Source organism: Scyliorhinus torazame, chromosome 7 (genome assembly GCF_047496885.1).
Source record: "Scyliorhinus torazame isolate Kashiwa2021f chromosome 7, sScyTor2.1, whole genome shotgun sequence".
Lineage (NCBI taxonomy): Eukaryota > Metazoa > Chordata > Chondrichthyes > Carcharhiniformes > Scyliorhinidae > Scyliorhinus > Scyliorhinus torazame.
Window position 1 is genome coordinate 15758147 of NC_092713.1, and position 72089 is coordinate 15830235.

Below are 72089 nucleotides of genomic sequence, written 5' to 3' on the forward strand. Positions count from 1 at the left end.
AGCGTCAGACCCGCGACCGGGTATGACGCCCCATTCTCTGCCCCCGCGCCGAGCGCGATTTCGGTGCGGAGGGTCAGAGAATCCCGCCCCTGTTACTTTCGTTTTGGTTACGTTGCAACCCCACGCTCCTGATCTATGGGCACCCAATGTGGGAGGAGGTGGGGTGGGAGGAGGACCTCCACATGGGCCAGCTCCTGGGCCGAGCCAAGCTGACCATTAATAGGTCCAGGCTGCTCAGTGTGTCGTCCGTCCTGACTCTCTTCCCCACTTCCGTGACTATGATTGTCGCTGGATGTTCCTGCAAAGGGAGCATGCGGTGTCTGCTGGCACTATCGAGGCTGTCCATGCCCAGTGGGCCCCACAGGGACAGGGGTGCAGCATCAATCTCTTTATTCACATTTTGTTTTGATGCTTAAAGTTTCTTTGATGCGGTATCCCATCAAGGAATTGCGTTTTTGTTTTATCCCAGTTAGTTGATTTAGTTCATTTAGTGAATGTAAATAGCACACAGTTCCTATTTTGATGTCTTCAATCTTTCTGTCAAAGTATATGTGTTCTTATGTGCCTTGGCTCAATAAATGAACCCAGAATGTGTTTACACAACATCTTATGAGTGATATGATTTTTAAAATGTCATTATAAAAACAGAACATGGTCCACACTGGACTCCTCCCACCATACTTCATCTCATGCTTTCAGAATATCTTTTTATTGCTTTCTCCCTCATGGGTTCATCACAGTAGCACAGTGGTTAGCACTGTGGCTTCACAGCGCCAGGGACCCAGGTTCGATTCCCGGCATGGGACACTCTCTGTACGTAGTCCGCATGTTCTCCCCGTGTCTGTGTGGGTTTCCTCCGGGTGCTCCCGTTTCCTCCCACAAGTCCCGAAAGACGTGCTTGTTAGGTAATTTGGACATTCTGAATTCTCCCTCTGTGTACCCGAACAGGAGCCGGAATGTTGCGACTAGGGGCTTTTATACAGTAACTTCATTGCAGTGTCAATGTATGCCTACTTGTGACAATAAAGATTATTATTAAAAAGAAATCTAACATCCTCTTAAATGCATCTGTTATTTGCCGCAATTCCTCCTTGTGAAAATAACTTCTAAATTCCTCATTAATTTATTAATTATATGTAACATTTGTGTTTGCAATTCTGAACCTCTTCACAAGAAAAACATCCCCTCGATATCTGTCCTATCAAACCCCTTCATGACTGTAAAGACCTCCATAAGGTCAACCATCAACCTTCACTTTTGGAGAGAATAGTATTCCACCCTGTTTATTTTTTCCCTGATAGTTCTAACCTCATAATTCTGATAGCTGTGTGAAATTCATGATGTTGCACCTTAGAAATGAATTATCCACCTTTGGGAGGTGTTCAGTGCAGATTCAACAGCATGTTGTTAGAGGGATGTAAGGGTTAGATTCTGAGGAAAAGGAACATAAACGCAACTCGTATTCCATGGAAAATAGAAGCTTTTGCAATACAGGAGTGTGATGAACGGTCACTGTATTACTGTACCCTTATCATCATGTAAGGTGATGTCCCCTTTAAGACCTGGCTTGGAACCCTGGGGGACTCTGCCTCTGGCTCCGCCCACCTGGACAGCCTTATGAGCGGCACCCAGTAAGCACCCGTCTCGGCACCAGGCTAGTTCTTCGCTTATTAAAGCCTTCTTTACCGTTTTACTCTCTAAGCGTCGTTATTGAGGGTACAACAAGGAGCTTCATAGGAACATAGCAACATAGGAATTAGGGACAGGAGTAGGTTAACCAGCCCTCTGACACTGCTTCATCATTTGGTAAGTGCATGGTTGATCAGAAATTCACAATCCTGGCTGCACCCCCATAATCCTTGATTCCCTGGTCAAAAAATCTATCTAACTCCGTGTGGTGAATGTATTATACTAATAATCCATCATTGTATCCGTACTATGCTGTTGCCCTTGTATTTGTATCTGTGCTGTGCTGTTGTCCATGTGGGCTCCACCTATGGGCCATTGTATGGCATTATCCATAAGGGAACATGTCCTGTATGGGCTCCGCCCATGGCTCCTCCCCTTGAAGGGAGGTATAAAGAGCAGTCGACCTGTAGGCGGTTCTCAGTATTGGATCAGTCGCAGGCAGGCACTGTGCCAGTTGATTAAAGCCACAATTTATTTCTACTCATGTCTCGAGTGAATTGATGGTCGCATCATTCCGCCTTGAACAATTCAATGGCTCAGCCTCCAGTGCCTTCTGGGGAACGAATTCCACACACCAATGACCATCTAACATAAAGAAAGTCTGTCCTAAAAGGCAGACCTTGTATTCTTAATCTTTGCCCGCTAGTCTCCCTCGCAAGAGGAAACATCCAGGCATTATCGACCCTGTCAAAATCTCTTAAAATCTTAAATGTTTCAATAAGATCATTTTTGGTTCATCTAAACTGAGATTGGTTATGATAAAATGTTCAGCTGCCTGACGATTTAAAAATTTCGCGTCCCACCAAAACAAGATGAAATTAAAGAATTGGCGTCAAATGTAACAACAGTCTCAGGCCTGCAAGAACTTCTAACTCCAATCCAGCTGCAGTCAATTGGGCCGGATGGGACTTGGTTGCGGCTGGGTTTTCCAAAATGGCTGCTTGCCTCCCAAAATGGCTGCTGAATTTAATTTCAGAGAAAACGCTTTAAACCAACAAAGAAAGGCTCCTCATATCTGTGCAGTTCCTTTGCTCGAGCAATCTAAAATTAATCCCTCTGCCCTGCTCTCTCCCCATGGTCTCGTTTTTGCCTTGGCTTCAAAATCCATCTCCCGCAATCCTCTGTTCAAAGATGTTAAGGGTGTTGATTCAACCATTCCCTGTGGCACAGCATTTTATGTGCCAGAGACCCCCAATGCGAACACATCTCCCTGGCCTATTTCCTCATTCCGTCACCATTCCAAGCTGAAGAACTATTTTGTGTCTGACTTTCGTTGTTTGTCCTCTCACAGCCCTTCTCAATGTGTGCAACTAGTGTTTTCATTAAATCGCCACTGAACCATCATTCTGCCTTCCCCGCCGCTTGTCAATGGGATTTCCCGTTGAAGCCACCCCCACGCCACCGGGAAACCTGTGGGTGGGGGTGCGCTGTCGATGGGAAAAGTGAATCCTCAATGTCCGGAAAATTCCAGCCAGTTTCCTGAAGGATCCGTCGCCCGATTCTCAGTTTTGTAACGGTTGGCTGGTTTCTCTTTCGGCTTTTCCCACGTTACCTATAATATAAATTGTGGTAGTATATATTGGGGGTCATGTGGGACTGGAAGCCCTAATGTCATTGGCTGACAGATCCCGGGTCCTGGTTGGCCGTTGACCACAAGCTCCGCCCTGAAGGCGGAGTATAAGAAGCTGGAGTCTTCCCCCGCAGGCCAGTTTACTATCGAGCTGCGGGGGAACAGACACGCTTAATAAAGCCTCATCGACTTCACTCTATTCGTCTCACGGAATCTTTGTGCGCTACATAAATCAAACTCAAAGAAGTTGATTTTAACGGCTGCCTTCAGGGAGGAAAAGAATGGATCTCGATCCGAGACCCGGTTCAAATACTGGGAGCTAAAAAAAGATTTTGATTTACAACATGTAGCTAGTTATTCAATGCGTGGTGTTAATGTGATTGAGAGACAAGAAGCAAGCTGATGGAACACCCACTTACTCGACCCTGGTGGAATTCACTCATTACAGGCTCTGCTCGATAACAGTGTGTACTTTCTCAAACGTCGATCACAAGGTATTCAAATTGCTCTCAGGTTGAGGAGGCGAACGAAAGTAATGATGCTTCTACCAAAGTGTGAAATCTTCCCGAGCATATAGCGTTTTATGTCAGTTATTGATGCCAGGAAGCACAATACACCAGGTGTCCTTTGGCTTAACTTATGGCTTTCTCCCGCTCTGTCACCCTGACTTTTCCCAGCGAGTGAGTGAAAGGAATTTTTGGGGGAAAAGTGCAAAGTCGATTTAAATCCAAATGCCTCTTCCAAATGTCGTCTAATCTGGGTTTCTGGCTCATCCGGATTCATGTTATTCTTTAAATTTCTGTGGGTGAGGCTGGTGGTAATGGCCGCCGGTGAGCCTGTGGGTGCCAGAAATTGAAGTAGCTGGGTAGGGGTGGAGGGTGACGGTGTAGGATTGGGGGTGGTGGTGATGGTCGCTGGGGAACTGCTGGTGCCAAATCCCAGAGGGAGACTGTGTCCTGTCACACGTCATGATGTGCCATGTAGGCATATTGTGGATTGGCATGGAGCAGCATGACCTTCTCGACGAGGGGATCTGCTTAATGTCTCCTTGCATGCTTCCGGAGGAAGACGGGCCCTGGGACCATCAGCCAGGATGGGAGCGAGACCCCGGAGGTGGACTTCCTGGAGAAGGCAAGCATATGCTCGTGAGACGTCTCGTTGGTGGCAATGCACAGGAGCGACCAGATGGAGTGGAGCGCTTCGGAGAGGACCTCCTGCCAGTGGGAGACTGGGAGATATCTAGACTGTAGGGCCAGGAGGACGGCCTTCCAGATCGTCACGTTCTCTCTCTCCACCTGTCCGTTGCCCCGGGGGTTGTAGCTGGTCCTCCTGCTGGAGGCGATACCCTTGCTGAGGAGGAACTAACGCAACTCGTCGCTCATGAAGGAGGAACCCCAATCGCTATGGATGTAGGTGGGAACCCGAACAAGGTGAAAAGACTGTGCAGGGCCTTGATGACGGTGGCAGAGGTCATGTCAGGGCACGGGATGGCAAAGGGGATTCTTGAGTATTCGTCAACAATGTTGAGGAAGTACACGTTACAGTCAGTGGAGGGGAGGGGCCCTTTGAAGTCGATGCTGAGGCGCTCAAAGGGGCGGGAGGCCTTTACCAGGTGCGCTCTGTCTGGCCGATAGAAGTGCTTGCACTCCGCGCAGACCTGGCAGTCCCTGGTCACGGTCCGGACCTCCTCGATGGAGTAGGGCAGGTTGCGAGCCTTGATAAAGTGAAAAAAACGGGTGACCCCCGGGTGACAGAGGTCATTGTGGAGGGCCCGGAGTCGGTCTACATGTGCGCTGGCACATGTACCGCGGGATAGGGCATCTGGGGGCTCAGTGAGCTTCCCATGTCGGTACAAGATATCGTAGTTGTAGGTGGAGAGCTCGATCCTCCACCTCAGAATCTTGTCGTTCTTGATTTTGCCCCGCTGTATTGTTTTTTTTAATAAATATTTTATTGAAAATTTTTGGTCAACCAACACAGTACATTGTGCATCCTTTACACAATATTATAACAACACAAATAACAATGACCTATTTTATAAACAAAAAAATGAATAAATAATAAATAACAAAAATGAAAACTAACCCTAATTGGCAACTGCCTTATCACAAGTAACACTCTCCAAAAATATAATTTAACAGTCCAATATATAATTATCTGTAGCAACGACCTATACATATTATACAGTATATATTAACAACCCTGAGAGTCCTTCTGGTTCCTCCTCCCTCACCCCCCCCTGCCCCCCCGATCCTGGGCTGCTGCTGCTGCCTTCTTTTTTCCATTCCATCTATCTTTCTGTGAGGTATTCGACGAACGGTTGCCACCGCCTGGTGAACCCTTGAGCCGACCCCCTTAGAACGAACTTAATCCGCTCTAGCTTTATAAACCCTGCCATGTCATTTATCCAGGTCCCCACCCCCGGGGGCTTGGCTTCTTTCCACATTAACAATATCCTGCACCGGGCTACTAGGGATGCAAAGGCCAAAACATCGGCCTCTCTCGCCTCCTGCACACCCGGCTCTTGTGCAACCCCAAATATAGCCAACCCCCAGCTTGGTTCGACACGGACCCCCACTACTTTTGAAAGCACCTTTGTCACCCCCATCCAAAACCCCTGTAGTGCCGGGCATGACCAAAACATATGGGTATGATTCGCTGGGCTTCTCGAGCACCTCGCACACCTATCCTCCACCCCAAAAAATTTACTGAGCCGTGCTCCAGTCATATGCGCCCTGTGTAATACCTTAAACTGAATCAGGCTTAGCCTGGCACACGAGGACGACGAGTTTACCCTGCTTAGGGCATCTGCCCACAGCCCCTCCTCGATCTCCTCCCCCAGCTCTTCTTCCCATTTCCCTTTTAGTTCATCTACCATAGTCTCCCCTTCGTCCCTCATTTCCCTATATATATCTAACACCTTACCATCCCCCACCCATGTCTTTGAGATCACTCTGTCCTGCACCTCTTGTGTCGGGAGCTGCGGGAATTCCCTCACCTGTTGCCTCGCAAAAGCCCTCAGTTGCATATACCTGAATGCATTCCCTTGGGGCAACCCATATTTCTCGGTCAGCGCTCCCAGACTCGCGAACTTCCCATCCACAAACAGATCTTTCAGTTGCGTTATTCCTGCTCTTTGCCACATTCCATATCCCCCGTCCATTCCCCCCGGGGCAAACCTATGGTTGTTTCTTATCGGGGACCCCCCCAAGACTCCAGTCTTTCCCCTATGCCGTCTCCACTGTCCCCAAATCTTCAGTGTAGCCACCACCACCGGGTTTGTGGTGTAGTTCCTCGGTGAGAACGGCAATGGGGCTGTCACCATAGCCTGTAGGCTAGTCTCCCTACAGGACGCCCTCTCTAATCTCTTCCACGCCGCTCCCTCCTCCTCTCCCATCCACTTACTCACCATTGAAATATTAGCGGCCCAATAATACTCACTTAGGCTCGGTAGTGCCAGCCCCCCCCTATCCCTGCTACGCTGTAAGAATCCCTTCCTCACTCTCGGGGTCTTCCCGGCCCACACAAAACCCATGATGCTCTTTTCAATCCTTTTAAAAAAAGCCTTCGTGATCACCACCGGGAGGCACTGAAACACAAAGAGGAATCTCGGGAGGACCACCATCTTAACCGCCTGCACCCTCCCTGCCAGTGACAGGGATACCATATCCCATCTCTTGAAATCCTCCTCCATTTGTTCCACCAACCGCGTTAAATTTAACCTATGCAATGTGCCCCAATTCTTGGCTATCTGGATCCCCAGGTAACGAAAGTCCCTTGTTACCTTCCTCAACGGTAGGTCCTCTATTTCTCTACTCTGCTCCCCTGGATGCACCACAAACAGCTCACTTTTCCCCATGTTCAATTTATACCCTGAAAAATCCCCAAACTCCCCAAGTATCCGCATTATTTCTGGCATCCCCTCCGCCGGGTCTGCCACGTATAGTAGCAAATCGTCCGCATACAAAGATACCCGGTGCTCTTCTCCTCCTCTAAGTACTCCCCTCCACTTCTTGGAACCCCTCAACGCTATCGCCAGGGGCTCAATCGCCAGTGCAAACAATAATGGGGACAGAGGGCATCCCTGCCTCGTCCCTCTATGGAGCCGAAAATATGCAGATCCCCGTCCATTCATGACCACGCTCGCCATCGGGGCCCTATACAACAGCTGCACCCATCTAACATACCCCTCTCCAAAACCAAATCTCCTCAACACCTCCCACAAATAATCCCACTCCACTCTATCAAATGCTTTCTCGGCATCCATCGCCACTACTATCTCCGTTTCCCCCTCTGGTGGGGCCATCATCATTACCCCTAACAGCCTCCGTATATTCGTGTTCAGCTGTCTCCCCTTCACAAACCCAGTTTGGTCCTCGTGGACCACCCCCGGGACACATTCCTCTATTCTCATTGCCATTACCTTGGCCAGGATCTTGGCATCTACATTTAGGAGGGAAATAGGTCAATAGGACCCACATTGTAGCGGGTCCTTTTCCTTCTTTAAGAGAAGCGATATCGTTGCTTCAGACATGGTCGGGGGCAGTTGTCCCCTTTCCTTTGCCTCATTAAAGGTCCTCGTCAATACCGGGGCGAGCAAGTCCACATATTTTCTATAGAATTCGACTGGGAATCCATCCGGTCCCGGGGCCTTTCCCGCCTGCATGCTCCTAATTCCTTTCACCACTTCTTCTACCTCGATCTGTGCTCCCAGTCCCACCCTTTCCTGCTCTTCCACCTTGGGAAATTCCAGCCGATCCAAGAAGCCCATCATTCTCTCCCTCCCATCCGGGGGTTGAGCTTCATATAATTTTTTATAAAATGTCTTGAACACTCCATTCACTCTCTCCGCTCCCCGCTCCATCTCTCCTTCCTCATCCCTCACTCCCCCTATTTCCCTCGCTGCTCCCCTTTTCCTCAATTGGTGTGCCAGCAACCTGCTCGCCTTCTCCCCATATTCGTACTGTACACCCTGTGCCTTCCTCCATTGTGCCTCTGCAGTGCCCGTAGTCAGCAAGTCAAATTCTACATGTAGCCTTTGCCTTTCCCTGTACAGTCCCTCCTCCGGTGCTTCCGCATATTGTCTGTCCACCCTCAAAAGTTCTTGCAGCAACCGCTCCCGTTCCTTACTCTCCTGCTTCCCTTTATGTGCCCTTATTGATATCAGCTCCCCTCTAACCACCGCCTTCAACGCCTCCCAGACCACTCCCACCTGGACCTCCCCATTATCATTGAGTTCCAAGTACTTTTCAATGCACCCCCTCACCCTTAGACACCCCCCCTCATCTGCCATTAGTCCCATGTCCATTCTCCAGGGTGGGCGCCCTCCTGTTTCCTCCCCTATCTCCAAGTCTACCCAGTGTGGAGCGTGATCCGAAATGGCTATAGCCGTACACTCCGTTCCCCTCACCTTCGGGATCAATGCCCTACCCAGCACAAAAAAGTCTATTCGCGAGTAGACTTTATGGACATAGGAGAAAAACGAGAACTCCTTACTCCTAGGTCTGCTAAATCTCCACGGGTCTACACCTCCCATCTGCTCCATAAAATCCTTAAGTACCTTGGCTGCTGCCGGCCTCCTTCCAGTCCTGGACTTCGACCTATCCAGCCCTGGTTCCAACACCGTATTAAAATCTCCCCCCATTATCAGCTTTCCCATCTCTAGGTCCGGAATGCGTCCTAGCATCTGCCTCATAAAATTGGCATCATCCCAGTTCGGGGCATATACGTTTACCCAAACCACCGTCTCCCCTGTAGTTTGCCACTCACCATCACGTATCTGCCCCCGTTATCCGCCACTATAGTCTTTGCTCGAACATTACCCGCTTCCCCACTAATATAGCCACCCCCCTGTTTTTCGCATCTAGCCCCGAATGGAACACCTGCCCCACCCATCCTTTGCGTAGCCTAACCTGGTCTATCAGTTTCAGGTGCGTTTCCTGTAACATAACCACATCTGCCTTAAGTTTCTTAAGGTGTGCGAGTACCCGTGCCCTCTTTATCGGCCCGTTCAGCCCTCTCACGTTCCACGTGATCAGCCGGGTTGGGGGGCTTCCTACCCCCCCCCCTTGTCGATTAGCCATCCCCTCCCATACCAGCTCCCCCCTCTCCCCAGCAGCAGCAACCCAGTAATTCCCCCCTCCCACCCCCCCCCGCTAGATCCCCCGCTAGCGTAATTACTCCCCCCATGTTGCTCCCAGAAGTCAGCAAACTCTGGCCGACCTCGGCTTCCCCCCGTGACCTCGGCTCGCACCGTGCGACGCCCCCTCCTTCCTGCTTCTCTATTTACGCCATGATTATCATAGCGCGGGAACCAAGCCCGCGCTTCTCCCTTGGCCCCGCCCCCAATGGCCAACGCCCCATCTCCTCCACCTCCCCTCCTCCCCCCATCACCACCTGTGGAAGAGAGAAATGTTACCACATCGCAGGATTAGTACATAAAACTCCTCTTTCCCCCCTTTTTAACCCCCCTCTTCGCCCCCCACATTCACCCCACCACTTTGTTCAAACGTTCTTTTTAATAACCCGCTCATTCCAGTTTTTCTTCCACAATAAAAGTCCACGCTTCATCCGCCGTCTCAAAGTAGTGGTGCCTCCCTCGATATGTGACCCACAGTCTTGCCGGCTGCAGCATTCCAAATTTTATCTTCTTTTTATGAAGCACCGCCTTGTCCCGATTAAAGCTCGCCCTCCTTCGCACTCCAGTCTTGATAAACGCGGATCACCGCGTTCTCCCATTTACTGCTCCGAATTTTCTTTGCCCATCTAAGGACCATTTCTCTATCCTTAAAACGGAGGAATCTCACCACTATGGCTCTGGGAATTTCTCCTGCTCTCGGTCCTCGCGCCATCACTCGGTATGCTCCCTCCACCTCCAACGGACCCGCCGGGGCCTCCGCTCCCATTAACGAGTGCAGCATCGTGCTCACATATGCCCCGACGTCCGCTCCCTCCGCACCTTCAGGAAGACCAAGAATCCTCAGGTTGTTCCTCCTTGCGTTGTTCTCCAGTGCCTCCAACCTTTCCACACATCGTTTCTGATGTGCCTCATGCGTCTCCGTCTTCACCACCAGGCCCTGTATGTCGTCCTCATTCTCGGCTGCCTTTGCCTTCACGACCCGAAGCTCCCGCTCCTGGGTCTTTTGTTCCTCCTTTAGCCCTTCGATCGCCTGTAGTATCGGGGCCAACAGCTCTTTCTTCATTTCCTTTTTGAGCTCTTCCACACAGCATTTCAAGAACTCTTGTTGTTCAGGGCCCCATGTTAAACTGCCACCTTCCGACGCCATCTTGGTTTTGCTTGCCTTCCTTGCCGCTGTTCTAAAGGATCCACTGCAATCCGGCCACTTTCTCCTCCTTTTTTCATCCGTATCCAGGGGGGATTCCCTTCTGGTTTACCGCACAGTGTTTTTAGCCGTCAAAATTGCCGTTGGGGCTCCTATCAAGAGCCCAAAAGTCCGTTTCACCGGGAGCTGCCGAAACGTGCGACTCAGCTGGTCATCGCCGCACCCGGAAGCCCCGCTGTGTATTGTTAAACAGGAAGGCAACCGACCGTTGGTCAATGGGGAGAGTGAATTGCCTGCCGGCCAGGTAATGCCTCCAATGTCGCACAGCTTCTACAATGGCTTGGGCTTCCTTTTCGACAGAGGAGTGTCGAATTTCGGAAGCATGGAGAGTACAGGAGAAGAAAGCCACGGGCCTGCCTGCCTGGCTGAGGGTAGCGGCCAGAGCAAAGTCCGATGCATCGCTCTCCATCTGGAACGGAATGGACTCGTCCACAGCATGCATCGCGGCTTTGGCAATATCTGCCTTGATGCAGTTGAAGGTCAGGCGGGCCTCAGCCGTCAAGGGAAAAACTGGATTTAATAAGTGGGCGGGCCTTGTTCGCATAATTGGGGACCCACTGGGCATAGTAAGAGAAGAACCCCAGGCATCTCTTCAGGGCCTTGGGTCAGTGGGGGAGGGGGAGTTCCAGGAGGAGGCGCATGTGGTCGGGGTCGGGCCCTAGGACTCCGTTTTCCATTACGTAGCCAAGGATGGCTCGGCGGGTTCTGCGGAAAATGCATTTTTCCTTGATATAGGTGAGGTTCAGGAGTTTAGCGGTGTGGAGGAAGTGCCGGAGGTTTGCGTCATGGTCCTGCTGGTCATGGCCGCAGGTGGTAACATTATCTAAGTACGGGAATGTGGCCCGCAGCCCGTACTGGTTAACCATTCGGTCCATTTCTCGTTGGAAGACCGAGACCCCATTGGTGATGCCAAAGGGAACCCTGAGGAAGTGGTAGAGGCAGCCATCTGCCTCGAAGGCAGTGTATTGGCGGTCCTCTGGGCTGATAGGGGGCTGGTGGTACGCGGACTTCAAGTCAACTGTGGAGAAGACTTGATACTGCGCAATGTGATTGACCATGTCAGATATGCGGGGGAGAGGGTATGCATCGAGCTCCGTGTACCGGTTGATGGTCTGACTGTAGTCGATGACCATCCGGTGCTTCTCCCCAGTCTTGACGACCACCACTTGGGCTCTCCAGGGGCTGGTACTAGCCCCAATGATCCCCTTTCGTAGGAGTCGCTGGACCTCCGACCTGATAAAGGCCCTGTCCCGGGCACTGTATCGTCTGCACCTAGTAGCGACGGGCTTACAGTCCGGGGTGAGGTTAGCGAAGGGCGAGGGTGGTGCGACCTGAAGGGCCGCGAGGCTACAGACGGTGAGGGGGGGGGGGGCAGGGGTCCACTGAACTTTAAAGTAAGGCTTTGGAGGTGGCACTGGAAGTCGAGCCCCAGTAATAGGGCCGCGCAGAGATGGGGAAGGACGTAGAGTTTAAAGTTAGTGTACACTACACCTTGTACAGTAAGGGTTGTGACACAGTACCCCCGGATTGCTACTGAATGTGATCCGGAAGCGAGGGAGATTTTCTGGGTCACGGGTAAGATTGGGAGGAAGCAGAACCTTACTGTATCTGGGTGGATAAAGATGTCTATGCTCCGGGAGTCAAAAAGGCAGGCCGTCTCGTGCCCGTTGATCCGGACGGTCATCGTAGATTTTCTGAGGTGATGAGGCCGATACTGGTCGAGCGTGATGGAGGCGAGTTTCGGAAGGTGATGGGTAGGCTGGTCAGAGGTAGCGGCGGCCAACGTACAACCGGGTGAGCAGGGCTCCCGGGAGGCTGCAGAGTGGTCCCAAGGTGGCGGCCCCCGTGGGTCGCACGTGGCGGGTGGCATCGGGGATGGTGTCAAAGATGGCGGCCCTCATGGGTCACGCGTGGTGGGTAGAGTACAAGATGACGTTAAAAATGACGGCCCCCATGGGTCGCGCGTGGCGGGTGGAGTACAAGATGGCGTTAAAGATGGCGGCCCCCATGGGTCGCACATGGCGGCCGAAATCGAAGATGGCGGCGCCCACGGGTCGCACATGGTGAGTGGCACGGCAGCTGGGGGCGGCCCTGACAGGCAGCAGGCAGCGCTGCTGGGCCTGGGAGTTTTAGGGCGAGATCGGGCCTGGCAGGCTTTCGCAAAGTGGCCCTTCCTCCCACACCCGTTGCAAGTGCAGGGCAGCGTTGTCTGGGATGATTACCCTGGCCGCAAAAGTAGCACTTCGGGCTTCCGGCGTTGGCGGGCTGCTGCGCGGCACAGGCTTGCGCCGCACCCGGGTTGGATGATGGCGGCATCCACGAGGGTGCTGCGCGGTCGGAGGTGTAGGCCTCCATGTTCTGGAAGGCCACCTCCAGCGAGTATGAGAGCTGCACTGTCTCTAGGAGGCCGAGTGTACCCCCTTCTAGCAATCGCTGGCGGATGTAGTTTGATTTCATGCCTGCGACATAAGCGTCCCTGATCAACAGCTCCGCGTGCTGTGTAGCCGATACCGCCTGGCAATCACAGTTCCGGCAGAGTACTCGCAAGGCACGCAGGAATTCTGCTAGTGATTCCCCGGGGCGTTGCCATCTCGTGGCAAGAAGGTGCCTAGCCTACAACTCGTTCACAGACTTAACATATTGTCCCTTCAGCAGCATTATCGCCTCCGTATATGAGGGGGCGTCCTTGATGAGAAGGAAACTTGCGGGCTCACCCGTGCGAGGAGGATCTGCTTCTTCTGGAGGTCGGTGAAGTCTTCGGTGAAGGATCCGAGGTACGCTTCGAAGCAGCTTAGCCAGTGCTCGAATGTCGCAGTGGCGTCGGCTGCCTGTAGGTCCAGCTCCAGGCGATGAGGCTTGAGTGATGAATTCATCTTAGATGTTTAGTTTATTAAATTGATAATAAACACACGACGGGTGGTGAACGTAACTGAGGCTTTAATAAACTGAACAGAAAGCCTCCTGGCCTCGGATCCCGAACTGAGGCAGCGGCGGAGACCAGCCACCTTTATACCGAGCCCAAGGGGAGGCGGTGCCAGCAGGCAGTAGTTTACCACATTACCTATAAATACAGTGGCAGTTCACCACAATACACAGATTATATACTACAGTGGTTCAGACCCAGCAGGGACAAGCCCAGGCATGTAACAGTACAACAGTACAATACAATACAGTGGTTTACCACACCACCGTTCTATACAACTGTAGCATGACTGGCCAGTACAACATTGTGTCGGACATTAAATTAGGGAAATGCACAATGTTATTGGAAATCTTTCTGCTCATTCAATGCCGGCCTGACAGGGAATACTTGAAAGAAAAGTTGAGGTGAAGTGCTGGGAGATTTGCTTCTGCCTCCTCAATTGTGGAAAACGCTGAGCACAGACATCCCATAAGGCAAAATATATGAAGCACCAAAATCCTCAAATCCAGTCCAGACATGAAGCTGACAGCTTGCCGCGGCAAAATATTCACGCGCCTGTCAGACAGGACTTGTGATTGAAAATCTTATTACTATACATTACTGGAACCTGTGTGGGGAGTTCTCTTGACAGGATGCTTGAGGAGAATTGTCAGCGGCAAGAGCACTGCTGGGTGCAATAAAGATATGTTTTATTTGTTTGAAGATATGGGGTGTGGCGCTGAGCATGGATCAAAGTTGAATGAATTATCTTCGAGCCGGTATTAATTTGGGCCCGCTGTTATTTTACAGGGCTCGTGTGGGATAGAGACTGGCTTGATTTCCTGCTGTCAATCTATTTTACAGGTTGAAATCCCATGATTATTGCTCAGCGGGATCACTGAGCCCATGGCTCTGACGACCGACCCTCCCAACTGGCATTCACATATCCCTCGCAACCCTGCACTTTTCCACAACAGCTGCACCTGCTTCCACCAACATCACTTAGCACAGTACCCAGCAAGATTTACTGTGCAGTTCATCAATCTGATGAGTTAATCACTTATTTTGTAGTTCAGATGGTTTATGCTTAATTAAACAAATAATTTAACACTTGGCCTGTTCAGAGCCCACATGACTCAATTGTCGTTGTGTTATATATTGCCTTCAGCCAACCTTTCATGATTTACTGAGGAGAAAAAAAGTATTATCATCTTTCGAAAGAGATCCAGCAGAGCCTTCGGATTCGTAGGTTGAGGGGTTAGTTAGTTAACTGAAACCAGGGACAGCCGAATATCCACAAGAAAGCCTGTGGGGATAGTCAGAAGTATCGTTTGACTCGTCGAGCGTGTGCACGTGAAATGGGTCAGTCAGATTTTATGCACATTGCTCGTAATTGTTCATTCATTCCCCTCTGAATTGCAAAGAGCCTGTATTCGTGAAGCACCTTTCATGACCCCAGGGTGTTCCAACATGCTTCACACCCAATGGAAGATTTTTCTCTCTCAGAGGGTCGTGACTCTCTGGAACTCTCTTCCACAAAAGGCAGCGGAAGCAGAGTCTTCGAATATCTTTCGGGCCGTGACAGACAGATTCTTGATTAACAAGGGGGGAGGAGGGTGAAAGGTTTACCCGGGTTGGGTAGGAATGTGGGGCTGAGGTTACTGTGGTGAATGTAAATACAGTTAATTCACCAGTTATGTTCTATGTTATTAACCCTGTGGGTTTTATCTGTGGGCCATTGTATGGCTTCACCCACAGGGGGAGATGTTGGAGGATGTTGGAGCATGTACGGGCTCAGCCCATGGCTCCGCCGCTTTGAAGGCGTATAAGAGTAGCTGGCCTGTGGGACTGTCCTCAGTATGTACCAGTCGCAGGCAGGCAAAGTTGATAGTTAATTAAAACCACTGTTTTACTCCGACACGAGTCCTTGAGTGGTCGCATCAGTTACATTCAGACCAACCACGATCTTAATGTATGACAGAGCAGGCTCGAGGGGCTGAATGGGCTACTCCTGTCCCTAATACATATATTTGTACTTACATTTGAAGAAACGTCAGTTAATATATGGGCGGCGCGGTACCACGGTAGTTAGCACTGTTGCTTCACAACGCCAGGGACCCGTATTCAATGCCCGGCTTGGGTCACTGTCTGTGCAGAGTCTGCATGTTCCCCCCGTGTCTGCGTGGGTTCCCTCCAGGTGCTCTGATTTCCTCCCACAAATCCCGAAAGACGTGGGGCCAGATTCTCCGATTCTGAGGCTACGTGCGGAGGGCCCATGGCGTTTTACGTGGGAAAAATCGGCAGCACCCCCTCACCGACCCTGCGACCAGTGAGGGGCTAGCAGCCACGCCACTGAAGACCCTCGGCCTCCACAAAATAAACAGACATGGCGCTGGCCGTGCGTGGACCCGACCTGCCAGATAGTGCCCCCTTGCCTACCCTTTGGCCACCCCCTGGCCAACTCCCACCAGTCCCCCCAGCCCATGCGGAAGTCCTCCCGACCAGCATTACGTCCTCCCGCACGACTGTGGTGGCGCTGGTCACAGTCTGGAGCCGCCACGTCGGGTTCCCCGCGAACTGCGCCGTCGGGAACTCGGCCCATCGGGGGAGGGCCTTCAGGTGATGCACTGAGGCCACCCCAACAGCGTGCGCCGCGCACCGTGAAGATGCCGTTTCAGAGGGGGGGCGGAACATACGAAGCCTGCGTCAAACAGGCGCCGCCCCCGATTACAGCGTCAAAAGGGATTCTCTGTCCAATCACTGATTACAAAATCAGCGTCGGGGAATGGAGAATCCCGCCCATGCTTGATAGATGAATTGAACATTCTGAATTCTCCCTCCGTGCACCCGAACTGGCGCCAGAATGCGGCGATTGGGGATTTTCACAGTAACTTCACTGCAGTGTCAATGTGAGCCTATTTGTGACAATAATAAAGATTATTATTATTAATATTTGCACATCTACATCCGACACTTAGCAATTAGGTAAATAGCCAGAATATCTGTTTTAGCGATACTGGCTGAGGGGTAAATATTGGCTCGTAAACAAGGGAAATCTCCCCTCCACATCATCAAAATAATGCCGCTGGAGCCTTTGCTTTTGAATTATAGGGCAGTTACGAGGTCTGGGGAAAAGAATGGACTTGAGGCCAAGATTAAGTCAACCATCATCACAACCTGGTGTTGTAAGGATTATGCCCTACTCCTGATCTTATTTTCAATGTTTTTATGTCTTATTTGCACACCTGATAGGACAAATGCGGCCTTAGTTTCACATCTGTCCCAAGAAGCCAGATGTTTACTATATTATTGCCTCATTGATCAATAAGTTTCAATTAAACTCACTAAAATATATATTCTACTGATATTGCCATTCCCGTACCAGCCTCCCCGAACAGGTGCCGGAATGTGGCGACTAGGGGCTTTTCACAGTAACTTCATTTGAAGCCTACTTGTAACAATAAGCGATTTTCATTTCATTCGTTATGGTAACATTGAATTTAAACTGAATGTGGCTTAAATAATGTTTATGGACCTTATCAGCTGATGAAGATAAAAAGCCTGAACACTCCCGCTGTACAATAACTGCGACAGGGGATATTTAAATGTTTGATTATGTTTTGCTGATCTATCGTTTATCGGAAAATATAAGGAGCGGGATTCCCCGTCAGCGGGATCCTCCTCTTCGCCGGCAGCGCACCCACGCCCGGGGATTTCCCAACGGCGTAGGGGTGCCTACAATGGACCACCCCATTGGAGGATCCCGCTGCCGGTGGGGGTGGGCCGCGCTAGAAAATGGGTGCGGCGGGACTCAGAATCCCGCCCGAAATCTCAAGCTTTCACATTCATTGTGTGATGCACTTTGCAGATCGACCGACATTGTATTGGTATATGGTCTAATTGAATGGCGGAGCAGGCCTGAGGGGGAGCAGTCTGCACCTGCTCCTAATTCGTATGGACGCACATATACATGTTGTGTATATATGTGTAATGTACTTTACATATACTATTACCTTGTTATTCAGCCTTCACCGAGCTACTGCTCGGATCCCCGATACCCATCAGTAAAAAATGCCAGTTTTTCACCTTGGCAGTGCCAGCCTAGTGTGGTGATATGCATCACTGTAAATACACAAAGGGTTAATGTAAATACACGTAGACTAGATAAACACTAGAGGGAGCACCAGAGACATCATGACACACAGACATTCAACCAATAGGTCAGTAAGATAGGACACAACGTGAAGGGGTTAGTTAGAGTACAGACTGAAGGAAAGATAGTGTGAGTGAGAGCAAATCATAGTTTTTTAATAGTGTACAGATTAGTAGTAGATGAGTGTAGATTATATGTTAATTATCAACTGTGTATTATATAGGTGCAACCTCACCCTCGGTCTCCCTGCAGGAGAAACTGATGCACAACCGACGCAAGGGAGTGAAGATGGGCAGTGGGATGGTGGAACTCTGGATTCTCACGCTGTTTGGGGAGAGAGCACTTGAGCTTCCAGGGGAGCAACAGGAGTGGCATGTGCAGAGAGAGAGAAAAGTGAGGAGCCTCTCCTTCAGCCCAAACTCGCATGAGCTCTGTCTCTCCCAGACATTTGCCCTGGCCATGCACGGACACCATGTCCCTTTCCTTGCAGGAAAGTAGCCTGAGCAACCTCGTCCCTCCTGCAGCAGGGAACCTGCGCCAAGCCAGGAGGCAGTTCTGAGAAGCGCACTTCAGTGGGCGAACGTAGCAGGCAGGCTTCTGGGTCACAATCTGGTGGGCACCCCACTGCATCAAACCCGCATCAGATGGGGGCAGGGACGTCCCAGGGAACGGACATTCGGAGGTCTGCTTGATCCCAGGACTCAGCTGTACCCCAGCTAGGTGCCATGTCTCTGGCATTGCTCCTTCCTCAGCTGCTGGACAATCAAAGGCAAAGTCAAGAATGCCAGGAAGGGGTGTCGTGACAGCCCTGGGATGGCAAGGCCAGCTGGAGGAGTCCCAAAGCCTTCTTTTGAAGGAGATGGCGCCTGCAATATGAGGACCCAGGCCAACCCTGCTCCATGGCGGGAAGTGTCTAATGTCTGGTTCAGAGCACGAGCTCGGTGGTTGAGGGCATCAACTGCATTATGCACACACTGGTGGGCATCCACCACTGCCAGTGCCAAAGGATGGTGGGGCTTATGGATATAAGATGCCTCTCTACCCCATGGAGGGAACTAGGGGCCCACGAACACAAAAAAGGAGGAGGACCCGCTAGTTTGTGCCCTGGGACCTTCCATCCAGGAGACTTTAGGTGGGTCCAGTCCAGAGACCGAGGCATTTCCAGCACAGCGGACAGAACAGGGTTGCACCACAACACCTGTGTCACCCGCAGGTAGGCCGGGGCCCTCCAGGTCCTGGCTCGCGAAAGGGCGGCCTCCAAGGTCATCTCAGGCAGCAGGTTGTGGCAGACAGCAGGTTGCCTGAAGCTCAATGTGGATCCTGGGGAGGCACCGGGACATAGTGGTGGTCGGGTAAGGATGGTTAAGAAATTGTAGTCACACACAACGTGGAGAGCGGGTGATGTGAGGCACTTAGAGATGTAGAGCATTGATATTTGTATTTACTTGATCTCACAAAGTACTAAAACTCACTTCTGTCCACCACCATTAGGCCTGATCTTCACTGATTGGTGAATGCAATGGCACATCTCACATTGGGGATGCATTTTGACTTATAGCGCCGCTTCCATCTTCTCAGCAATGATGCCATCTCAGTGCACGTGTTTCCCTCACACTGTCAGGACTCCTCTAACTGACACCCCCTTCCCCCCAAAACAGCATCAGGGGAGATGACTGACTCCGCGCATCACTGCATTGAAATGACCCAAGCCACAGGGTGTCTGTGAGCTGCCGTCAGCCAGACAGGACGCAGACATTCACAGTATCTCTGAGCCCTTTCCTCACTGTAAGCCATCATTGCATTGAGTGGGCAGTTAACATTCAGGGACTCCCCATCACCCCCTAAGTTGTTGGTCCTCACGAGCTCCCCGGGGTACAGGAATGGCCGTGGCCAGAAGGGCCACCCAAGTGTCCTCCCCAATCCTGGTGCTCCAGGAATCATGTGGCAATGAGGGCTCCTCTAGCCTTCGTGCCCATGTGCACCCTCACCTCCATATGGCCACATTCCTCCACCTCCATTGGATGGTCATCTTCGGCACTCTCCTCAGCGTCCTCACACCCTGGCGAATGGACTAACAGACCCCCATGAGGTCACTCACAGGCCCCCAACAGCTTCTCTCTTCCTGGTCGCAACACAACATCCCCCCCCCCCCCACCCCGCCCCCCCACCCCGTGCAATCTCTCCCCTTGGACTCCCTTCTGGACGGCGGTGACATTCACATTCACCTCCGACCTCCCTCTCAGAGGTCATGTCGCCATGCTCCCTCTTTTGACGAGAAAGATTAATTTGTGCTGCCCCGACGCCATGTCGGCTGGGAGGGAAGCGATAATGAAGATCGACGTTGCGTTGTGACACCCGCTGAATGAGATGATACTGCATGCAAACCAAGTTTGCGCTCTTGCTGGGCGGAAACATACTCGCGTCATCAGCGGGAGGGGGGGGGGGTCACTGGGAAGATCGCAAACCAAATTCTCACCGTCGAGATTCGCATTTTTGGCATATCTCGAGATTTAGCGGACATTGCGGGAATTGCACCCACGGCTAACATGGCCGTTAAATCGTGATGCTGGAGTGGGATTTGAAACTGTAGCATCTGACTCAGATGCAGGGACGCCACCCGTTCTGCCACAAGACCTCCCTATAAAGGTTATGTACATGCATGCAAGGTGCTGCAGATAGACCTGCAATATGTTGAGATATAACTGCAACATTTTTTGCATACACTTGTAATGTGCTTTACTTAAGTCACAGAGGGCACTTTGGTGATGACGGATATAGGAAGCATCCCACAGATATTCATTGTGCACCAGCGACCTCACTTGTAGGGCAGTGATGAGGGCGACCCTGAACAGTTTGTAAAGTCTGACCTCATTCTGTTTCTAGTGATTCTCTGTATCTATTTAATAAAAAATGTAATTATACAGGATATTTGAGCTAGACTTGAAAGCTTGTTTACAATGTGCTTCTGTCTTTAATCAGAACAGGGTCAGGAACCATAGGCTATGAATGTCTGGAAGATTATTTTCCACAGCTTTCATCAATTGACACACCTGCCTTCTGTTCTCAAACGTCTGGACAAAGATCAAAGTGTTTTTGTTTTGCTTAATTTTAGGTCATTATAATCTGTACATACTTCGAAGAGTTGACAGCATTAACGACCCTTTTTATCCGCATAGGAGTCGGCGAGGTAGCCGTGCATACGTCACACCTCCAAGCAACAGTCAACAGCAAAATAAACTCAAGCACTGTGCAGGGCACTGTCAATTCAAGAGGTAAAGAGGATTAAATCAACCAACAGTGATTAAGTGACACAGTGATGAGGTTTTAAAGGGCTGAAGCTTACAGCAGAAAAGGGAGGACTGAATATATGAATACATGAGTTCTGAGTGGTGCGGTGGCACAGTGGTTAGCACTGCTGCCTCACGGCACCAGGGGCCCAGGTTCAATTTTGGTCTTGGGTGACTGGCTGTGCGGAGTTTGCACGTTCTCCCCGTGTCTACGTGGGTTTCCTCCGGGTGCTCTGGTTTCCCCCCACAGGTTAGGTGGATTGGCCATGCTGTCTTGCCCCTTAGTGTCCAAAGGATACGTGGTGTGTGGGGTTATGAGGATAGAGTGGGGGAGCGGGTCTGTTTAGGCTCCCCTTTGTCATGGGAGTGTCCCTTTAAGAAATGTTTTGTATTATCACATGGCTTCACTGATGTCATTGTGTGGGTGGAGCTGGGCTGTGACTCTGGGTTTTTACTTTCGCTTTGAGCTGGGAGCTGGCTGTGGCTCTGAGTTTTACTTTCGTTTACACAGTTGGAAGCTGGTTTCAGATCAAGAAGGCTTCTCCTGTCTCTCTCTCTCTGCATGTTAAAGGATGTCCAGATCACTTGATAATTTAAATGTGGTAACTGTTTTCTGGAAAGAATTCAAACCGAATGTTTTGGTCATAGGGTTTATCTGGTTTATTGGGTGTTGTTATCAAATTGGAACAGTTGAAAGGGAAGTTATTAAGGGTTATATATATATAGAATTGTAGTTGTGTGGGGTATTTATGTTTGTAGTTGATAAAAATGCTTACTCTGTGTGTTTATAGAAATGTTAACTGAATTCATAGAATAAACTTTGTTTTTGATTAAAAGTGCTTAAGGCCTCTGTTGAATAACACCTGAAAGGCAGGTCCTTGTGCTCTTCGTAACCAAAATCAATAAACAGTTGTGGGTCAGATGAACTCCATGATATACTTGGGAGTTTTCTACACCCCTGGCCCATAACACCTTTCGGAGGTTCGCTGCAGACTTGATGGGCTGAATGGCTTCCTTCTGCACTGCATGGATTCAATAACCAGAAGTAATCGATTTAATCATAACTATGTTCCTCTCTGCACAGATGCTCCATGATGTACTGAATATTTCCAGCTTTTTCTGTTTTTATTTGAGATTTACAGCATCCACAGTATTACCAATTTTCTTTGTTGAAGGGATGTGGGCATTGCTGGCGAGGCCAGCATTTTATTGCGCACCCCTCGTTGCCTTTCAGAAGTTGCGGGGGGGAGGGTGTGTGTGTGGGGGGGGGGGGGGGGGTGCTGCATTCTTGAACCACCACTGTTCCTGAGGTGTAGGGACACCCACAAGGCTGTTAGGGACGGAATTCCAGGATTTTGACCCAGCGACAGTGGAGATAACTGCAATATATTTCCAAGTCAGGATGGTGACTGACTTGGAGGAAGATTTACAGGTGATGGTGTTTCCAGATTTTTTTCTGCCCTTGTCCTTCTTGTGTTCCATCACACTCCTGCATCTGAATATATGAGTATGGCCTTACTATAAACATTAATTGGCACATTGACGCAGATGTACTGTAACTCCGTATTATTGAGCAAGATGCTGCCTAACGATTAAATAGATCATTTTCAGGCTACATTTTCATGCCAGACGAAATTTGCCCTCAGGCGACTCTTTCCTTATTTCTGGTGAAGTGCCATCATCGATCAGAAACATTGGGCGGAGCTTTCTCCCCATCTCCAGGCCTGGTTTGGTGGAGGGTTTGTTTAATTGCCTGGGAGTGTGGCCGGTGAGGACTCAGCCTCCTTCCCAGATTGGCTCTGTGGTGGTGGGAAGGCCTACGGACAGCCTACCCACCCTGATGCCAACAAAACGTTAATGCCCGCCTAAGGGCCTCATCGCACCCCATCGCTGGTGCTGACTGAGCGGCAAGTGGGGTCTCACTATGCGGGGAGCATGACAAGCAAACCCTGCCGCATGGGCGGCACAGTAGCACGGTGGTTAGCACTGTTGCTTCACAGTGCCAGGGTCCCAGGTTCGATTCCAGCTTGGGCCACTGTCTGTGCAGAATCTGCACGTTCTCCCTGTGTCTGCTTGGGTTTCCTTCGGGGGCTCCGGTTTCCTCCCACAAGTCCCGAAAGACGTGCTGTTAGGTAAATTGGACATTCTGAATTCTCCCTCCGTGTACCCGAACAGGCGCCGTTTTGTGGCGACGAGGGGATTTTCACAGTAACTTCATTGCAGTGTTAATGTAAGCCTACTTGTGACTATAAAGATTTTTATTATTCTTTGCTTATGGATTCCCAGGGAGGCTCTCTCATTCTAAGGCACTCACTGTTCAAGAGACCTAGCATTGGGACAGAGCGAGCCGGCTGAGAGCCTATGCCTGCCCTTGCTGCCGTGTCCTGCTCCTCCCCATCTATCCCCCATTCGCTATCCCCCTCCTGCCATTACTGGCCTGCGCCTGTGCCCCTCCTCAATTGGAGGCCTCGGATGGTTGTCGCACTGACAGCAACCACCCCCTCTCCGGTGGCATTGCCATTAAGTCGAATGGCCAGCTTCCGATTGGCCAGCAGCTCTTGGCGGGTGGGACGTCTGCCCCCAAGGCCCAGCGCTGGATTGTCAAGGGCCCGATATGCACCTGACGCGGCTCGCTCTCCTAAAGAGGGGTGACACATTGCTCCCCTCAGCTTTCCATTCTGTGAAAATGTTGGATTTCTAACATCTGCAGCACTTTATGTTTTAGCTCTGTGTGTCTGTGCCAGCTCCAAGTTTGAGCAATCGGAAAAGGAATCACTCCCTCCCCATAGTCTTGTATCTTCCTCTCTTTCAAATGCTTATGTACTTTTCTCTTGAAAGATATAATGGTCTCTGCCTCAACTATTCCCTCTGCTGAGGTACCCCATGCTCTGTGCAAAGAAATGTCTTTGAATCTCTCATCTAGCCGTCTTAGTGAATTTTAAATTAATAACCCCTCATCACACATTCCCAACAAGAGGAAACAGCATTTCCCTATTCACCTAATCAACACCCTTCATTGCTTAAAGGAAAATCTTTATTAGCCTTCTCTGTTCCACTGGAAATAGCCCTGGTTTTTCAAGCCTCTCCTAATAATTAGTTTCCCTTCCCTGGAATCATCCCGGGGAATCTATGCGAGTGGTCTCTGTGGCCTAAATGCCCATTTCTATAAATGGCACAGTGCACAAGAATTGCGATATGGCAAACAGGGTCAAGAATAAATTAGGTTTGTATTGTAAGATAGTTTCATTCCTCTGTGCGACCGGCCAGCTGTAGCATCATCAAAAGCGCCTGGATTTACAGGATTCTTTTCCTGTAAATGGACAGGACGAGCCTCCTCACCTCCTGACTTGAGGCAAAGTATGTCAATACGTCCATCCTCAATGCCAGGTCTCCAACGTCTACCCACCTCCCCCTCCTCTGCTTTGAAACGGTCTCCCTGGAGTGACATTGAAACAAGGAAAAATAACCTTGAGCAAATTCTGTAAAGGGTATTCCCCCAAAGGCAGTCTTGCAAGCTCCGTGGGAACCACACTGACTGATATTGCTCATCCCAATTAACCTACCTTCTGTTTTTGAGATGCCATCCTGCCCAGAGAGTGGTGAGAATGCGGAAGTCGCTACCCCAGAGAATGGTTGAGGTGATGTACTGAAGGGGAAATGAAATAAGCACATGAGCGAAAAGGAAGGGGCGGACTTTGCTGGTGTAGTCCCGGGAGGAAGAATAGGAGAAGGCTTGGGCATGAGATTCGGCAGAATGACTCGACTTAAGTACTTCCATGTTATTGGATAAACATATGGATGATAATGGCATAGTGTAGGTTAGATGGCTTTTGTTTCGGTGCAACATCGTGGGCCGAAGGGCCTGTACTGCGCTGTATTGTTCTATGTTCTATGTTCTATGTAACTCCCTTTTGAAGAGCAGGCAATTCACACCGAAGGCCGAACCAGATATTCAAAACTGACCAAAGTGAGAAACACTTTGCTATAATTGAACCTTTCAAAACGGAGAATTCTTTTTTTGTAAGGATATCCAAGAAAATGGCGCAAAGGCGGGAAAATGGGATTGAGGTACCGATCGGGGGGGGGGGGGGGGCTAAGTTCCATATTCCTGCTCTCATTTACCATGAATAGTGTCATGTGAGAGTACCATCAAGAAGTGGGTGTTTATAAATGGGTATTTATTTAAATATCTGCAGTGAGAGTAACTTTAAGAAATGTGTGTTTACTACGCAGTGATGTCAGAGAGTGGGTGGAGCTGGGCTGTCTGTCAGCTTTTTACATTTGTTTTAGGCTATTTGCTGCAGGGTGTGTTTTAGTTTCGTTTTCAGTGTTGGAGCTGAAGCCAGACCAAGCAGGTGTACTGCTGTTCTCTCTGCCATCAAAAGACTATCTCTTGGTCATTTGGTGAATTCAGAATGATAAATGTTTTCAGCAGTGACTTTAACCTGATGTGCTTCTGATTAAGGTTTTGTTTTTAAGTCATATGGATGTTAAATAAGAAAGCTTAGTGATTTACTTAGTGTTGTAGTCTTTGGGGTTTGTATTTAAATTAATGGTTGCTAAGATGTTCACTGTATGTTTTAAAAAGGTTAACTTGAGTTCATAGAATAAACATTGTTTTGCTTAAAAAAACTTTTCCATTTCTGCTCTACCACACCTGTAGAGTGGGCTGTGTGCTCCCCATACCACAATCTAGTAAAAGTTGTGGGTCAGGTGAACTCCATGATACACTTTGGGGTCTTCTAAAACCTGGCCCATAACAAATTGAGGGCTCGAGGGGGATAAAAGTCTATCTATTGGATTGGCCTAGTGAACTTAAAGACAGTGAGGGGTGAGCATATTGTGGTTGCTTTTCAGGTGTGGTATTTTAGTTTAAGTAGGGAGTGTGTGTTGAACAATGGCTCTTTCAGAGGCACAAAAGTTTTTGGGGTGGAGACGGTCACACGCAGTACCTTACGGACAGAGACTAAAAGCAGGCTGTTAGATTTGGCAAAAAAATTGCAGAAAAGATGAGGTAATTATGGCGGTGGCTAAGCATTTAAAGTTACCTGAGATACAGTTTGACTCATTGGAAATAGCAAAAATTCAGTTGCAAATTAAACAAATGGAACATGAGAAAGAATTAAAGCAGCTTGAATACAAAAGAGAGAGAGAGGAAAAAGAAAGAGAAAAAGAAAGAGAGAGGAAAAAGAAAGAGAAAGAGAGAGAGAGGAAAAAGAGAGAGAAGAAAGAAAACAGAAAGAATAGCCCGAGCAGAACTAAAAGAAAGAGAAAGGGAGATACAGATCAGGGAAAAAGATAAAGAGAGAGGGTATGAACTTCAGAAAATGGCCATGAAACATGACAGTTAAAATTGGCAGGTGTAAAGGGAAACGTACAGTTGGATGATAGTGATGAGGATTGTGATAAAGAGCGTCATAGTCGAAGGCTTGGTGGGGATCTATTTAAATATGTCCAAGCATTGCCAAGGTTTGATGAGGATGAGGTAGAAGCCTTTTTCATTTCATTTGAGAAGGTAGCTAATCAAATGAAATGGCCACAGGACATGTGGGTATGACTGATTCAAACAAAGCTGGTAGGTAGAGCTAGTGAAGTGTTTGCATCACTACTGAAGGAGGTATCTGAGACGTATGAGGAGGTGAAAAAATCCATCTTAGGTGCACATGAACGAGTGCCAGAAGCCTACAGACAAAGGTTTAGAAATTTAAGGAAAGAATTTGGTCAAACATTAATTGGATTTTGAAAGGACCAACCAGAGTAATTTTGACAGGTGGATAAGGGCTTTGAAAGTAGACCAAACGTATGAAGCTCTCAGAGAAAATATACTTTTGGAGGAGTTTAAAAATTCAATTCCTGATGTAGTGAGAACTCATGTGGAAGAGCAGAGGGTTAAAACTGCAAGATTAGGAAGGGAAATGGCAGATGATTATGAATTAGTTCATAAATCAAAGCTTGGTTTCCAACATCAGTTTCAGCCTGTGAGTGATAGAAACTGGGGACATGAGAAATACTCAAGTGGTAAAGGTAAAGGTGATCTGATGGGAGTTTATAAAGAGAGTGTATCTCAGATTTAAAAAGAAATCCAGGAGGGTGGAAAAGAAATTAAAAGTTTCAAATATTTTCACTGTAATAAACTAGGCCATGTAAAGTCACAGTGTTGGTGGTTGAAGAAAAGCACTGGGAAGGCTGATGTGGTAAAACAGGATAAGATAGTGGGGTTTGTTAAAGTGGTAAAGGAAAGCCCAAGTGAAGCGAAGGAGGTGCAAAAGATTGTACAGCCTGATCAAGAGGTGATTGATAAGAAGGTGCCAGATCTCTTTAAAGAATTTACTTGTGTGGGTAAAGTTTACTCATGTGTATCAGGAGAAGTAGGTAAAAACGTCACAATTTTAAGAGGTACGGGAGCTAGTCAATCTTTAATGGTAAGAGATGAGGAGTTATGTAGTCTGGGAAGAATGTTGCCAGAAAAGGTAATAATATGTGGAATTCAGGGTGAGAGGAGTAGTGTTCCATTATATAAAGGTAAGGTTAAAAAGTCCAGTGAAGAGTGGTGAAGTGGTATTAGGGGTAATAGAGAAACTATCTTGTCCAGGAATACAGTTTATCTTGGGTAATGATATAGCTGGATCGCAGGTGGGAGTGATGCCTACTGTGGTTGATAAGCCAGTGGAAAATCAGACAAGCGAAGTGTTGAAGGACGAATATCCTGGGATTTTTCCGGATTGTGTCGTAACAAGGTCGCAAAGTCACAGGTTAAGACAAGAGGCGAAATCAAAGCGTGAAGATGAAGCTGAAGTGCAATTATCAGAAACGATCTTTGATCAGATGGTTGAAAAAGAACAAGAACAGGTGGAAGTTGAGGCGGATATTTTTAGTTCAGGAAAATTAGCGGAGTTACAACAGAAAGATATAGAAACAAAACGGATGTATCAGAAAGCATATATGGAAGAGGAATCTGCGTGTTATTACTGTAAAAGTAATGTCTTGATGAGAAAATGGAGACCTTTACATATACACGCAGATCAAAAGTGGGCAGAAGTTCATCAAGTAGTATTGCCGGTAGGGTATAGAAAGGAGGTGTTGCGAGTTGCACATGAGGTACCAATGGGAGTTCATTTGGGAATAAGGAAAACTCAAGCTAAAATCCAAAAACATTTTTATTGGCCTGGACTACAAAAAGATGTAGTTAAATTTTGACAATCATGTCACACATGTCAAGTGATAGGGAGACCTCAAGCACTGATAAAACCAGTGCCCTTAATACCCATTCCAGCATTTGAAGAACCTTTCACAAGGGTCTTAATTGATTGCATAGGACCGCTTCCTAAAACAAAAAGTGGGAATCAATATCTTTTGACTATAATGGATGTCTCTACTCGGTATCCAGAGGCCATTCCAGTACGTAATATTACAGCTACAAAGATTGTGGAGGAGTTACTTAAATTCTTTACTCGATATGGACTACCCACACAAATACAATCGGATCAAGGATCAAATTTTACCTCAAGGTTATTCAAAGAAGTAATGGATAGCTTAGGAATAAAACAATTTATATCAACTGCGTACCATCCAGAATCACAGGGAGCGTTAGAAAGGTGGCATCAGACATTAAAGACAATGTTGAGGGCTTATTGCCAAGATTATCCAGAGGATTGGGATAAAGGAATTTCATTCATACTGTTTGAGTCAATCAAATTTAGTCCTTTTGAACTAATATTTGGTCATGAGGTAAGAGGACCACTTAAATTGGTTAAGGAAACATTGGTGAGTCAGAAATTACATTATTGGATTACGTGTAAAATGTTAGGGAATGATTAAATAGAGCAGGTGAATTAGCGAGACAACATTTGAAAGTAGCACAAAATGTGATGAAACGGGTACCGGACGAGAAATCCAACGTTCGTAGTTTTGCCGATGGAGATAAAGTTTTAGTACTGTTCCAAGTGGGAGGTGAACCTTTAAAAGCTAGGTTTTGTGGGACCTTATCAGATTGAAAGGAAATTAAGTGAGATGAATAATGTGGTAAAAATATCAGATAGAAGGAAGACTCACCGAGTATACCATGTGAATATGCTTAAAAGGAACTTTGAAAGGGAAGGAGAGAAAAAGGAGGAGGTTTTAATGATTCTAACTCAATGTGACGAACCAAATCCAGATGACTTGGAAATTGACATACCTGAAATTAAATTGGAAAAGGAGGATGTTCTTAAAAATTGGGATAAATTGTTGAGTTCCCTTCCAGAGGAAAAACGAACTGACCTGAAAGAGTTATTGATATGACATGGACATGTTTGTGGAGATAATTTGGGAAGTTCTAAAATAGCTATACATGATGTAGATGTGGGAAATGCTGTTCCAATCAAACAACATCCAGACAGACTTAACCCTTTAAAATTGGTACAGGTTAACAAAGAGATTGAGAGTATGCTTAAAAATGGCATAATTGAAGTGGGTTGCAGCCAATGGAGCTCACCCATAGTGATGGTACCAAAACCAGACGGTACCCAATGGTTGTGTGTGGACTATAGAAAGGTTAATGCAGTTACAAGAATGGATTCTTATCCTATCCCACGTTTGGAGGATTGCATTGAGGAAGTGGGACAATCAGCTTTTATTTCCAAACTGGATTTACTGAAAGATTACTGGTACCTTTATCTGAAAGGGCGAAGGAGATTTCAGCTTTTGTGACTCCAGATGGTATATACCAATTCAAAGTTATGCCATTTGGCATGAAAAACGCTCCAGCCACATTTCAACGGTTAACTAACAAAGTTGTTTCAGGATTACCCAATTGTGCGGTATACGTCGACGATCTGGTAATTTTCAGCCAGACATGGACAGAACACTTGAAACATCTGATGGAGTAATTCGATCGACTTCAGGAGGCGGGTTTGGTGATAAACCTAGCCAAAAGTGAATTTGGAAAGGCCCAAGTCACTTTTCTTGGCCATACAATCTGACGGGGTTAAATGATCCCACGGATGTGAAAACAAAAGTTATTGGGGAGTTTCCGATACCCTCGACACGACGGGAAATAATGCGATTTCTTGGTATGAGTGGATTTTACCGGAAATTTGTACCCAATTTTAGTGTGGTCGCTCCACTGACGGACTTGCTGAAGAAACGTCGAAAATGTCATTGGACAGCGGAGTTTCAACAGGCATTTGACTGCCTGAAAGCTGTGATAACCAATGCTCCTGTGTTGGAGAATTACAAGGGACTCTGCGATCAGATTGAACTAAAGTATCTGACTTGAAAGAGAAATGCCGAGGTGTAGAGAAATGGACGGATCGTGCAGTGACCTTCTTGTTCAAAGAGACTGTCAAGCGAGAAGGATTTCATTTGGAGGAAGAAGAAAAAAAAATGGACTATATTATTGTACCTGTTTGCGTGTGTTGTTTTTTTTAAACAAAAAAGTATATTTACTGTGTGCATTTGTTAAAGGATAGTGACAAGGTGAAAAATGAAACCATCTTGAAGTTGATGGGTTTTTTTTTCTTGGGGGGAGGTGTCATGTGAGAATACCTTTAAGAAATGGGTGTTTATAAATGGGTATGTATATAAATATCTGCAGTGAGAGTACCTTTAAGAAATGGGTGTTTACTACTACAGCGATGTCAGAGAGTGGGTGGAGCTGGGCTGTCTGTCAGCTTTTTACTTTTGTTTTAGGCTGTTTGCTGCAGGGTGTGTTTTAGTTTCATTTTCAGTGTTGGAGCTGAAGCCAGTCCAAGCAGGTGTACTGCTGCTCCCTCTGCATCAAAAGACTATCTCTTGATAATTTGGTGAATTCAGAATGATAAATGTGACTTCAGCCTGATGTGCTTCTGATAAAGGTTTTGTTTTTAAGTCGTATGGATGTTAAAAAGGAAAGCTTAATGGTTTACTTAGTGTTGTAGTCTTTGGGGGTTGTATTTGAATTAATGTTTGCTAAGATGTTCACTGTATGTTTTAAAGAGGTTAACTTGAGTTCATAGAATAAACATTGTTTTGTTTTAAAAAATACTTTTCCATTTCTGCTCTACCACACCTGTAGAGTGGGCCGTGTGCTCCCCATACCACAATCTAGTAAAAGTTTTGGGTCAGGTGAACTCCATGGTACACTTTGGGGTTCTCTAAACCCTGGCCCATAACAATAGCTTTCCTCAGTCTGTCTGAATACACTCCATTTGCTATCCTCTGCCCTCCGCTAACGACCTGTGATTACTGAGGCTGCCACGGGGAATGAACTCTGTTCCAATTTCCCATTGGCTGGCTTGTCATCTCCGAGCCAACATGACCTCAAAAGACCTTGCACACTTTATCCTGCGATGCAAAATTCATGGCTGGCTAATCTCAGCTGCTGTTTACTGACTGGCATCTCGTACGTCGTAGTTAACGTTCCCCTTTCAAGAAGGATTTAACTCTATCCCATGTCTGTGATTGGACGTTCTCACTGCTCATGGGATTGTTACTTTGTAAGGGGGGGGGGGGGGGTTTATACATAAAATGAGAAAATGATCAGTCAAGTATACAAAATAAGACTTGAGAATTCATGTCAAGGTGTACTGCCAGGTATCATGCTGTCCAACAAGCATAACATCCCCTCGATGACAAGGAGTTTGAATGAAAATATCACAGCTCTTACACCACACTGCTCATCATTCATGAGGCTTCGACCCTTATACAGGATCTGCCATAACGCAACAGTGAACAGGGCTGAGGTGGCCCTCCCTGGGTCGGGAGGGAGGGGGTGAGCAGGGGTGGGGCAGGCCGAGTGGCTGACCCACCTCACGGGACTGGGGCAATGGCCAGGCACAGGCAGCCATTATGGCAGGCATCGTGCTGCGCACTCACTGACCACCCACCTTGGTTCTGCAGAGTGACACCGGCCGTATGGGTGCCTGCTCCCCCCCCTCCCTCCCCCCTGGGTGCCCCCCCGCACACGCGCACCTGCAGATGGCAGGCTGCTGTATACAAACCAAAAGGGGTTCCACTCGATGAACATGCAGCTGATATGTGACCATCAGTTGCGCATCATGCACGTCTGCGCCCGATAACCGTGCAGTGTGCTCTGCGCCTTCATCCTGGCACACTCGATGGTTCCTGACTCATTCGAACCCCCCCCCCTCCCCCGCCTGCTGAGGGGTGAGCTGCTGGGTGCCAGGGGTCATCCGTTGTGGTCGTGGCTGCTGACGCCTATATGGAGGCCACAGACTGATTTGGAGACCTGCCACAACGACACCCATAAAGCGACCAGGAGCGTGATCGAGCAGTGTTTCGGCATCCTAAAGCTGCACTTCTGGTGCCTGGACCGCTCTGGAGGGGCCCTCCAGTGTGATGCTGAGAGGGTTACCCGCATCGTGGCGGCCTGCTGAGCCCTCCACAACATCGCACAGCAGAGGGGCGATGCGCTGGAGGAGGAGGTAGAACGCCAGACCCCGTCCAACAAGGAGGAGGCGGAGGATGGTGAGGGAGGGCAGAACATGGAGCTCAGGCAGGCGTGGCAGGCCGCGCGATATGTGCACTAGGGCCAACGCGCTTGGCCCACTCTGATCACCTCCAGGTTTACCGACTAGGAGGGTGGATTGAGGGGGGGGGGGGACTGGCCAGGGGCATGGTCACCACATCCCAACCCCACATCCCCTCATTTCCCTCCCCACCGGCCACCTTCCTGCCTGCAGCCCCCTCTGTGATACATACCTGCCGTACTATGGGGTGCGGGCCCTGAGTTGGCAGTAACAATGGGTGTGGTCCATGGGATGGATGTCAATCGTGAATCTGGCGAATCCGGTACCGTTTTCCATTGGAATTGATTGTGCTCCAGGTGGCGTCGGTGCTAGCCCCTCAACGGTGGCAAAATCAGTCCGGGCACGGCGCCGATCTTTCTGTCATTAGAGTCTGAGTTGGCGTCAACACTTAAGTATCAGAAACGGCACATCCACCGGGATGGACCGGGATCCTCCGATATCGTGGCTAAGTGTTGACTCCAGGCATTAAAACCATCGTGTGCGATGCCCGCGTCAACGTGCCTCCAGGCCCAGTAATTCTCCTGTTCTTCGGGGGCTAGAACGGCGCCGGAGTGTTGTGCGCTGCTCCGGTGATGAAAGCCGTCCTTGCACGGCCATCTCCGCGCCGGTGCATGAGCGTGGTTGACGTCTCCGCGCCGGGCCCCCATAGGGCTCCGCCATGTTGCGAGGGGGCCGGCGCAGAGATGACAACCACGCTCATGCATCGGCCCCCTCGCAACATGGCGGAGTCCTACGGGGGCCCGGCGCGGAGGAACATAGGCCCCCCCCCCCGAATGAGTGCGCCTGTCGATCGGTAGCCCCCTATCGCGGGCCTGGCCACCATGGAGGCCCTCCCCGGAGTCGGATACCCCTTCTCCGAACAGAATGGCCCCCGCAGCCAGAACGCAGAGGTCCCGCCGGGTGGGACCATATGTAAGACACGCTGGTGGGACTCAGCGGAACTCGGCAGGCACTCGGCCCGTCTAGCGTGGAGAATTGCCGCGGGGGCCCGACGCCGTGGCGACCACGCGGGCGCGATTGCCGCCGATTCTCCAGATGCTGGAGAATCGGCGGCCCAGCATCGGAGCGGCGTGGCGGGATGCTCGTGCACCCCCACGGCGAATCCCCGACCCGCCGCAGACTCGGAGAACCCCAGCCATGATGTGATGAGGCCAATATTTTCAACTCCTGGAAAAGCTGAGCGATTTTCTATTTCCTTTGCAGTCAAAAGGTTTTAACAGGAAATATCCTTGCTTCGCTTGCTGTGGCCAGGTTACATTCTCCCTTTCTTTGTTTGCTGGTGGAGTTCAAGTCTTTCTATTCAATACACAGTCAGCCTCACTAGAAAGACTGGCAGATTTGTATCTGCTTCTCAAAGGCACACAATCAAAAGTCGTACAAGTCTCGTGAACAGGATAATGGAACTCACCTTCAAACAGCTTCAGAACATGGAATCTTTGCCGTAAGATGTCAGAAATTCTTTTCAAGTGGGCTCCTTGCGTGTTGCAGCACATTGTACCTCACCTCCCTACAGGGCTGGACAGCAGCGCAGTGATGTTAAGAACCTTGTCATTGAGCCCCAGCCTCTGTCCCCTGAAAGCCTTCCTGTTGTCCGCCCGTTCAATCAGACCCTTTGTTCCAAAACAAAAACGTTATCAATACTGGTTGACTCAGAAGAAAGGAATCACTGAGGAGCGAAGCTGGTAGGATGCCACTTTTCACCTTACTAACAAGCTCTGTGCTGAGGGAATAATGTCCCTGGCAACTGATCCAAGCCAGAACTTTCGGCACGGGTCTCAATACAGTCCTGTAAGATATACAGCACTCCAAAGTCAGAAGGGAAATTTGCAATTGGCACGAATACAGTGTTGGAGCAGAATGCTCCCTGTGGAGATGTTGATTGACAATCTCCCCCCTTTAACCTCAATTCAATGAACACAGCACATTGAAAGTGCCAAAAAGAATTGTTTCATGGTGTTCGGGAGCACATCGTCACTGCGGCTGGCATTTTCGAGCAGTGGAGATCAAAGATTCACCGCATTTACCGCCTTCTCGAAGTTGCCGCTAATATTGCGACCCCAGTCAACACTCTAGCTGGAATAGTCACAAAAGTCCTAAAATGTTAAGGATCATGTGTTCCTCAGCAGCGAGATTAAACTTCATTTCAATTATGCATCACCGCTTTGAATGAGTTTTAAGCGTCATGAATTTTAACGGCTGCAACAAATCTATTTTTGATCAAAATGTTGGCCTTGGCCCCTTGTGGTTAAGCTCGGAGTCAGTCGGGGTAGGTTAAGGTCCCACTCGAGAAACATGGGTATCTCATCCAGGTTCATACCTCAGCGCAGTCCTGAGGGAGTCTTGCACTAAATGGAGGCGCTGTCTTTCAGATCAAATGTTAATTTGAAGCCACAGCTGTTCTTTTAGGTAGTTGTAAAAGATCCCAACAGTTGAAGAAGACCAGAGGAGTACTTGTGTCTTGCCTAACCTTTAATCCATCAATCGACTGCACTAAAAGCAGATTATCTGGTCATTTATCTCAGCGTGTCACATTGTGGCTGCTGTGTGTCCCTGCATTAATAATAATCGTTATTATACAAAAGTGGGCTACAATTCAAAAGTAAACTATTAGCTCTGAGGTGCTTTGGGACAAATATGCTGAGAGCACACATGGGAGAATGACAAAACTCTGTGACGACAGTGGTTAGCACTACTGCCTCACTGCGGCAGGGACCCGGATTCAATTCCGGCCTTGGGTGACTGTCTGTGTGGAGTTTGCACTTTCTCCCCGTGTCTGCGTGGGTTTCCTCCGACTGCTCCAGTTTCCTCCCACAGTCCAAAGATGTGCAGGTTAGGTGGATTGTCCATTTTTGTGTCCAGGGATGTGCAGGTTCGGTGGGGTTAAGGGGACAGGGTGGAGGATGGGGCCTGGGTCGGACACTCTTTTGGCCCAGTCTCAATGGGCTGAATGGCCTCCTTCTGCTCTATAGGAATTCTATGTTATGATAATGGCTTCACTTCCTTCCCCCCACAGCGATATCTCTGGTGTCCCTATTTATCATCCACAAGCTGCCCTCAGAGTGCTAGTCTTCACATGAACGCTGCCAACTCCCAGGTCTACCTCATCAGCACCTCTCTCAACTCCTCCAGTTGTTGTGAAATTATCAGAGTGCTTATCTAATATCAAGCACTGGATGAGGAGAAATGTCTTCCAATTAAACATTTGGAAGACTGAAGCCATTGTTTTCAGTTGGAGAGGTTAGGTTTGTATCGGCTCGAGTTTAGGAGAGTAATGTGACTGAATCAAATCCTTTAAGATCCTGAGGGGTATTAACAGGGTGGATGTGGAGAGGATGTCCCCTCTTGTGGGAGAATCGAGAACTCGTGGTCACTGTTTAAAAATTGGGCTGGATTCTCCAGAAATGGGGCTATGTCCCCACGCTGCAGATATGCGATGGGTCTGTGAGTTGTGAGCGATGAGAAGAGTGACGCTGGCGTTTCTCTCCCCGGTTTTCTGCAAAAAATAATGAGCTGTTCACTTACCTGCGGCCACGCCGAGCGCCTCGGCGGACTCGGACCACGGACCAACAGCAAGAAAGAAGTTCCCCCCCGCCCCGATTGGCCCCGCGCCCCTCCATCAGACCGGCCGATCGCTGCCCCGACCGCCCGCAAAGGCCCACCCCCGGTGCTGAGTCCACAGCCGCCGCGCGAGAGTCCTGAAAGGCCAGACGTGGTTAGAACCTCGCCATCGGGAAATCGGTCGGTCGGGGACTCTGCCAATGCCCCCCCCCCCCCCCCCCCACCCCCGGCCGCGCAGCGCGTGATTGAAGGACGAGCGATACTCCGGGTCCCGGAAAATCGCCGGAGCGGCGCCGGGCGCGATTCGGTCGGGAACGGCGATTCTCCGCCTCGGCGCGGGGCTGCGGAGGATCCAGCGCAGGGATTCGCTCATTTAAAACAGAAGAGAAAGGAGAAATTCTTTTCTCTCAGAGAATCGTGAGTCTCTTGAACTCAAGAGGCAGGTGCAGCAGAGTCTTCGAATATCAGGCAGAGCTCGATAGATCCTTGAATAACCAGGGGGGGAAAGGTTATCTGGGATGGGCAGGAATGTGGGGTCGAGGTTACAATCAGATCAGCCATGATCTTATTGAATGGTGTAGTAGGCTCGTGGGGCCGAATGGCCTCCTCCTCTCACTGACAAATCTCAGGGACTAAACAACACTGTTTGCACCTTGCTGTCTTACCTCTGACCACTTTTCATGTCATCACTGAGCCCACTTATTTCCATCTCTGTGGCTTTGTCCAACTTTGCCTTTCTCTCACCATATCTGTTGCTGATACCCTCATTGGTGCTGTTGTCACCTCGAGGCTTGACTATTCGAGTGTACTCCCACATTCTTCCCTCCGTAAACCCGAGCTCATCCAAACCTTTACTGCCCGCATAAGTCTTGTTCCCCTGTTACGCTTCTGCTCATTGATTTACATCAGCTTCCAGAGGAACAATGGCAGAATCATCCCAGGAATGGGCAAAGTCTGATTTCGGGTGGGTGTAGCGGCGTTTGACCCATTGACGGCAATGGCGGCTTTTTCCACCGTATTGTACGGCACTTAGTGCAAAAGTGAGCAGGCACACGTTTCATGTTGGACCGCAGGTGGGTGGCCTCCAATTCACCAGCCGCCCCCCCGCCATCACCTCAGCCTTTCAATAACTCGGGCGCCATATTTAAAGGCTGCTCCCACGCACAGCTGGCACACGTCAAGTCAGAGGAAGCTGCTGGGGTCATGACTGCCAAACCCAGAAAGCATACAACCCTGAAATTCACCGACGCCTCACTTGAGCACCTGTTGGACACAATGGAGGACATGATGTTCTGTTACTACGCTCTGGGTGAAGACTCTCATCCAAGGTGCCTAGTCCGGCATGGCAGAAGAAGACAGATATCTTGTGTGGGAAGAGGATGAATGATCTCCTTGACTCTGCCAGGGTACGTCACTCTTCTCATCGCTCACAACTCACAGACCCATTGCATATCTGCAGGGATTTCACCCCATGCCAGCTCAAGGGGCACCACCACTAACTCTCCCTCACACCTCTTCATCTCCCCTGCGGGTGGTGCCCACAACACCTCACTGGTCCTACTCACCATTCACACATGCCAGGCATCCTCACCAGCTGCCCTGGTGCCCGCCCTGCTGACACTCTCTCCATCTGTCTTCATGCAGGACAAGCAGGCACACAGCAGGAGGGATAGATTTTAGATGGGTGGAGGGATGTCAGAACTCAAGGTCTCCGCGGACTTTGAGGAAAGAGCCGCTCAGCCAGCTGGGGAGAACGTGGATCGTTCCTATGCTGACGGTGAGATCGGCGGCGATCGGCCAAGTGAGGATCCAGCACTGCAAAATCCATTAGACAACCACGCTGTGAACCTGTCTCCGGTTTCTCAGGCCCCCACCATGCACTAAAGGCCTCTACTTTCTTCCGCAGGCACATCTGGGAAGCAGCCGAGTAGGTCCTTGAGTCACGTCCTCAAGTCCAACCCAGAGGTCAGCAGAGAAAAGGAATCCACAGACCTCAACATTGAAGACCCATCACAACGCTCACCCACGCCCTCCATCCAAAGGTCCTGGCACTCGGAGAATTGCTGAGGGCCAGAAACCTGCTGAGTCCAAGCCTGATGAGGACTCGGACGTGCCTCAGTTCATGGAGCTCCAAAGGCAAGGTCGGGAAAATCAGGAAGAGGTGGCTGTTACACTCTTCAGATCACAAGGCATGCTGGAGGAGACTTCCTCCTTCAGACTGAGGTGATAGCGCCAATTGGCCAATGTACCAAGATTAACGCTGGTAGAGTGGCAGCCGCCATGGAGACCTCAGCTCAGGACATCCGTCCTCTGCTGCAGTAGCTGCACTCAATGAAATGAAATGAAATGAAAATCGCTTGTCACAAGTAGGCTTCAATGAAGTTACTGTGAAATGCCCCTAGTCGCCACATTCCGGCGCCTGTTCGGGGAGGCTGGTACGGGAATCGAACCCACGCTGCTGGCCTGCCTTGGTCTGCTTTAAAAGCCAGTGATTTAGCCCAGTGTGCTAAACCAGCCCTTAAAATGAAATGAAAATCGCTTATTGTCACAAGTAGGGTTCAAATTAAGTTACTGTGAAAACCCCCTAGTCGCCACATTCCGGCGCCTGTTCGGGGAGGCTGGTACGGGAATCGAACCGTGCTGCTGGCCTGCCTTGGTCTGCTTTCAAAGCCAGCGACTTAGCCCTGTGCTAAACAGCCCCAAGGCAGCGGCACTTGCTGGCATCCATCAGTATCAATGCCAGAGATGGGGCAGGGGGGGGCACGAGCCCTCGGGCATCCATAGGGAGGGGGATCAGCAGGCGACATACACCCAGGTGAGTTCGGGAGTGTTCCGCCCAGGTTCACTCTTACTGTGGCCAGTTCAGGTCCAGTTCCACAGGCAGAGGAGAGAGCACTGCCACACAGTAGGACCCCGAAAGCAGGTTGGAGCCCTCCAGTTCTCAGCCCTCCGGAGAACGCTTGCCAAGGTCATCACAGACAACAGTATAGAACAGGCAGCAGGCTGCCTCCACTTCCGTTGTGGCTGTTGGGGTGCACCACGACGTAGCAACAGTGGAAGGAAGGTTGAAAAGTTTTAGTTGTACAGCATGGGCATGGATATTAATCACTTCTACATAATGTTAATCAGTGTAAATAAACTCCCACCAATGTCACCCTGTCTGTGGCTCCTTCTTATGTTGAACAATGTTCAAGTCAGTCTGAAGTGAAAACTGGATTCTTGCACAAGATAAAGACTAGTCCAGGGCTTCTTCCATGTGCTTTGTGAAGGTTCCCAGTGCATTGATAGCGTGCCTTCACAGTGACTGAACAAATCTGCTGGTATTTATCATTGCTGGACAGAATGTCCTGGATTGTCGTCACAGAGTTCTCTCATTCTCCCTGTGCACTCTCAGTATCTTTGAGGTGAGGCTGGCTCCCCCGTCCCATCAGCTTCTGACCCCGTCTCACTGCATTCCTCAAGCTCTCAACCTCGCTTCCCTCATTTTAAACGCTCCTAAAGATCTACCTCTGTGACCAACATTTTGTACATCTGTCCCAATGTCTCCTTATGTGTCATATTATGTTTTACAATGGACCTGTGAAGCATCTCATTTATATATTAATCTGTTGTTACAATATACATCAGGTGACACTTCCTTTTCAAAATATTTTGACATGCCTAGGCGAAGGAAGTTCATAGCGCACGATGGAAGACCGCAAAGATTAAAAATGATGCATAACAATATAAATCAGGATCAGATAAAGTGTGCTGAATATGTGGAATGGACTTTCTGGTAGGAAGTTCATAGAGGCTATAGGATTCGCAGGGGGCTTGGCATGGTAGATGATGAGAAGTTGTTTCCCCATGTGAGAGTCCAGGACCAGAGGGGAGAATCTCAGAGTAAGGGGTCTCCCATTAAAGAAAGAGATGATGAGGCGAAAGAGAAAATGCTGGAAAAATCTCAGCAGGTCTGGCAGCATCTGCAGGGAAAGAAAAGTGCTAACATTTCGAGTCCAATGACTCTTTGTCAAAGCTTTGCTTTGTCTTCCTGTGCTAAATGCAGGAATGGACACAAGATTGTGGGTAAATTTGGAATGATAAAGCAGAACTGATCTAAGCTCCATCTTTATCTTTATTTAGCTGTACAGTGTTTGATTGTTCAGTTGTTCTATGTTCGACTTTGTGAGCCTGATAACTGATCTAAGCTCACTGTGCTCGATTGGTTAAGCCTGGGTGTAGGCTCAAAGCGAAAAGTAAACAGACAACAAAAAAGATTCAGAGGCGTGTGTGCTGGTAACATCCTGGCTCCCGGCATTGAATTTGGAGGGGACGCCAAAGATGCGCTGGGGAATCCCACTGGGGGGGGGGTTCCCAGGTAAGGTGTCATGTGACAATTAACCATGAGTGCTAACTTCTCCAGGAGAATTGTGCTGAGAACCATCCAACAAAGTAATTTCAATTGCTAACTTTGGATCTTTCTGCCAGTGTTACGCTAATAGTGGGCAGCACGGTAGCACAGTGGGTAGCAATGTTGCTTCACAGCTCCAGGGTCCCAGGTTCGGTTCCCGGCTTGGATCACTGCCTGTGTGGAGTCTACACGTTCTCCCCGTGTCTGCGCGGGTTTACTCCGGGTGCTCCGGTTTTCTCCCACAAGTCCCGAAAAACGTGCTGTTACGTAATTTGGACATTCTGAATTCTCTCACTGTGTACCCGAACAGGCGCCGGAGTGTGGCGAGTAGCGGCTTTTCACAGTAACTTCATTGCAGTGTTAATGTAAGCCTACTTGTGACAATAAAGATTTTTTTTTAATTTGAAGAAATAAAACCATCTCTAACTTCAGCATAAGGATATCAAACATCCAGAGCAGTCCCAGATGGAACACCTCTCACACTCTGGAGCCTCTAGTCACCAATTTGTCAACCTCCAGGGTATTTCCAACCAATTCCGCAGAGAATTCCACCCATTCCCAACCCCCAGCTGCACGAGACCACCCCCCCCCCCCCTCAACCTTTGGGCGAAACTTTAAATACCCCCTCCAACTTGACACCCCTCCAGACCCCTCCCGCCCAGATCCCCCACCCCCCCTTCGCCTGGACCTGACCTGGCCTGACTGACCCCATCGGACCCCCTTCCGGATCTGACCCAACTCCCCCAAACAATCTGACCCGACCTCGCGACCCGATGCCCCCCACCCCCTCCCAGACCTGACCACTCCTCCCAGCTCCCCTGACCCGGCCACCCTTACCATGAACCAACTCCACCCAAACCCTCCTGACCAGGCCCGATGCACCCCCCCCCCCCCCAATCCAACCTGACGTCCTGACCTGACCCAACCCCTCCCTCCACCCAACCTGACCTGACCCACCACCCCTCCTCCCCCAAACCCATCCTGGACTCCCCCAACTAACCAAATCCCATCACTTGCCTGGGCACTTTCATATTCCCTGACCTGTCCGTCTCACAGGGCCTTTTATCCTCACACCTTCCTGCAGCCAGTGCAGTAAAAAAACAAGGGATGTGGCCTTCCTGAGCTCGCCAGTGTTTCACTGAGCCATGACCTCCGAGGACTGTCCCAAGTAGCCGCTGCCCGCAGACGTCTCAATAGTTTTCCAGAGCAGATAAGTGCCTTGATCGAGAATTCCGCCCATGGAAACAAATGTCACCTCCGCATAACTCTGAGGGAAAAATCAAACGAATGAAATAAGCAGCCCTCAGCTTCTATTTCTGAACTGAAAAAACGTCCAATTTTTTTTATCATCCTTTCCTTCCTCACGCGACGTTCAAGTTTTTAAAAGCCAAAAGCTGGAGACCAAGGAGCCACACGGTGACATGATTGAGGTAAGTTCAGGCAAGTGAAGAATTGGGGAGCAGCAGAACAAAGAGAACTTCTGAAAGTGGCCACGGTCTTAATCTTTTGAGAAGAAAATGAGATTGTCTAAAATGATCAATCAGTTGAACCAAAGGCACTGGAGCAGCAATAGCAATAATTACGTTTGAATCAGCGATATCAAATAAAACATAAGCATCTGAAGCATTCTGCTCATCAGGCCTGTCAAGCAGTCACACGGCACCATTTAACAGAATAGATTCCAGGCTAGCAGGCACACGTTTTGCCTTAAAGTGGCATCTTTTAAAATAAAATGTTTGCGAACACACAGCCTTTCCAAGGCTGCGTTACCGCCAGTGATGATAGACGACTTAAAGAGGTTAGAATTTCCATTTTTTGGGGAGAGGAGTAGATATTTCCCCAGTCGCCGTTTTCTCCGGAAGCCCAGGCATGATGATGTCTTTCCGAGAATCACAGATTCCACTCAACACATTCCTGGCTGATGCGGGCAATTAGCTCTCGCTGAAATCCGAAAGATTCCAGAGTGTGGAAGGTGGAAGCCGCAGTGGGGCATCACGGGCAGGGGCAAGGGGGAGAATTGGACTCCCCCTGCCCCCTTACCGGCAAGGAATTTGCAGTACTGCGCAACGGGCAAACGAACCAAAGGGCGGCACAGTGGTTGGCACCGCTGCCTCACAGGGAGGGTGAGCTGTGAGGAGGTTGCAGAGATCCTGCATCCTCCTCACAAGTTGAGCGAGTGGGCAAATGAATGGGTAAATGCGAGGTCATCCACTTGGTTCGCAAAAATGGGAAGGCAGGCTATCATCTGAATGGTCATAAGTTAGGAGAGGGGAATGTGCAACGAGATCTGGGTGTCCTCGCGCACAGTCGCTGAAGGTAAGCACGCAGGTGCAGCAGGCAGTAACATAGGCAAATGGTATGTTTTTAGAATCCCTACAATTCCGAAGATGGACATTCGGCCCATCAAGTCTGCATGGACCCGCTGAAAGAGCACCCTACCTAGGCCCACGCTCCCACCCTATCCCTGTAACCCCACTTAACATTTTGACACTAGGGGGCAATTTAGCATAGCCAATCCACCCAACCTGCACATCTTTGGACTGTGGGATGAAACCTGAGCACCCGGAGGAAACACGCAGACAAGGGGAGAAGGTACAACCTCCACACAGACAGTCACTCGAGGCCAGAATTGTACCCAGGTCCCTGGCACTGTGAGGCAACAGTGCTAGCCATTGTGTCACCGTGTTGGCCCTCATACCAAGATGATTCGAATACAGAAGCAGGGATGTCTTGCTGTAATTATACAGGGCCTTGGGGAAGTGGCACCTGAACTTTTGTGAGCAGTTTTGGATGTGCTTGCTCTAGAGGGAGTACAGTGAAGGTTTGCTAGACTAATCCCTGGGATGGCAGGAGAGACCTATGAGGAGAGATTGAGTCAGTTAGGATTGTAGTCGCTGGAGTTCAGAAGAATGAGGGGGGATCTCATAGAAACCTGTAAAGTTCTAACAGGACTGGACAGGGGAGATGCAAGAAGGATGTTCCTGAAGGTGGGGTTGTCCAAAACCGGGGGTCACAGACTGAGGATACGGGGTAGACCATCTAGGACAGAGATGAGGAGAAATTTATTCACCCAGAGAGTGGTCGGCCCATTGAATTCGTTACCACAGGAAGTAGTTGAAGCCAAAACATTGTATGTTTTCAAAAAGCAGTTAGGTATAGCACTTGGGGCAAAGGAGTTCAAAGGATACAGGGGGAAGGCGGGACCAGGCGATCAAGTTGGATGATCAGCCATGATGTTAATGAATGGCGGAGCAGGCTCGAAGGGCCGAATAGGCCTATTCCTGTTCCTATTTTCTATGTTTCTCCAGTGCCAGGAACCCAGGTTAAATTCTGGCCTTGTCTGTGTACAGTTTGCACGTTCTCCCCGTGTCTGCGCGGGTTTCCTCCGGGTGCTCCGGTTTCCTCCCACAGTCCGAAGGTGTGCAGGTTAGGTGGATTGGCCATGCTTAATATCCCCTTGGTGTCCAAAGGTTAGTGGGGTTTCAGAGTTCGAGGGATGGGGCAGGGGAGTGGAGCTGGGTGGGGTGCTCTTTCAGAGGGGCGGTGCAGACTCGATGGGCCGAATGGCCTCTTTCTGCACTGTAGAGATTCTATGAAATGCGGAGAATCTGCTTTTCTGCAGTAATTTGTTTGGATTTCGGATACACTCTTGCCAGTTAAGTAATCTCCATGTTAGCCTCAACTCAATTGCGAGCGCTTTTCACAGAGGGTCAGAAATCATCAGAAATAGGAGCAGGAGCCATTCGGCCCATTCAAGCCTGCTCCACCATTCCATAAGATCAGGGCTGGTCTGATTGTGGCCTTAACTCCACTTTCCCACCTTTCCCCCTTGACTCCCTGGTCAATCAAGAATCTGCCTAACTCAACCTTGAATATATTCAATGACCCAGCCTCCATTGCTCCCTGTGGAAGAGTTTTCCAAAGATAAAGACACTCCAAGAGAAAAGTTCCTCCTCATCGACATCTTAAATTGGATTTTCCCTCATTTTTAAACTGTGTCTCTGCACCACCCCACTCCCGTAGTTCTAGATTCCCTCATGAGTGGAACCATCCTCAGCATCTACCCTATCAAGTCCCCTCAGAGTCTTGTATGTTACAATAAGGGCAGCACGGTAGCATTGTGGTTAACACAAGTTGCTTCACAGCTCCAGGATCCCAGGTTCGATTCCCGGCTTGGGTCATTGTCTGTGCCTCGTGGCTGCGTGGGTTTCCTCCGGGTGCTCCGGTTTCCACCCACAGTCCAAAGACGTGCAGGTTAGGTGGATTGGCCACGCTAAATTGCCCTTGTGTCCAAAAAATGTTAGGAGGGGTTATTGGGTTACGGGGATAGGGTGGAAGTGAGGGCTTAAGTGGGTTGGTGCAGACTCGATGGGCTGAATGGCCTCCTTCTGTACTGTATGTTCTATGTTTCTATGTTCCTGCACAAGGATATGGTGTGAAATGGCTCAAGAAGCAGTTGTAAATTGAGCCACAGGGCTCATTCAACCATTTGATACAACACGCAGCCGTTTTTAATAAAATTCTCAGGCTCATCTCGAGTATTGCACCCAATTCTGATCACCGCGCATCAGGAAGAAGGCCAAGGGTTTGCACCACAATGGATCTCAGGGTCAGGAACCTCAGTTGTTCAGAGAAGCTGAAGTTGTTCTGGTTACTTCAGAGAAGGTTACGAAGAGATTTAAGAAAGGTGTTTAAAGTCATGAAGGATTCTGCTAAATTAAATAGAGAAAGGTTTTTTCCACTGCCTGGTGGATCAATAATCAGTGGGCAGACATTTAAAGCAATTGGCAGAAGATCCAAGGGGGAGATGAGAATTTTTTTTAACACAGTGAGTTGCTATAGTCTGGAATGCACCATCTCAAATCTCAAATGGTGGTGGGATCAGACATAAAACATAAGAAATAGGAGCTGGAATTGAAAATACATCTCCTCTGAACCTGCTCCACCGTTCAATACTATCATCGATCTGGCCTTAGGATCGTAGCCTCAACTCCAGCCTCTTTCATAGAATCTCTACAGTGCAGAAGGACACCATTCAGCCCATCGAGTCTGCACTGACCCTCTGACCCTAGGCCCACTCTCTACCCTATCCCTATCCTATCCCTATCACCTAACCTGTACAACATGGACACAAAGGACCAATTTTATCATGACCAATCCACCTAACCTGCACATTTTTGGACTGTGGGAGGAATCCGGAGCACCCGGAGGAAACCCACGCAGACACGGGGAGAAAGTGCAAACTCCACTCAGTCACCCAAGGCCGGAATTAATAATTTTTGATTTTTTAAAAGATGGAGAGTACCCAATTCATTTTTTTTCCAACTAAGGGGCAATTTAGCGTGGCCAATCCACCTAACCGGCAAGTCTTTTGGGTTGTGGGGGTGAAACCCATGCAAACACAGGGAGAATGTACAAACTCCACACGGACAGTGACCCAGAGCCGGGATCGAACCTGGGACCTCAGCGCCGTGAGGCAGCAATGCTAAGCACTGCGCCACCATGCTGCCCTTAGGAATGAATAATAATAATAATCTTTATTGTCACAAGTAGGCTCACATTAACACTGCAATGAAGTTACTGTGAAATTTCCGGCGCCTGTTCGGGTACGCAGAGGGAGAATTCAGAATGTCCAATTCACCTAACAAGCATGTCTTTCGGGACTTGTGGGAGGAAACCGGAGCACCCGGAGGAAATTCACGCAGACACGGGGAGAACGTGCAGACTCTGCACAGACAGTGACCCAGGACGGGAAGCGAACCCGGGACTCTGACACTGTGAGGCAGCAGTGCTAACCACTGTGCCACCGTGCCGCCAAATCTCCAATTGAGATTTCCACCCTTCAGGGACAGGAAGTCCTTAGATTTCCACATACTTCTACATAGGATTCTACATATTCAAAACATCGAGGGTCACGGGGTTAAGTATGGAGTAAACTGGTATACTGGGGCTGGTTTAGCACAGTGGACTAACGCAGTGGACTAAACAGCTGGCTTCCAATGCAGAGCAAGGCCAGCAGCGCGGGTTCAATTCCAGTACCGGCCTCCCCGAACAGGCGCCGGAATGTGGCGACAAGGGGCTTTTCAGAGTAACTTCATTGAAGCCAACTTGTGACAATAAACGATTATTATTATTATTATTCCCGATGCACCAGGCTATGCTTCTACTTCAGTAATGACGTGCAGAAAGCCCAGACTATTGCTGAAAACAGCTGTTTATGCCACAGTGACAGTGTTTTCACTAATGTCCTGCTCACCCTGTGGCGCAAGATCGGGAGAGCTCCCAGGGAAAATTACACCCCTCAGTTTCTACATTCCACTTAAAACTAAGAAACTCTGGAAACACAGGAGACTGGCTGATTCCGACAAAGAGAAACGAATGGCCACGATTTCAAGTGTAGACGTTTCGTTCAAGCTCTCTGCTCTACGGATGCTAATGAGCCTGCTGTGTATGAACAACTTTTAAAAATTGTTTATCTACAAATTATATACCTTTCTGAAACCTTTATTGAAAACGAAAGAGATTACTTTCTTATACTCATTGACAGGTCTCAAAGTGCTTGCCAGAAATAATTGCTTTTTACAGTGCAGTGGCTGTTGTTACATAATCATTCTGCACCAGATATGTCCCACAAACAGCAATGACACAAATGACCACTTTGCCTGTGTATATATATATGGTTTTTGATGGTGTTCGTGTTAGAGGAAGATATATTGTCCGTGGCACAGTGAAAGTCACTATTGTGGTCCAGGTTGAATTGCCTGCTAAAATTGACGGCAGCTATTCCAATGATTCAAAAGGTAGTTGGGTGTATTATTGAAATTGAAAAACCTACAGGGCTTTAAGGAAAGAATGGTGGGAAGCGGGAAATAATTTAATAGAGACACATTGACACAGGCATGTTGGATCGAATGGTCGCATTCTGTGGTGCACAATGCTATGAAGTACCTAGAATCACAGAATCATAGAATCCCTACAGTGCAGAAGGAGGCCATTCGACCCATCGAGTCTGCACCAACCCTTTGAATGAGCATTCTGCCCATTAACAAGTGTCCACCCCGACCTATCCCCGTAATCCCATAACCTACCCTGCACATCCCTGGACATTAAGGGGCAATTTAGCATGGCCAATTCACCTAACCTGCACATCATAGTCAACATCTTTTCCCAAAGGGAGAGGAGTCTAGAACTAGAGGGCATAGGTTTAAGGTGAGAAGGGAGAGATGGAAGAGACCAGAGGGGAAATTCCTTCACACAGAGGGTGGGGAGCATCTGGAACGGGCTGCCAGAGGCAGCGGTAGAGGCGGGTACAATTTTTTTCCTTAAAAAACAGTTAGACAGTTACATGGGCAGGGTGGGTATGGAGGGATATGGGCCAAATGCGGGCAAGTGGGACCAGCTTAGTGATAGAAAATGGGCGGCATGGACAAGGTGGGCCGGAGGGCCTGTTTCCATGCTGTAAACATCTATGACTCTACCTTTGGACTGTGGGAGGAAACCGGAGCACCCGGAGGAAACTCACGCAGTCACGGGGAGAACAGGCAGACTCCGCACAGACAGTCGCCCGAGGCCAGGATTGAACCCGGGTCCCTGGCGCTGTGAGGCAGCAGTGCTAACCACTGTGCCGCTGTGCTGCCCTATTTGATCATCTTTGAATAGTGCCATGGGATCTTCACCATCTATATAGCAAGATTTTAGTGGATGGGGGAGCAGCACTGGTTTATCATTCCATCAACAGGAGGACCTTGTCATCTTGTTTAGTGGATGGGGGGCAGCACGGTAGCCTTGTGGATAGCACAATTGCTTCACAGCTCCAGGGTCCCAGGTTCGATTCCGGCTTCGGTCACTGTCTGTGCGGAGTCTGCACATCCTCCCCGTGTGTGCGTGGGTTTCCTCCGGGTGCTCCGGTTTCCTCCCACAGTCCAAAGATGTGCAGGTTAGGTGGATTGGCCATGATAAATTGCCCTTCGTGTCCAAAATTGCCCTTAGTGTTGGGTGGGGTTACTGGGTTATGGGGCTAGGGTGGCGGTGTTGACCTTGGGTAGGGTGCTCTTTCCAAGAGCCGGTGCAGACTCGATGGGCCGAATGGCCTCCTTCTGCACTGTAAATTCTATGATAATCTCATTTATTAGCATGGGTTGTAACAACTAATTAAGTAAATGGAAAGGATAGAAAATACAGAAGAGAATGGTTGGATTCCCGACAACCAGCGGCTTTTGTTCAAGACTTTTAACAATTAGTAGTGTAATAACGATAGCAAAGAACAGCCTGAAGACTGCCAATCCCAGCAACCAAATCAGAAGTGCCCCCATGTAATCATTATTGCATCTTAAATCTCATCCTTGCAAGTAATTTTTCAGGTAATAGCCACAGCTTCGTGCTGAGCACTGACTTGTTCACGACCAGAGCCCACCCTTTTATCATCTGTTATTCCAGCTCCAGTACTTAAAGTCTCTACTTGTGACTGTCTTCTGAGGCACTTTGATTCTGCCTCTCTGCCGAGTTTCACACAATAATGCTGGCAGAATGTCTTTGATATGATGGGTGGAATTCAAACTCTCTGAAATGTTTCTAAAAATGAGTTCTCGTGTTTGAATTATGCCATGTAAATATCACAGCAAATTGGGAATTCAGCGTTGAAAAGTAATTATTTTATCTTTTGAATTAGACAACTTTGAATTCACCGTAATACAAATAAGTTAAATTTGCAGACGGTTCCAAACTCAAAGGGCCAGCGGAAGACAGATGACAGGTTTTTCACATAGAAAGACAACAATAAACATTGTGCATTCTTCATGAATTGCAATCAAATCAGAACAATGTTTTTAAAATTCATTTATGGGGTGTGGGCATCGCTGGCTAGGCCAGCATTTATTGTCCATCCCTAGTTGCCCTTTAGAAGGTGGTGGCGAGTTGCCTTCTTGAACCGCTGCAGTCTTTGGGGGGTAGGTACATCCACTGTGCTGTTCGGGAGGGAATTCTAGGATGGTGCCCCAGCGACAATGAACGAAGGGCGATATATTTCCAAGTCAGGGGGGTGAGTGACTTTGAGGGGAACCTCCAGGTGGTGCATTTCCCAGGTATCTGCTGCTCTTGTCCTTCTAGACACTTCAGCAGTCAAGGACATTCAGCCTCTGATCTCCGGGTAAGCGTTCTCCAAGGCGGCCTTCAGGACGCGCGGCAACGCAGAATCGCCGAGCAGAAACTTATAGCCAAGTTCCGCACACATGAGTGCGGCCTCAACCGGGACCTGGGATTCATGTCTCATTACATTCATCCCCCACCATCTGGCCTGGGCTTGCAAAATCCTCCCACCTGCCCTGGCTTGAGACAATTCACACCCCTTTAACCTGGGGTTACTCCTATCTCTGGATCTGTAAAGACTTAATTAACTGCAAATGCTCGCATTCTAAGCATTGTCTTGCATCTTTGAATTTGTCTATATATATGTTTCTGGAACATACCTCTTCATTCACCTGAGGAAGGAGCAGCGCTCCGAAAGCAAGTGTTTGAAACAAACCTGTTGGACTTTAACCTGGTGTTGTAAGACTTCTTACTGTGCTCACCCCAGTCCAACGCCGGCATCGCCACGTCCTTCTAGATGGCAGTGGTCGTGGGTTTGGAAGGTATTGTCGAAGGAACCTTGGATAGTTACTGCAGTACATTTTGTAGATGGTATACACGGCTGCCGCTGTTCGTCGGTGGTGGAGGGTTTGAATGTTTATGGAGGAGGCACAATCAAGGGGACCGCTTTGTCCTGGATGATATAAAGCTTCTTGAGTGTGTCGGAGCTGTATTCATCCAGGCAAGTGGAGACTATTCCCTTACACTCCTGACTTGTGCCTTGTAGATGGTGGACAGGCTTTGGGGCGGCGGCGGGGGGGGGGGGGGGGGGTCAGGAGGTGAGTTACTCGGCACAGGATTCCTAGTCTTTAACCTGCCATAGTATTAATGTGGATAGTCCAGTTCAGATTCTGATCAATGGTAACCCCCAGGATGTTGATGATGGTGGGGGTGATGTCATTGAATGTCAAGGGGTGGTGGTTAGATCATGTCTTGTAGGAGATGGTCATTGCCTGGCACTTGTGTGGCGTGAATGTAACTTGCCACTTGTCAGCCCAAGCCTGGATATTGTCCAGGTCTTGCTGCATTTGGACTTGGACTATTTCATTATCTGAGGAGTCATGAATGGTGTTGAACATTGTGCAGTCATCCATAAACATCCCCATTGCTGACCTTATGATGGAAGGGAGGTCCTTGATGAAGCAGCTGACGATGGTTGGGCCTAGGACGCTATCCTGAGGAACTCCTGTAGTGATGTCCTGGAGTTGAAATGATTGACCTCCAACCACCACAACCATCTTCCTTTGTGCCGGGTATGACCCCAACCAGCAGAGAGTTTCCCCCCTGATTCCCATTGACTCCAGTTTAGCTAGGACTCCTTGATGCCATATTCAGTCAAATGCTGCCTTGATGTCAAGGGCAGTCACTCTCACCTCACCTCTGGCATTCAGCTCTTTGGTCCATGTTTAAACCAAGGCTGAAAGGAGGAGCTGAGTGACCCTGGTGGAACCCTGAGCATCCGTGAGCAGGTTATTGCTGAGTAAGTGCTGCTTGATAGCAGTGTTGATGACTCCTGTCTCCTTGCTGATGATGGAGAGTAGATTGATAGGGCGGTAATTGGCTGGGTTGAATTTGTCCTGTTTCTTGTGTACAGGACACACCTGGGCAATTTTCTACATTGCTGGGTAGATGCCAGTGTTGTAGCTGTACTGGAGCAGCTTGGCTAGGTGTACGGCAAGTTCTGGAGCAGAAGTCTTCAGTACTATTGCTGGGATATTGTCAGGGCCCGTAGCATTGGCAGTATCCATTGCCTTCAGCCGTTTCTTGATATCACGTGGGGTGAATCGGATTGGCTGAAGACTGACGTCTGTGATGCTGGGGACCTCCGGAGGAGACCGAGGTGGATCATCCACTCGGCACTTCTGACTGAAGATTGTTGCGAATGCTTCAGCCTTGTATTTTGAACAGATGTGCTGGGCTCCTCCATCATTGAGGGTGGGGATATTTGTGGAGCCTCCTCCTCCAGTGAGTTGTTTAATTGTCCACCACCATTCATGGCTGGATGTGGCAGGACTGCAGAGCTTAGATCTGATGAGTTCATTGTGGAATCGCTTAGCTCTGTCTATCGTTTGCTGCTTATGTTGTTTGGCTCACAAGTAGTCCTGTGTTGTAGCTTCACCAGGTTGATGCCTCATTTTTGGTATGCCTGATGTTGCTCCTGGCATGCTCTCCTGCTCTCTTCATTGATCCAGGGTTGATCCCCTGGCTGGGTGGTAATGGTAGAGTGGGGGATATGCCGGGCCATGAGGTTGCAGATTGTAGTTGAATACCATTCAGCTGCTGCTGATGTCCCACAGCGCCTCATGGATGCCCAGTCTAGTTACAAGATTGTTCGAAGTCTATTCCATTTAGCACGGTGGTAGTGCCACACAACACGATGGAGGGTATCCTCAATGTGAAGGTGGGACTTTGTCTCCACAAGGACTGTGCGGTGCTCACTTCTACCGACACTGTCATAGACAGAGGCATTTTCAGCAGGCAGGTTGGTGAGGATGAGGTCAAGTATATTTTTCCCTCTTGTTGGTTCCCTCACCACCTGCTGCAGTCCCAGTTTAACAGCTATGTCCTTTACGGCCCAGCCAGCTTGGTCAGTGGTGGCACTATCGAGCCCCTCTTGGTGATGAACATTGAAGTACCCCACCCAGAGCATATTCTGTACCCCTGCCACCCTCAGTGCTTCCTCCAAGTGATATTCAACATGAAGGAATACTAATTCATCAGTTGATGGAGGCCGGTACATGGTAATCAGCAGGATGTTTCCTTGCCCATGTTTAACCTGAAGCCTTGAGACGTCATGGGATCCAAAGTTGATGTTGAGAACTCCTAGGACTCCCTCCTGACTGTATATTGTCGTGTTGGGTGTTCCGTTATACAAACGAACCAACACGGTTGCAGATGGTACAACTCTGTTTTATTACTATCAATAACAACATCTGTAAACTTATGACTGTGGTTCATTCTTTACCCTTTAACCTGTGGACCCAGCCCTAACACTATCTTAGAGAGGCACTCAGCACATGGTGTATGTCTGAGTGGCTTGCTGTGAGCTCTGTGCCCTGAGCTGTCTCCTGCTGGAATTAGCGGGAAGTGTCGTGTTCCCCGTTTTATAGTGTGTATGCTCTTGCTTGTGATTGGCTGTGATGTTGCGTGTGTGTTGATTGGTCTGTTGATCTGTCCATCAGTGTGTATGTGTGTTTGCACCATGATGTTTATCTGAATGTCGTGACATCCCCCCTTTTCTTACAAGAATATATGCCTATGTGGTAATAAATATAGATGTGTACTGAGTGCAGCTGAATATGTGTGCGCAATATCTACAACATGTACATGAGGCTAAACTATATACATAGGAAGGTGTCAGGTGCAACATAGCAACGAGGTTATACCATAAACAAAACAAGTGTAATCATCAAACATCAAAAACGAACTCCTGTAACGTCAAAAAGAGAAACATATCACCATTGTGGCATAACACTTTAGTGAGTCCAGTGTGCAAACAGGCTCATAAGTCCAGTCTAGTAGGTGGGCGACGAATTTGGGTTGACCGTTAGGGTGGCACACCATTCATCACCCGGATTAACACTATTCACTAGCATCGGCTGGTGGGTCCTGCTTGGGGACATTCGGTTCCTGTCAATGGCGCAGAAGGCTTCCCGGTCGTCGGTATCACCGGTCTGTCCGTCGTCAGGGTATGACTCGGTGTATGGAGACTGAATGGCCCGCATGTCCCTGCAAGGCTGGCGGAATTGGGGAGAGTTGGCAGGTTGAGCTGCTCGACAGAAGGCAGCGTAGTGGCCCATCTTGCCACAGCGGAGGCATTGTCGATTCTTTGCTGGACATTGCCGCTTTAAATGTGCGGATCCACAGTTGCCGCACGTCGTGACATCATGGCGTTCATTGTGCCATCGCACATGCGCAGTTCGGTCCTGCGTAGAGCGCGCCTGCATGTCGCGTCCCTCTGCGCGATGTCTGTTTTGGCGCGTACAAGCGCGGGAGGCCGCGGAAAGCACGCAAAATGGCCACCCTCGTCCGGGCCGCGGGCCGGGAGGAATTCAATCGACCGGACCCGCTCAGCCTCGGAGGACCCCTGCCGTGCCGATTCGGCCGCCTGGAATTGGGAGTACCGGCTGGTCGCGTTTTCATGGAGGACGCAGGCTTCGATGGCGGTGGCTAAGGTGAGGTTCTTACTTTTGAGGAGCTGCTGGCGTAGGGTGCCCGAGGTGACCCCAAAAACTACCTGGTCCTGAATCATGGAATCGGAGGTGGCCTCATAACCGCAGGACTGTGCGAGGATACGGAGGTGTGTCAGGAAAGATTGAAAAGGCTCATCCTGCTGGAAGAGGTACCTCTCGAAGGTCTCGTTCACCTCGACGCTGAAGTGCTGCTCGAGTTTAAAAAGGACCGTCTTGTACTTCGTCTTGTCCTCACCGTCCGCGAACACCAGGGAGTTGTAGACGTGGATGGCGTGTTGCCCTGCCGTGGAGAGGAGATGGGCGATTTTTCTGGTGTCCGAAGCATTCTCCCTGTCTGTGGCTTCTAGGAAGTACTGGAAGTGCTGTTTAAACAGCTTCCAGTTGACGCCGAGGTTTCCAGCGATTTGGAGCGGCTGCAGCGGGTTGATGGTGTCCATGGCGCAGGATGGCGGATTCCTGAAGATGTGTAGATAGGTCTCACAGTTGCAGGGTTCCAATCCTGGTACTATGTCGTGTTGGGTGTTCCGCTATACAGACGAACCAACACGGTTGCAGATGGTACAACTCTGTTTTATTACTATCAATAACAACATCTGTAAACTTATGACTGTTTCACAGCAACTTCATTTGAAGCCTAGTTGTAATAATAAGCGGTTTTCATTTTCATTTCATTTCATAGTGGTTGTATACAACTGGGTGGCTTGCTAGGCCATTTCAGAGGGCATTTAAGAGTCAACCACATTGCTGTAGATCTGGAGTCACATGTACGCCAGACACAGGGAGGCCTCAAAGGTTGCAGCTGAACCAATGGTCAACATCCCCAGCTAATTACAAGCAGCAAAAAAAATCAATGAAAGTTACAACAACATAGTCAATTCAGTGAATGAACTGTGGAGAGATTGGAGAAGACGGAACTGTTCTCCATTGCAAGAAGGCGAAGAGGAGATTTGATGGAGGTGTTCAAAGTCAGGCAAATGGAGCATCTTCCATCACACTCCTGACTTGTGCCTTGTACCTCGTACAGGGTGGTCAGTGGGCAGGCTTCGGTGAGTCAGGAGGTGATATACCCGCCGCGTGTTTCCCAGCTTCTTATCTGCTCTTGTAGCATCATAGAGCTAGTGTCTTCACAAAGCAGAGAGGGAAGGATGCATTCGGTGCTAGGGCCATGTTGTACATGGAAGAAAGGTCAGAGGATGACCATGACCTGATGGGAGTTGTTCTCCTGTCCAGAACCTAGGCTCGTTTGTCTGCCCATGGAACAGGAAGTTCAACAAAATTGGCTCAGCTAGAAACATGCAAGCTTATGTATGTCAGATTTGTTCATTGCAAGTTCAGCCAATCGTAGAATTTACAGTGCAGAAGGAGGCCATTCGGCCCATCGAGTCTGCACCGTCTCTTGGAAAGAGCACCCACTTTAATGCACACCTCTACCCCATTCCCGTAACCAGTAACCCCTCCTAACCTAAAGGCAATTTAGCATGGCCAATCCACCTAACCTGCACATCTTTGGACTGTGGGACGAAACCGGAGCACCCGGAGGAAACCCACGCACACACGGGGAGAACGTGCAGACTCCGCACAGACAGTGACCCAAGCCAGGAATCGAACATGGGACCCTGGAGCTGTGAAGCAATTGTGCTAACCACTATGCTACCATGCCGCCCGATCCGACAATCATGTATAGTCTGTGTTAATGGTATGTTAATTATATTATTATAATATATATGTAGATGGCATTAATACTACTTGGAGAACTAATAAAGAGAGACTGGTGAGACACTGAGTTAGCAGCTAGGTGGTAGACATAAATAATGTGGCTGAAGGACCCACCCCCATAATGTGGCTGAGGGACCCCCCCCGCACCCCCCCACCCCCCCCACCCCCACCACCCCCCCACCCCCACCACCCCCCCGCACCCCCCACCCCCCCACACACCCCCACCCCCACCACCACCCCCGCCCCCCCCACCCCCCCCACACCCCCCCACACCCCACCACCCCCCTCGCCCCACCACACCACACCCCCCACCCCACCCCCACCCCACCCCCCCCACCCAACCCCCCCCACCCAACCCCCCCCCCACCCCCCCCACCCAACCCCCCCCCACCCCCCCCACCCCCCCCACACCACCACCCCCACCACCCCCCCACCCCCCACCACCCCCCCACCCCCCCCACCCCCCTCACCCCCCACCCTCACCCCCCACCCCACCCCCCACCCTCACCCCCCACCCTCACCCCCCACCTCACTGAGATTAGAGGTAACTTGCTGATATTCCATAGGTGAGACATGGACACTCAGAGAACAGCTTTCTGTGGATGTCCTATTTGTAGCAGAGTCATCAAGTTGCTGTCAAAATTGACCTGCAGTGGAAGGTCAAAACAAGTAGCAGGAGCTGAAACTCTATTAACCTTGTGCTGAGCTGCATCCAGCAGAAGAAAAACCAATCACACATGGGTTTGTCCAATTTATAATGAATCGAGGTTTCAGTGTTGGACCCAGTTCTGATCAGTTTAGGACCTAGACTAATTTAAAAACTGCACGTTGGGAAGAAACAAAATGCCAACCACAGGTTGGAGCAGAAAACAAGAAGGCACATCACCAAACCCTCTATCTGAACGTCAGCAATCAAAGTGACATTTGGCACCCACTAACTCACATCTTCTCCTTCAGCCTGACTGGTGGGATTTAATTCCCCCATTCTATCCTGGGCTCCCCATTGCACAGATCTTTCCATGATATTAACAGGTGAATAAACAAACAACTAATCACACACTCTCTGCTCATTTATTTTTATGGTGTTGGCATCAGTCACAGCAATATTTTGATATCTCGGTGTTTATATTTGTTGCATTTCGCCAATGTTTGCTTTGAATGGGATTTAAAGAAAGAGAAAGATTGCTCAAGCAATATGTATTTTGATTTATAATGACATTAAATCCTTTTACAGCCAGAGAAGACATTCATTATGTCAATATTGTAAATTCTGACACTGAATTAAATATTGGTGCTTACAGGATTGTATACCAAAGAACAGATAAGTCTATAAAGACCTTTTGGGGGGAGATGTAGAGTGTGACTGTTGTGTGAGCCAGACAAACACATGTTTATTTTCGTACATGATGAACAGTGGTTTGGTTAGGGGAGGTTATATTATCTGAACCGTACCAAGTCTTGGTATGATGCCTAATCTAATTTTGTGTACCCAATTCATTTTTTCCAATTAAGGGGTAATTCAGGTGGCCAATCCACCTAGCCTGCACATCTTTGGGTTGTGGGGGCGAAACCCACGCAAACACGGGGAGAATGTGCAGACTCCACACGGACAGTGACCCAGAGCCGGGATCGAACCTGGGACCTCGGCGCAGTGAGGCTGCAGTGCTAACCACTGCGCCACCGTGCTGCCAGGGAGGCAAGAAAAATGTCCAGTTTTCGAAAAAGCTCCCCAACTCCAAAAGACTGAAAACTGTGTTGTAAATTTTAATTATCCAGGTTGGTGGTGGGAAACAGACTATTGTTGGCTCAGCCCCTTGCACATCCCACTCAATTTACTTTTCTATTGAAGTTAATTGAATATTGGGCAAGATGTGTAAAGGACAGCTGACCCACTACATACTATTACCCAGCATCAGCAAAGGTGAAAATTGAGCCAAACTGTTATCCACCAAAGCTCAACAGAAAAATTGAACAAGGAACACACATTTTATGATGTGTTCAATGTCTTCATTCCTCAAGATCTTGTAAAATCCCTTCTTCAACTGACAATACACCCATATTTCCCACATTTATCATAATTGAGAGGAAGGCAGACCTCTCGGAGCAGGTCCACCTTGACAGCTAATCTGGCTGTTTCAAAGGCTCTGTCTAGCCTTATCACCATCTATTCGGAGTATCATATTTTAGCATACCGTACTCAATACCTTTATGATTAGTGTTCCTGTTTGCTGTCATTTTATCACAAGGCCTGCCACCAACATTGAAACCATTGGAAAATCCACATGGAAACTTCTAAACCCGTCCTGGTAATATGCAGGTCCAGGTTTAGGCAGCATCATTGCTATTGTCCTCTGAATCTTCGTCAGAGAATCAATATCTATCACCAGTTAACAGAGATAGAAGTGGACGAAGGGAAATTCCCCAAATGTAAATATAACAAATATCCATATTCCTTAAGTGCAGTTCTCATAATTTTGTATTTCATTTACCTGTGCCAGGAAAACAGAGGTAATTTTAAGTGATCCACACTGTATTGTAAATATCAGAAATAAGGTATAGATTTAAGTGCGTTTAATTTAGTATTTTGTGCAGGGAAGGGTAAGACTGGTTAGATTCATGTTAAACCATGTCTAGCTGGTGCAGACTCGATGGGCCAAATGGCCTCCTTCTGCACAGTAAATTCTATGATTCTAAACAAAGGTGTTTGCGTGCATGGGGGGCTTTTGTTTCAGTTCAAACTGTGTTCCTACTGTGCTGAGAGAGGGTTTATGATGAGTAAAGTAAATAACAGATTGTGGAAAGAATGAGATGTTGCTTAGCAACCGGGGGCCACTTTAGAGAAAATACCTCTTTGCGTGTAGTTCTAACTGGAAACCAGGGTAGAAGGAGCTTCGCAGGCAGAGAGTGAACATTTTTTGCAGCTTTGCTAGAGGAAACTTCATACATCGGAGTAAGAAGGGCAGAAAGAAATGTCATAAATCTAAAGAACAACTAGTTAAGGAACCAGAGAAACAAAGAGACATTTCCAGGAAGACTGAAGCTAACGGAACTGAGGAAACTGGAACTAGAACAGGGTCCTGTTCATTGATGCCACAGACAGAGCTGAGGAGGAGTTGGCCAGCAGGAATGGTTCTATGGTTTGAGATACCTTACCACAAACTGTGAAGTGCTCGGTGAAATAACTGTGGAGAAATCGTTAGTTGGTTGTTGTTTGTGTAAAGGCATTCAAAACAGAGGTATCCTGAATAGAGAGTTGGAAAACATGGAAGCGGATGCCCAACGAAAACAGCTGAGGGATAGCATTGGCTGAAAGAAGATTTTGAAGCATGACTTTTTGAGAGTGCTGCTTGGAAACACTCTTGTGACAATCTTTTGGGAGGAATTTGAGGAGAAATCCACAGAAGATTGATTGAGTGGCATCTGCAGCTCCATTTCAGAGTGGGATGTTATCTTTGAAAGCATTGTACATTTGTGAGGATAAATGGAAATGTAGGAGCAGTATATTATAGTCGGAGATTTCATATTTAATAAATTATTTTTTGTTCTTGTTGTCAAAAAGGTAGTCCTATTTACTAAAGGAAGTAAAACCTACAGTCTTTGTGCTAGGGTTCCATTCTGGGATCTTCCCATCCAGTGGTAACAACAACTGGAATTGGATTTGGATTTAGATTTGTTTTATTGTCACGTGTACCGAGGTACAGTGAAAAGTATTGTTCTGTGTACAGTCCAGACAGATCACAAACATAGGACATACTGAATACACAATGTAAAATCATTTTCACAGGCATCAGGTGAAGCATACCGAGTGTAGTACTACTCAGTAGAGAAGATGTGTGAAGAGATCAGTTCAGTCCATAAAGAGGGTCATTCAGGACTCTGGAAACAGCGGGGAAGAAGCTGTTTTTGAATCTGTTAGTGCATGTTCTCAGATTTTTGTATCTCCTGCCCGATGGAAGAAGTTGGAAGAGTGAATAAGAGGGGTCTTTGATTATGCTGCCCACTTTCCCAAGGCAGCGGGAGGTGAAGACAGAGTCAATGGATGGGAGGCGGGTTCGCGTGATGGACTGGGCGGTGTTCACATCTCTCTGTAATTTCTTAGTTTCTTGGACCAAGCGGTTGCAGCCAGATAGGATGCTTTCTACGATGCATCTATAAAAGTTGGTAAGAGTCAATGTGGACATGCCAAATACCCTTAGTTCCCTGAGGAAGCTGTTGTGCTTTCTTTGTCACCGCGTCAACTTGGGTGGCCCAGGACAGATTGTTGGTGATGTGCACACTGAGGAATTTGAAGCTGTCAACCATCTCCACCTCGTCACCATTGATGCAGCCAGGGGTGTGTACGATATTTTGCTTCCTGAAGTCAATAACCAGCTCTTTAGTTTTGCTGACATTGAGGGAAAGTTTGTTGTCATTTCAACACTCCACTAGGTTCTGTATCTCCCTCCTGTACTCTGACTCATCGTTGTTCGAGATCTGACTTCTACAGACGTCTCATAATAAACGTAGATGGTGCTGGGGCCACGTTTTGCCATGCAGTCGTGTGTGTATAGGGAGTATATTAGGAGGTTAAGTGTGCGGCATTGCAGGGCCCCAGTATTGAGGACTATTGTGGAGGAGGTGTTGTTGTTTATCCCTGCTGAGTGTGGTCTATGGGTCAAGAAGTCAAGGATCCAGTTGCAGAGGGAGGAGCCAAGTCCAAGGTTTTGGAGCTTTGATATGAGCTTGGCTGGGATCATGGTGTTGTAACACCTAGCAATGCTTCCTATGACTTTATTTGCCTCTCCGACAGCCACCTCACTTACATTTGGCCTTTCCTCAACTGTTACTTTGAATGAGCATTCATGCAAGTAATAGTGAGGTCTGGATTAACCTGGCCCCATGTTCAAAGTTAGGACTGTATTGCATTAAATTAGATCTGCCCATTTATGCATTTATTTTTGAAATCGACTCTTTGTCTTAATGTCAACCCACACAGGCATCTTCACTTCATTTGAAACTTCAATATTACCATTGATGTCCTCCTCAGCCTATTGATTAAAAATAATGTCCATTAAAGGATCATGTACAGAACTCTGGGGAACTCCACTTGATATCAGGCTCCTAAAAAGAGGGAAACAATGGAGGTCAAACAAGACTGAGGTCCTGGCATGTAGATCATTAAAATGTCATGAATATTTACAGAAAATAATTAAAAAGGTTAAGGGAATGATGGATTTCATTTCTAGAGGAATGGAAAGGAAGGGCTAGAAGTAGCCAGATAAATCCCAGGTTAGACTGCACCAGGGGCATTGTGAGCAGTTCTGGATACCAGAGCTTAGGAGACATATATATATATATATATTGGTCTTGGAAGTAGTGCAGTATGGTCTTACCAGAATGATGCCGGGACTCTATGGGTTAAGTTACAGCATGGCATTTACGCAAACTAGGGTTGTTTTCCTTGGTATTTAGAAAGATAAGATGTGGCTTGATCAACATTTTCAAGATATTAAGGGGAACAGATAAGGTAGAAAATGTTGCTGCTGGTTGGGGAGTCTGAGACGATTGTCTGAACATTAGAGCCAGACCTTTCAAAAGTGAAATTAAGAAACACTTCTTCAAAAGACGGTTAACATTTGGAACCCTCTCTCTCGAATTGCTACTCAATCAGGTGTAAATTTTAGAAGACCGATAGATGTTTGCTAAGCAAAGCTATTCAGGGACACAGAGAAATATGAAGTTAGGTTGTAAATCAGCCAGGATCTCAACTAATAGGAAATAAAGGACCAAGGTCCGCTCCTCTTGTACCTACTTGAAGCCTTGCAGATAATGGTCACTCACTGATTATGTCATTCTAACCATCTCATTGTACAATTTGATAGGAACATGAGAATTGCAAGATGAAGAAAAGCAAAGATGATCTAACTCATCTGGCTGTTGCATGTGGCATTTATAATCGAGATGTTGTCTGATCATTGCAATTGATTAGCCCACAACAAACTCAGACACAAGGTAAGGAAACACCATTAGAAGAGACACTTGTAAACCACAATTCTAAAGTTACCTCTTTCCCCAATAGTACCAGGAATTTTTAAATAACTATTGATGCAGACATTCATAGAATCATGCAATCACTGCATGCTACAGCACAAAAGGAGTCCATTTAGTATATTGTCGAGCTATTTAATTAATGCCAGTGGCTTGCTCATTCCCCACAGCCTTGTAAATGTTTCCCCATCAATTATTCATACAATTCTCTTTTGCAAATAATTATGAAATCTGCTTCCACCACCCTTACAAACAGTGCATTCCAGATCTCAGCGATTTGCTGTGTAAAATAATGTTTCCTTGAGTCACTCTGCATCTTCTGCCAGCAGCAGCCGATTGTGTTAAAATCTTTCTGGAATTTGAAAGAAGTAATATCGACTGGACATGCCTCATCCCGCAAATGATCTCAGTAATCTTTCTAAAGAGGACGGTTTCTCACTTGGTATTCCTGATGAAGAACTTCATCCGCATTAGAAATTTGGACATGTTGTGCACACAAGGTTCCAACCATTAATTTATTTGATTGCATGGATGGTACAGCAGGCACTTGGAGTTCCAATATGTGCTCCCAGCTTGCGAGGGTCTCAGCACAAATTCAGACAGTGACAAAGTCTTCAACCCACCGTGTACATGTGGCTCTTTGTAGAGTAACCTAGTTAGTCCCATTTCCCTGATCTATTCCCATAGCTCTGCGACTTTATTTTGCTCACGTGGCCATCAATCTCCTGTTGAAATCATTGATTGTTCATCACTCTGGGCAGCAGCTGTACCAGGCCATTATCATGCACTGTGTAAAAATGTTCTTCCTCACATTACCTCTGTTACTCCTGGCCAAAACCTATATCAGCATGCCAGGCTGAATGGCCTTCTTCAGTCGTGAAACTATTGTCATTCTGTGTCTCCTAGTCTTTTACCAACAGTTAACGGAGACTTATTTGCGTCTGTGTTACCTAAACCTGCCATAGTCTTGTACAACTCAATCAAATCTCCCCTCAGTCCCCTTTGTTCCAAAGAGAAAATAGAGGGAATGATTAAATTCTATGTTTGGTTTTGGGGGCGTTTAGCAGGATGTTTCTCAGTGGCTGCAGTGCTGAGAAATGTCCCACTATTCAACGGTACTTTGCCATTTTACTTTGGCCTGGGGAGTTTCTCTTTGCTGAGGGCACACTTGAGTCATTTCCTGCTGGCTCCTCGCAAATCGGGGCACCATTTTGGAAGGCTGCCCCGATCTCCCCACCACCACAACCCCACACCCGCCTGGGAGGCACTGTCTGGGTGCCAGGCTAGCAGTGCCAAGGTGCTTGTGTGCCAGAGGGAGTGCCAGGGTGCCATCCTGCCCTGCCCCTGACCACGCCAGGGTCTCTAATAGGCTGGGTGACCCCCAGGTGTCATTACGACTGGTCCATGTTTGTGTGGATCAATACTAAATGTACATTGGCAAGGTTTCCCAGGTCCCGGGGGCTGGGTAAATCCCGCAAATGCATATTTAAGTTAGCCTAATGGCTCATTAAAATATGCTGATCTGGGCAAGATTTTGTTCAATCTCCCAAGATGTTTCGTGCATCACAAATCTCACAAGAGGCCTCTCACGAAATTCAATGGCCTCATCCCAACACCAAGATGGGTGCAATGAAGCCACTAAATCGTGCCTCCCAACTTCTCCCACCTAATCTTCCAGCTAACATCCTTAATTCATGGAAACAGTCTAGTAAATCTCCTCTGCACTCTCAAAAACCCTCATCCTTCCAAAAGTGTGGTGACCAGAACTGGATGTAATATTCGAACTGTGTCCGAACCAGAGTTTTATAAAGTTCAGCATAACTTCCCTGCTTTTGCTATTTGCCTCTATTTTATCAAGCTCAAGATCCCAGATTTGATTTGATTTGATTTATTGTCACATGTTCCGAAGTACAGTGAAAAGTATTTTTCTGAGCCGAGGAACGTACACAGTACGTACATAGTAGACAAAAGAATAATCAACGATAACATTGACAAATGGTACATCGACAAACAGTGATTGGTTACAGTGCGGAACAAGGGATCAAACAAAGCAAATACATGAGCAAGAGCAGCATAGGCCGGCATGAATAGTGTTCTTACAGGGAACAGGGAACAGATCAGTCGGAAAGGGGAGTCGTTGAGGAGTCTTGTAACTGGGGGAAGAAGCTGTTCCTATGTCTGGATGTGCGGGTCTTCCGACTTCTGTACCTTCTGCCGGATGGAAGGGTCTGGAAGAAGGCAAAGCCTGGGTGGGAGGGGTCTCTGATAATGCTGTCTGCCTTCCTGAGGCAGCGGGAGGTGTAGACAGAATCAATGTGGGGGTGGCAAGCTTGTGTGATGCGTTGGGCTGAGTTCACCACACTCTGCAGTTTCTTGCGGTCTTGGACCGAGCAGTTGCCACACCAGGCTGTGATGCAGCTGGATAGGATACTCTCTATCGCACATCTGTAGAAGTTTGTAGAGTCGATGCAGACATGCCAAATTTCTTTAGCCTCCGTAGGAAGTAGAGACGTTGTTGGGCTTTCTTGACTGTTGCATCAATGTGAGTGGACCAGGACAGACTGTTGGTGATAATGACCCCCAGGAACCTAAAGCTGTCGACCATCTCCACTTCGGAGCCATTGATGCAGACGGGAATGTGTGGCGTGCTGCGCTTCCTGAAGTCGATGATCAGTTCCTTGGTCTTTCCAACGTTTACAAAGAACAAAGAAAAGTACAGCACAGGAACAGGCCCTACGGCCCTCCAAGCCCACGCCGACCATGCTGCCCGTCTAACCTAAAATCTTCTACACTTCCTAGGTCTGTATCCCTCTATTCCCATCCTATTCATGTATTTGTCAAGATGCCCCTTAAATGTCACTATCGTCCTTGATTCCACCAGCTCCTCCGGCAGCGCGTTCCAGGCACCCACTACCTTCTATGTAAAAATATTTGCCTCGTACATCTCCTCTAAACCTTGCCCCTCGCACCTTAAACCTATGCCACCTAGTAATTGACAATCTACCCTGGGAAAAACCATCTGACTATCCAGAGAGAGGTTCTATTTAGAGAGAGGTTGTTTTCGTACACCATGCAACCAAGTGATTTATCTCCCTTCTGTAGTCTGATTCGTCGTTGTTTGAGATACGGCCCACCACAATCATATCATCCGCAAACTTATAGATTGAGTTGGAGTTAAATCTAGCCAAACAGTCCTGTGTATATAGGGAGTACAGTGGAGGACTGAGCACACATCCTTGCATTCCCCGGTGTTAAAGACTATTGTGGAGGAGGTGCTAACCACTTTGCTAACCACTCTCTCAATATATTCTGCCACCTCCAATGATCAATGCACTTGCAACCCGGATCCCTCTGTCCCTGCACATTCTTTACAACTGTGCTATTAAGTCTACACTACTTCTCCCTAGCTCACCTATCATATACTGTTAATAATCTTGCCCACAGCTCAAGGTCATTAACCTGTAGTTACCACATTCTGATTTCACAGAATCACAGAATTGTTACAATGCAAAAGGAAGCCATTTGGCCCATCATATCTGCACCAGCTCTCTGAATGAGCATTTGACTCAGTGTCATTTTCCCGCCTCCCCGCTGTAACCCTGCACGTTCTTCCTTTTCAGATAAGTCATACCTAGCACAAAAGAAGATGGTTGTGGTGGTTGGAGGTCCATCATCTCAGTTCCAGGACGTCACTGCAGGAGCTCCTCGGGTTGGTTTCCGCGGCCCAACCATTTTCATCTTTTCCATCAATGACTTCCCTTCGTTCATAAGGTCAGAATTAGCGTTGCTTATTGATGACTGCACTATGTTCAACCCCAATCCGCGACTCCTCAGATACTGAAGTAGTCCATGTTCAAATGCAGCAAGATCTGGAGAATATCCATGTGTGGGCTGACAAGTGACAAGTAATATTTGTGCCACGTAAGTGCCAGTCAAAGACCATCTCCAACAAGAGAGAACCTAACCATCACCCATTGACATTCAATGGTATTACCATTACTGAATCCCCACTAACAACATCTTGGGGGATACCATTGACCAGAAACTGAACTGGGCGAGCCATATAAATAATATTTTGACAAGAGCGGGTCAGAGGCATGGAATCCTGTGGCAAGTAATTCACCTCCTAATTCCCCTAAGCCTGTCCACCACCTCCAAGGCATTAGTCAGAAGGGTGATGGAACACTCTCCACTTCCTGGATGAGTGTAGTTCCAATGACACTCAAGAAGCTCGACACCATCCAGGACAAAACAGTCCACTTGATTAGCACCCCATCCACAAACATTCACTTCCTTCACTGGCGATGCACAGTGGCAGCCGTGTGTACCATCTACAAGATGCACTGCAGGAACTCACCAAGGCTCCTTTGGCTGCTACCACCATGGGAGCAGACACATGGGAACACCACCACCCTCCAAGTCACTCACCATCCTGATTTGGAAATAAGTCGCCGGGTCGAAATCCTGGAACTCCCTCCCGAGCAGCACTGAGGGTGTACCCACACCACAAGGACTGCAGCGGTTCAAGGAGGCAGCTCAACACCACTTTAACAAGGGCAATGAGGGATGGACAATAAATGCTGGCCTAGCCGGTGATACCCAAGTCCCGTGGGTGAATAAATAAAACAAAACAAAACAATCTAATTCCCTTTTGAAAGTCTTGATTGAATTTGTCTCCACCACCCTCTGAGGCAGTGCATTCCAGACATTAACTACTCGCTCCACGAAAGCGTTTTTCCCACATTGCTTTTGCTTCTTTCGTTAATTAATTTAAGTCCGCGCCCTCTCATTCTCAAGCCATTCATGAGTGGCAACAGTTTCTCCCTATACCTACTCTGTCTGGACCCCTCATGATTTTGAATAGCATAGAATTTACAGTGCAGAAGGAGGCCATTCAGCCCATCGAGTCTGCACCAACTCTTGGAAAGAGCACCCTACCCAAGGTCAACACCTCCACCCTATCCCCATAACCCAGTAACCCCATCCAACACGAAGGGCAATTTTGGACACTAAGGGCAATTTATCATGGCCAATCCACTTAACCCGCACATCTTTGGACTGTGGGAGGAAATCGGAGCACCCGGAGGAAACCCACGCACACACGGGGAGGATGTGCAGACTCCGCGCAGACAGTGACCCAAGTCGGAATCGAACGTGGGACCCTGGAGCTGTGAAGCAATTGTGCTAACCACAATGCTACCGTGCTGCCCCAAAGAGATTAGTGAACCAGATGGGTTTTTATGACGATGGTTTCACGGTCAACTTTTAATTCCAGATATTTTATTGAGTTTAAATTCCACCACCTACCCTGGTGGGATTCGAACCTGGATCCCCAGATCATTATCTTGGGTCTCTGGATTGTTGTCCAGTGACAACACCACTACGCCACCGCCTCCCCATTATCTCCATCAAATTTAGGGCAGCACGGTAGCATTGTGGTCAGCACAATTGCTTTACAGCTCCAAGGTCCCAGGTTCGATTCCCGGCTTGGGTCACTGTCTGTGCGGAGTCTGCACGTTCTCCCCGTGTCTGCGTGGGTTTCCTCCGGGTGCTCCGGTTTCCTCCCACTGTCCAAAGATGTGCAGGTTAGGTGGATTGGCCAAGCTAAATTGCCCTTAGTGTCCAAAATTTCCCTTAGTGTTTGGTGGGGTTACTGGGTTATGGGGATAGAGTGAAGTGTGGACCTTGAGTCGGGTGCTCTTTCCAAGAGCCGGTGCAGACTCGATGGGCCGAATGGCCTCCTGCTGCATTGTAAATTCTATGATTCTCTGATAAATCTCCAAAGGAAACAGTTCCAGCATCTCCAATCTATCTTTGGAACTGAAGCTCCTCGTCCCTCGAACCATTCTTGTGACTCTTTCCCGAAAACAATCTCTTCTGATTCCTTCTCTTTTCAAAATAGCAAAACCACACAAGAATACTCTGAACCCCTGCCACCTTGGCTATGATCTTCCTCGTCAACACTCTAAGATAAATTAAATAATGTGCTGCAGTATCGTTGACCTTCAATTGATTTTAACTCGCACCAAAGTCCTCTTCACCCATCAGCGTATTTCTCGCTGATCTACGTAGCTTCCTGTTTGGCAATGCTTCGATTTTTAACATTCTTGTCCCGGCGTTCGTCCCTGTTTGGCCTGGTCAATGCTCTCCCTGACCTGTGATCTCCATCCTGTGTCTCCAACTCCCCAGTCCCTGCCCACACCTCACCTCCCCCCCGCGCCCCCCCCCCAACCCCCGCCACCGCCACTCCCCATAAATATCTGGACTATTATTGCTAATTTACTCATTGTACACTTAAAATATGGATTTCTCTCTCGTCATCGGAAGTGAAAACACAAAGCAGCTCTCTCTCTCATCAGCTCATTTCCTTATTCTAATTTATATTGACGGCACAAATCTTTCAAGCCTTGAGCGCGGACTTTAATTGTTCTTTGTCTCCTTACCCAGAAAGGAAAGACTGCCTTGCTGATAACTGACCTTTTTTGTCATTGTGCATTACATAAATTATAAATTAGGGCTATAATGAGTACAAAGACAATTTCTGCTCGGTCAAAATCTCTTAATATCCAAATTAACCCTCTTCTCAATTACGACAGGTTTACAGTCTGTGGTCTCAATGTCCTTGATGAAAATTAGCCTTCCTGCCCACTCTTAATTGCTGTCCTCGTTTCCTCCTGCAATCCGGAATAAAAACAGAAAGTGCTCGAAATACTCATTAGGTCCGGCAGAGTTTATATTTTCAGGGCCCATGGTTTTCCGTTCAATGCTAAATAACCTGTTTTAATGATGCTGGTTGAGGAATAAATGTTGACCAATATATCGGGGAGAATTCTTCTTCAAAATAGCACCATAGGGTCTTGTATATCTGCCTGAGAGGGCAGATGACTCACACAAAAGCCAACATCTCTCACAGATGCAGCACTGTCTCAGCCCTGCGTGAAATTTCAGCCGAGTTCACGTGCTGAAGTTTTAGAGAGTGTAATAATTCCAGGAGGCACGGAGTGAAAGTACACACTGGTTATTTTTAAACAGGATATAAAGCCATTCCCACGGCATACAACACAAACTTCCCAGGACTATCAGGAGCTGCTGGCCCGGGTCTGGGAGCTACATGAACGATCCCACTAATGAGTCCCACCTCGAGGGGCCTCTGCCTGCTCACCTCGGAAACCCGTAGTCTACGAACCCACCTCAAGGCCAAATCATCCATTTCACTCCCGCGGCAGTGAGGCCTCTTTTGTCGCTTGGCACAAGGCCTCGAGTCGTTGGCGGGTAGAGCAGTATCGGGTGGGGGGGGGGGGGCACAGGACGAGGACTGGGGATTGTCTCTTCTTTGTTGGGTGCGAACGAACAGCAGGTGGGGACTCCAATTTGGTGCTGACCTCCGGAGGCGGATCAATCTCCTCAGCCTCCATTTCGGACTCCGAATCTTCATCGTCAGGGGGAATGAATCTCTATGCCCCCAGAGGTTGAGTACCCTTGCTGGAGATAGTCGCAACGGGCGTCAAGGACATTGTCTCTACTGAAATCATGTCTGCTGCAGTGGATTTCCTGGTGTCCAGGTGGTCCAGGTGTTTTTCATGTCCCGCCCTTGGACTTTGACTTTGTAAGAAAGCGGACCAGTCTTTTCCAGCACAACTCCAAGGACCCATTGGGCATCTTCTCCAAAGTTCTACACATAGACGGCATCTCCTGTTCAGGTTTTCTGGTGTCGTAGTTCCTTTTTTGGGTCTCCTGCTTTGCCTGCACCTTCTTCCTTGTCTGTGCGGAGTCTGCACGTTCTCCCCGTGTGCGCGTGGGTTTCCTCCGGGTGCTCCGGTTTCCTCCCACAGTCCAAAGATGTGCAGGTTAGCTGGATTGGCCGTGCTAAATTGCCCCTAGTGTCCTAAAAAGGTTAGGTGGGGTTGCTGGGTTACGGCGATAGGGTGGAGGTTGGGTAGGGTGTTCTTTCCCGCACCCATCTGATTCTGAGGGCTGGATGATGACCCACGAAGACAGTCAAAGCTGACACCACTTGGTGTCCTCTGTCGTGGTGGTGGGGAGTGGGATAGGAGGGGGTATTGGTCATCACACACCTGATATTCACACCTGGGGGGCAGGGTTTTCCGGCCACACCCTTTCTCCACTGTGTTCCCCACGCCCCTATGCCATCCACCCCACCCCGCCACTACCCCGAGGTCAGGAACAGAGCAGGACAGAGCTCAAAAATACTGGCACTGGCTGCCATGCTGGTTTCTTGATCGCCATTCCTGGTGTCAGCCATTTTTGCCAAGGTGGGTTAAGAGCCATGGAGGGCTACCTGCTCCCATAAGGCAGGAGCCAATTATGCTCCTTAGCAACCATGCTCAGGCCAATGGAAGGGGTTGACTAGGATTTTCCAGTCAGGTTCTAGTTTCCCGATGTGACAGAGGGCAGTTTGTCTGGAGGTCGCCACTCAGTGACTGGCAGGGACCCAGCACTCCAAGCAGACTTATAGCGGGTCTCCCTACTTGATTGGATGAGGTTTGAGCCAAATCCCACCTGTGGAGAGATTTTGCTCTCTCTGCACCTCATCAATCAGTGGTGCCCTGGTTGCATTTTTTTACTCTGGATTTTGAAATGCTGTTAAGAGGGTACCTCTATGTTGACGCATCCTCTCAGTTACTTACCTCTGCTGCCCCTGCTGCTGCTTTCAAACCGGGAAGTCTCTATTCGGCCCTCCATACAATCATAGAATCATATAATTCCTGCAGTGCAGAAGGAGGCCATTCGACCTACTCACCCACCCTAGCCCCGTAATCCCACAGCCGCACCTATCCCGCACATCTTGGAACTGCGGAAGGAAACCGGAGCACCCGGAGGAAACCCACGCAGGCACGGGGAGAACGTGCAAACTCCACACAGACAATCACCCGAGGCCGGAATTGAACCCGGGTCCCTGGCGGGGTGAGGCAGCAGTGCTAACCACTGAGCCACCGCGCCTGCAGCTTTGGGAGCCCGCCTGTTTTAGTTGGCCGAGGAACACATCTACAAGCAAATTAAGAGGCCATCCTAATCACAGTGCCAGGTCACAGCCTTGTTCCAGGGTAGGTTCTGGACCCAGGAGCAGTCCAGGCCCCTCCCTCAAAATGAGAATGTAACCCATGGGCTTGCCAGGAAGAAACGGGAAGTAGTTTCTCCCCTACCTAGCACAGGATTGAGTACTGAGGCAAAATGCAATTCCCTCAACCAGCTAACGCTGAACTCGGAGCTGATCGATTATGAGACTTGCTAACAGTGTTCATTTGAACATGAAAACCACTGACTGAGCAAAGATTGTGTTTGTCCTCATTATACTTCCAATTTATAATTAATATACAGCAAGGGGAGCAAAAAGGCATCTTCGAGAAAAGGTCAGTTACCATCAAAAGAATATTTCCGTTTACGATTAAGTATTTGACTGTTTGCAGAGATGCTACGCTTTTTGCTTCTTGTGCAAAAAATGTAATGTGGATTGAAGTGCTGGTAAGTTGGCAAATGTACAATTTTAAAACTTTAATGCTCATGCAACATGTTCAAAGTAAGCTTATTTGTGGAGCATGAAACACGCATAATTCATCCTAATCAGTTGCGTTTGAAGTGTATACTCGACAATATTGAATTCAAATTTTAATGACCTCAAAAAATATTTTCCTTGCAATGAAACACATTCAAAGCATACATTTAACAGTCGCATAAAAAATTTAGGTGTTAAAATAAATTCATGAGAAATTTATGAATTTAATACAATTCTGATGATTACTCCTGCTGCAATAATTCCAGGAGGCACGGAGTGCAAGGCCAAACTGGTTTATTTAAACGGAAATTGAAACAGCACCATCCGGGCAATAGGGTGGCACAGTGGTTAGCGTTGTTGCCTCACAGCACCAGGGACCCGGGTTCAATTCCGGCCTCGGGTGACTGTCTGTGTGGAGTTGCATTTTGCTCTGCGTCTGCGTGGGTTTCCTCCGGGTACTCCGCTTTCCCTCCCACTGTCCAAACGTGTGCAGATTAGGTGGATTGGCCATGATAAATTGCCCTTCAGTGTCCAGGGATGTGCAGGTTAGCTGGGATTATGGGGATGGGGATGGGGCGGGGGAGTGGGCCTAGGTAGGGTGATCTTCCAGAGGGTCGGTGCAGACTCGATGGGACAAATGGCCTCCTTCTGCACTGTAGGAACTCTATAGTAGTATGTGGGGCGGCACGGTAGCACAATGGTTGGCACTGTTGCTTCACATTGAGGGCATTTAAAAGTTTATTAGATAAACATATGGATGATAATGGCATAGTGTAGGTTAGATGGCTTTTGTTTCGGTGCAACATCGTGGGCCGAAGGGCCTGTACTGCACTGTATTGTTCTATGTTCTATGTCCTACAGCGCCAGGGTCTCAGGTTCGATTCCCGGCTTGGGTCACTGTCTGTGCGGAGTCTGCACGTTCTCCCCGTGTCTGCGTGAGTTTCCTCCAAGTGCTCCGGTTTCCTCCTACAAGTCCCGAAAGACACGCTGTTAGGTACCTTGGACATTCTGAATTCTCCCTCAGTGTACCCGAACAGACGCCAGAGTGTGGCGACCAGGGGATTTTCACAGTAACCTCAATGTTTTCACAGTAACCTCAATGCAGTATTAATGTAAG

General features: G+C 48.5%; 1 long non-coding RNA gene across 1 annotated transcript; it reads right to left on the reverse strand.

Moving 5' to 3' along the window:
* Positions 1–16279: 16279 nt before the first annotated feature.
* On the reverse strand, positions 16280–33958 carry LOC140427256 (uncharacterized). The gene is made up of 3 exons (XR_011948411.1): positions 33860–33958; positions 17518–17626; positions 16280–16419 (listed from the first exon to the last, which is right to left on the reverse strand). It is a non-coding gene; the product is annotated as an uncharacterized lncRNA (long non-coding RNA).
* Between the last annotated feature and the right edge of the window lie 38131 nt (positions 33959–72089).